Source organism: Ptiloglossa arizonensis, chromosome 1 (assembly GCF_051014685.1).
Source record: "Ptiloglossa arizonensis isolate GNS036 chromosome 1, iyPtiAriz1_principal, whole genome shotgun sequence".
NCBI classification, from domain to species: domain Eukaryota; kingdom Metazoa; phylum Arthropoda; class Insecta; order Hymenoptera; family Colletidae; genus Ptiloglossa; species Ptiloglossa arizonensis.
The window spans coordinates 6,183,320-6,244,267 of record NC_135048.1 but is presented as its reverse complement, the minus strand read 5'-3'; the positions used below and the strand labels follow the sequence as shown (position 1 = coordinate 6,244,267).

General features: G+C 36.2%; 1 protein-coding gene across 1 annotated transcript; it reads left to right on the top strand.

Annotated features, from left to right (window-relative positions):
- The first annotated feature begins 15,921 nt into the window (after window positions 1-15,921).
- LOC143145564 (octopamine receptor beta-3R-like) lies at window positions 15,922-21,068 on the top strand. Its single transcript, XM_076309098.1, has 2 exons — window positions 15,922-16,952; window positions 20,719-21,068. The coding sequence occupies exons 1-2, from the start codon at window positions 16,308-16,310 to the stop codon at window positions 20,974-20,976; spliced, it is 903 nt and encodes a 300-aa protein (XP_076165213.1). The 5' UTR covers window positions 15,922-16,307; the 3' UTR covers window positions 20,977-21,068.
- Window positions 21,069-60,948: the final 39,880 nt, after the last annotated feature.

Genomic DNA, 60,948 nt, shown 5'->3' with positions numbered 1-60,948 from the left:
ACGACAACATTGACCGCAAGTGAGACGGCACGAGCGTGCCAAGAAAAATCATCCCCTTCGGTTCTACCAATTAACCTTGCACTTGCCAGCGGGACGCGATAAGCTGAGATGAGAACGGCCCTCTCCCCTCCAGGCTTACCGGATCTCCCCCCACCGTGACGCTGCGAACGACTTGGTGCAACGCACCTGCCCCCGGCGGGGAGGGGGTTGTTTTCGACATCGGTGGCGCCCGCCGCGGCGACTGGGGGAAACGGATTGGTGTCTTCCGGAAGCGGACAGTGCGCCCCGAACCGCTGAAACGAGTGGCTGGCCTTGCGGTTGCATCCGCGATCGCGATTTCTACACGGTATACACGAAACGATGAATGAAAATGTGCCCCCACACGCGCGATTCGCCATTTTCTTGGATCCAGCGGTGTTGAACGGTGACCCAGCCCACCGGCGGCCCCGATGATCTGGAAGTATTCGAGTTACGTGGCCGATTTTTGGGACTCGATGACCCTGTGCGACGGGGGACCTTGTGTTTCGCGAGAAAACGGACACTCGATGCCGGGGCTGGTTCCTCGAGTTTCGTTTAACTCACTGGTTCTCGGGGGTGAACGCGCACCGCGGTGTTCTTGGTGAAACCCATCGCCGGCGCGAAGGTCAGTTTAGGGAAACACGTTCCGCAGACATTTCTTTTTCCTTTTCTTTTCTTTTTTTTTTCTTATGCGGGATGTCGAACGAGTTCCTTCGCGATTGGTTTTCGGAAAAGGTTTCTACCGATCAGTTTTAACAGATTTTTTTCACAGGGTACGCGTGTCGCTAATCGAAGAAATTTGTATCGTACTCGCAAGTATTTGGGTGTTGTACACAGCTACCAAGAGTGGACGGTTCATCGTTTGGAGGGTTCTTTGGATACTTGGGGATTGTCGATTAGGATGAATAATTTGTGTCAACTTTGGGGGTGAATGTGTCAGCAGTTTCGAAAAGATTGCTTTAAATCGGGTGTTTCGTCGAATGTTACATTAGAACTGTGTCGTTGAATAAACGTTGATGAATATTTCGGATTTATCTTTCGAGTTAGGAAAATTGCAATTGCGTTCGGTTTGTAATAGAAAATATGAATATGTTTATTTTTTGTTGGGTATCTGCGAAATGTAAATACGAATCGTTTGCAAACATTTCCTTCCTAACAACAGGGCAGGTTCTTTGGATTATTTCAAACCGTTTCTTTCATTACCATTTTTAATCGCAACTACGTGTTGTTGATGGATAAGTATTCCAGTGTAAATATTTCGTTTCAGTCTACTTAACGACCCGAGGCAATAGAGTGGTGTAATAATTGAAGTTTTCTTTTTGTTTCGTTTCTTACTGGGGCACCGGATGTGAAACGTTCTTTTTTTAGACACCTATGAAATACAGAATATTCATGCAGGAAGTACGCGGAAGTTTCAGAGCGAAAGTCATAGAAATACACCTCCCGGAGAGAATGGATCTCATAAGTATTACTTTAATTCCTGTGTATGGGTGGTTCACGAATTGTATACGTGTGTCTTTGATAAATGGCGTCCGGTACGAACACTTATTCTTAGCGTTGTTGTACTTCGAGGACTTAACGAGATTCTGGTCGGGTAAATAAGGGTACATGTTTTACTTGAGGGACTGCGTTTGATTCTTGGAGTTTGCTCGTCGATGTGTGCGAAATGTAGCACGTTTCTGCTTGATACTCTTCAATTTAGGGGTGTGCGAAAGTTCAAGAGCGAGAATGTAGTATATCGTAAATAGGGTAGATTTTAACGTTTATCTTAATTCGTTTTCGGTATTTGTGATCGTGTATCGTTAATTGGCGTACTTTGGTGACTACGCGACTCGAATTTGGTTCAATTTGGGACTGTCGTTTTTCAGATGTTTAATCCTTCGGATATGTGTGTAAATGTACACGTTACATCGATATAGATTTCTTGGTTTACAGTGCACATGAAATATGAGATCCTCACTTTTTAGGGTTTCTCTCTATTGGAGGTGCACGATACACAGTACGTCCATAATTTTCACATTCCTGCTTCCCAAGATATACACGCGCATAGAACGTCCTTCTCTCTAAATTCTGAAGTGCGGGATATATAGCTTCTGGACTTGCTTGTTTTTTCAAACACATAAAGTACTGGATATTCATTCTGTAGATTTGTTCTTCAGGGTGCAGGGGAACTTGAAACTATCACCTTTCGGTTTATTGTTATCGCAAATGCGTAGAACGTGATGCGTTTACTTGACGGATTCTATTTTTTCTTTAAATTTTTACTCTTTGGGGAAAATTAAATTTGCATTCGAGATTCTTCTCTGGGGCGAATAAAGTGCAACATTTGCAGTACCAATAAAACTGACTTACTTCTTTACAGTGTGTCGACAAACTTCGTTCTTCTTTTGCGCGAGGAGACGTTTGCGAGTATACTGATATAATTTTCTTAAATGTTTCTTTGACACGAGCTCCTTCGCTTTAAAACAAAGGGGCGTTGAATATTTACTTGTAAATCTTCTAAAAATTTCATCAAAGTTTCGAAGGAATTAAAAATGTAACGAGACGTAGTTTAATGCACGACATAATTAACATTTTTCAATTCTTTATTAATTGTAATAGTAACCAAATTTTACATATTCTCTTTACCATCGTTCGAAATGATGTACTATCCTAAACGTATGAAAAATAAGAAAAAATTCTAATCGGTACAAAATAGGTGACACAAGTGTACAAGAGAGTAACTACAACTTCGAGTAATTATAAAATTTAATCGTTAAAATTAATTACCCGAAGACGTACCTGCTTACTTTTCCTGCTTATTTTTTTTCATCAATTAAACTTTGTTTCCTTATTACTGATACAGTTGCAATAGTATTCGTGCTTACTGAATTTATTCAACATTGACTACATAAATATTAAAATTGGTATCATGTGTGCAGGTATTGCTGTACTCGATAGGTACCGATAATATTCTTTCATGTAGGTATGAAAATGGTGCGATATAAAATGACATTTTATTATACGGTATAGATTGTATCGATAAACTATTATTCTGGTTACTGGGTAACGCGTTAAAATGAATGAAAATATCGAAGAGCTTGTTTCTAAAATTACTGATTACGAAGGTGTTGTTGTTTTCCAATCCTCGTGTATTCGTTGATAGGCTACGCCAGTTCCTTAAAGTGCGAGTTTAAATATAAACTTCGAGTTAACGTGTTTTCGCTGCACGATGCATGCACACCGAGCAATGCAGTTGTCGATGCATTTTCTGTGCTTGTCGTCCGAAGACCTCCCATTGGTAATAGCCTATAATGGGTATAGGATTCGAGGTCAAGTGTCGTTGTTCCTTGATTGTTCTTAGTATTTATTGTACGTTCTGCGAATAGCGTTCGAATAAACGAGTAAGTTACTGCCGATGAAAAAGCTCAGCTATATCCGTTTGATGTAAAGTTAGAAAGTGGAGTGACCACACGATACGCGGATAACTGAAATAATTTTACTCAAGATAACTGAACCCGAGTTATTCCATTGTTTGTGTTTATTCGGTGCGAAGGTGAACACGCGAGGTCAAATTTCGTATTCTAATAACAATTAAAATCAACGAGTATCAAAGAACGATTATAAAATAATTTATAACTTGAGATACTGTTTTAAGCATATTCAAATGGTAAGTAATGTACCATGTACAATTTATGTTTTAATTTTAAAAACAAACTTACCTGTAATTTATTTTACGTAAGATCGAACGTTTTCTGAAGGTTTATTTTGAAATTGCATGTAGCAATTATGATTCATTTCCGATTTCGAAATTCAAATTCTTGTATTGTTCATTACACACTTTACGAGAATTTTGCCAATGAGTTAATCAGGTTCTCTCGATAAGAACGAGTATATGCATCGTTTGACTCAACTTCCATATATCAAGCAACAATACTACGTGCGCCAAACATATGTAGTTGTAAATATTCCCAACCAAGTCGTGTTTGGGCTCATTCTCACCGAAAATATCTTACCAATTCATTGGTTATATTCTCACAACGCCATTGTGAAAACCAAAGAAACGTTAATTTCCATTAATTCCATTTAAATTTGCCTACCGTTAATGATTGCGTGGAATATTCCTGGAAGATTTCCTGGTCAACCAGAACTGTAAACGGTACAAAGGATTTCGCATAATTGTGATGTTTCCAAACTAGTAGCCGTAGGGTGGTTTTGGTAATATTCCACGGATGGCCGAATTCCGATTAAGTCGCGGGCATAATCAAGGGAATAAGGGGTGGAAAACTGCATCAGTCCAATTGGTAATTGTTCCGGTTCATTTCGTAGCTAGTAGGCGTTACGCGTTTCCACAGTGGCGAGTGTGCTAATTGCTGGTGGTAATTAGCGTTGGATGATAAACTTTCTCGTAGCTGCGTTCACAAATCTTTCTTGTATTGTTGCAACTAGCATCGCTCTGATGGAGCAGGAACGTTCAAAGAAATGGTTTGTACGCAGAGATAAACATTACCGGAATATTTTTTGACTAGTTTACTAAGTTGTTCACCAGATCCGTTACAAAATTAACGTAGAATAATTTAAAATTAATATAAATTTAAATATAATTATTGCATACAAATTTAAATACAATTCTATTATATCGGAGAAGACGCAAATCTAAAGATCGAGATTATTATCGAAATATTGCTTGTAAAGTTCAATATGTATTCAAACTATTATTTTGACAAAATGAACTCACGAATGAATTGATGAAATTGAAATTATTCTACATATTGGAGAATGATATTCGGGCTGATTTTCAGCTCGCGTTCGAATATGTAACATTACACTTTATTAATTATTTTACTGAAGTATCATCAACAAATTGGCTCTTATGACAGATTATTGAGGTTCTGTACAATTTTTTAGAGTACAAACATACTTACTGTTTGAAAATAAGAAACAGTAGAAATTGTATTGAAACGTTTCAACCTTTGTGTGGCTCCTTTTGAGGCAGGGGTTGAAAAGTTACAGTATAATTTGTATTATTTTTTAATTAATTAGTCGTTCGAGATATACTTCAATTATAAGTAATCAATACAAAACAATACAGGCGATATAAAAAGATATAACGGAAAAAAGGCTTAGGAAAGTAATTAAAATTTTATTCTAAAGCTTCAACCCTTAACTAAACTGAAGTGTTGTTAGTGTACAATTCGTATTATTTTGTATTGTATTTTAGAAGGCTACATATTTTCATTACTGGAATAATTGTTGAGATGATTATTAGGGTGGTTATCTCAATAGTTAAACAAACAATTATTGGAATAATAATATCCGACGCAGTTGAACAGATAATTATTAAAATATTGAAAATGTAAACTTTTGACATTATTATTGAAGAAGTAATAAAATAAAGAGCACTCGACTACTTAATTATGCAGAAAATAGGTTATTTAACTAACGATGAACTTATCTAAGTAATGTTTTTATCCTTTTCCTTGAATAATCATAACACTTGAGAAAGTTATTCTTTTCAATAAATTTTTATTGTTGGATTAAATAAATTTATCATCCGAGTTGTGTACTTAATAATAATTCTTTAAATAAGTTTACTCAATCGACTATACAAAATTATAAACAATAATTGACTAAAATACTTCTGTTACCTACAACGAAATATTATTTTTTTATTATTCACCGAAATACGAAGTTCTGATTTATGTTGAATTGTATACAATGGTCTGCAATAACAAAGTTTTTGGGAAATCTGAAAGAAATTCTTTCCTCTCTAGGAAATATGTTGATCTTTCATGACCTGGAAACTCTCAGAAATTGCTTTGATAGTTCTCCTGTCGCTTGTACTGGAAAAGAATATAATACTCAAATATTGTGTACTTTTCTCCGTTAGTGGACGTATGGTATAACCACAGCTTTTAAAGATTTTGCCTTTACGTGATCCACACAATTCCTTTGAGTGAGCCAGTAAAAAATAGAGCCAATTAAACAAATAAGAGATGCATAAATCAAAAAATTTGAATTAAAGTTTCACTAAAAATTATACCAGTTCCTTTTAATCCTTTTTAACTTTAAAATGTTTAGTCTTTTCTGCCAGTTGTATCAAAAGTAAATTTTAAGATAACAAAATAAGAGAAGCAAAAATATTATTAAAAATTGTATTACATATATAGGATGTTCCATTTAAGTTGACAAAACGAAATATCTCCTCGACAATTAATTAAAAGAAAAAGATGGAACACGTTTTTCATAATTTTGAGAGGGAATTCAAATAGCATTACAATGACGATTTCAAGGTCATTTCGAGATCAATTTGTTTTTGTATCATAAACCTATACTTTTTATTCCAGAATTTATTCTGTGTAAAAATATGCGTATAAAAAAATTAGTAATGTTATTTGAATTCTCTCTCAAAATTATGAAAGGTTCATACTTTTTTTTTTAATTAGTTGTCTACAAGATATTTCGTCATGTCAACTTAAATAGAAGATCTTGTATATTAGAAAATTTAGTGTAATGCTCCCGTATAAAAATTTGCATTATGTAACTATATTGAAGTATAAAAAAATATTTCTAAATGTAAATAACAGTTTAGGGATGATACAAGATAATATTTCTCTGCAATTTACAACAAGAAAGGGTATTTTTTATTTTTAAAGCTTATTGTGACAATATTTCATTTGTTTGTATAACTTGTATAACTGTTACTTACGTTGAATAAGAAATGCGAGGAATATGAGAACTGAGATCCTGCATCTCTATAATTAAGCAACATCTGTTGCACAGAAATTTAAATGGCTTATTTACATAATATAATTGCACATATTAGCATAATAATTTATGTAACTTAGAAACAGCATTAAAATGACATACTCAGCTCTATTACCATATATCTTTCACTCATGTATGTTTCACGTCTTGAAAATGGGTCAATGTCCTTAACATGATTTGAAACTTTTTTTTTTTATAATTTTTCATATTCCATTTGAAGAAATGTCCACATCAAACGGTTGAGTTTTAAAATAAATCAACAGGTCTGGATTAACTTCTGATAAACGCTCGAAATTCGAAACTGCGGGAAGTTTTGTTTTTCAAATTGGAAACCAGTTGAAAAGTTTTCAAACCAACGTTACACAAAAGTTTCATAAAGAAAAGAAATATTTTTAACGCATAATTATTAATGGTACGAGACGCCGTTTCTTCGAGATTTTATTTTGTTTAAGCACGTAAACCTGTTCGCGTTAACTCGAAAGTCACGCTAACGCGCCACGCGATTAACAATTGCAAGTAAAAATAAATTTACAGAGAAAATTCCTTTTCCTCGACATCTGTTCCTCCAGCCGCTATTTCGATTTTCTCTTATTCTAACAAAAAAAAAAAAAGAAAAAGAAATACGAAGAAAACGTTGTAATTAATCTCGCTTATCTTCAACTAATTAAACGAAACTGTTGGTTCGTTCGTTTTTCCGTGCGGAATTAAATTGCTTTGGGCTCGAATGTTGTAAAATTGAAATTGAATTTCACTAGGTCGACGTTAATTAACACCGTGTTCACATCGTCGAAACGTCATGCAACTCACTTTCCGTGAAGAAAAAAACAAATCTAGAATAAATCGCGTCATTTCGTGTCTAGGGTCTTTGTATGGGAAAATTGATCCGGTAACCCGACCGCTGTTTCGATTTTGAAGCTATAACTGACATTTTCATTTGCGCTTCGTTCCATATCACTTTCATGTCCTATTACTTCGTCTACTTCATATATTTCATTTTTGTTTCGCTCCATAAACTTCGCGCATTCCACTTCCATCTCTGGTCCGTGATTCAATGTTTAAATATTCTACCAGGCAATTCGTACCGATCCTATTGGTTCGTTAAATAATTAGTTTCGGTAGCTAATTTCTGTAAGTTCCATCGATAAATTAAATAGATTTATTTTCAAAAAGGTAACTCTGTTTTATAACCTTTCGGAAACCTTTTTAATTAATCGTATCTAAAAAAAATTTTTGATTAGTATCATTAAAATTATAACAAGCTAAATAATAATCTTTATTCTTATAGCGAAAACACAAATAAATTCTATTTTATTTTTCGTCCACAAGTGCTGGAACTACACACTTCGTTAGTTTCTTTAACATTTATAGCGCAGCAACAATCTTGTAAAATTACTTCTTACAAAACATTCGATCGTTATTCCGCACCCTCGGCTTCGAATCTCCAATAAATTGATGTCTTCTTTTCGCGAATTAAGTCATTCAATATTTAAAATAATAATCATAACAAAAGTGCACCGAGTTGAGTTACGAACAATCAAGAATGTGAAAAGGTATTATCGGTATAAAAGGAAATCAAAATCTTTTCTTTCACGGAGAAGAAAGGGAATGAAAATTTTATTACAATATTTTATATACCATGAAACGTTACAGAATCGCGGAAGAACTTACCGCGAGACTATCGAGAAATTGAGGATTCTGTGTTACGAACAAATTTCAAGGTTTCGAGCGTGGAGATATTTTCCTTTCTTTTCGATCGCTGTGGAACCACTTGGCCCAAGCCCGACTTATTTCCTCTCAATTTTCCGTTCAATAAAGCGGATCGAATGCCACAAAGAAGTCGGGGTCTTGTTCTGCAAAAAAATTACCCTGAAAGGCCATCAAGCCGAGAGATTGCAGTAACGGAAACGAGCAGACAATTCAGTTCAGAGGGGGCGTAGGGTGGAAAATTCAGTTTCCTAAAATTCCGAACGGTGCCTCGACAATTGGATTCAGCGGTGTTCGAGTCCAGGGAATGGTCCTTGGAGAAACGTAAACAGAAAGATTCCAACGTGGAAAGGTTGGTCGATGAGCGAAGACCTTAGAAACGATGCTGCGGAACGGTTCGAGGGTAATCGTAACGCGGAAATGTAGCCGCCAGTGAAATTGTTCCACATCCATTCCGCGTCTTTTATACTCCGAATAACGTCTATCGATTGACACACATTCCTTCTCCTTCCTTTCCTGACGTTCGCGTGGCGTGTGGGCGACCACCTTTCCTCGGTCTGGGGACTCTAACTCTTGGTGATCCTTGACTCGTGAGATTGAATTTCCCGCGGTTTGCGAATCACGCGTTAAAAACTTTATCTACACCATCGATACATCCGTTTCGTACTTAATCGCTCAGAACCGACTATTTGAGTCAGCTGCGATCGGTGTTCCATAACGTACCGTTGGCGCGTAAGTAATCGGCCGGAGTGCTTATAAGCTGAAACGGCAAAGAGAAATTGTCCATCTGTATTGCTCTTCACAAGCGTATTGTTATCATTGGGCGAATGAAAAACGTGTCTGAGATGCTTTCGAGAATTCTATCGTTGCGTTTCACCTTGTCGTGTTCTGTTTCGTTCGGTGTCCTGGTCATCGACACGTGCCTAACTTGGTCAATAACTACGATGTATTTGCGTAATTGGACTATGGCTAATTTCTCGTGCGCCAATGGTATTTGGATTTTTTACAATCAACAGTTCGACTACGAGTCTACCCTAGAGAATTTATAATCTCCTGATTTAGAGTTTTGATACGTTTAGGATACTCGGGGTTCGTGGACTGTTACTTGGGATGTAATAAATTTCATCTTAAAATGATAGTATAAAAACTCAACTTCACTACCTGTTCACGTTGGTTCTAACTCGCTTTTGTTCGTACAATAGACTCAAACATAAACAATAAAGAGAAAAAGATCGATAGGTAATCGGTGAATTAAAAAATAAAGTATTCTGGATAGACATTCACTTTGAATGCCAATAATGTTAATAATTGTCTACTCTAGACAATTTATAATCTCCTGATTTAGAGTTTTGATACGGTTAGGATACTAGGGGTTCGTGGACTGTTACTTGGGATCTACTGTTTAGGTTAAACGAGATTAGTGTCCACCGTAGCCATCATCCTTGGATTTTGTACGATTGAGAGTTAGGAGACACTTAGGAGGCTATGGTCTCTCGTTCAACTGTTGGGGATGTTTATGGTTACTTTGTGGCTTGTTATGTACAGATCGCCTATTCATTATTTACGACTTACACTCCATTGATGAAACGTTAAATTTTGTCTGCAATCTTTAAATTTTGCGACTTTCTCATCTACCGATCTTTCGTCGATTTTGTACACGTGCTCCTCTGATTTAGAGATAGGCACAATTAAGTATTTGTATTTTACAGATTACCTTTATCGTCGACTCTTTAGATAATTCAGAATGAATGTTTATCTAGAATACTTTATTTTTTAATTTACCCATTACCTATCGATCTTTTTCTCTTTATTGTTTATGCGAGAGTTTATTGTACGAACAAAAGTGAGTTAGGATCCACGTGGACAGGTAGTGAAGTTGAGTTTTTATATTATCATTTTAAAATGAAATTTAAATTAAAAGCATTCATACTTAATAGAGTTTCATGAAGCGATACGCTTTATTCAAATAATGGCAGTAATAGCAATAATGCTAATAATGCTAAAATGCCAATAATGTTAATAATGCTAATAATGCTAATAATGCTAATAATGCTAATAATGCTAATAATGCTAATAATGTTAATAATGCTAATAATGGTAGCAATAGCAATAGTGGCAATAATGGTAACGGAAGTATTAAAGTCATTAGACAAATTTACTTCACGTGAGTTTCAAGTCCAAACATGGCTCCAGGTTTGACAGCATAGTTTTCTTCTTTGAATTAACATCGCGTTCTCTTCAATGTATTTGCATCGTCACCGTGCACAGGTTATTAACTCCTTCGTCTACAATATCGTGTGAAGCTCGTGGTTAAGGAAATCGGGCCAAACGTAAGAACCACGAGTGAGTTTTGTTCGCGAAAGGAAAATTTAACGTTCACGAGGTTAGCGAGAATTGTGACCTACCTTGCTGTTGATTATGACACGCGTTGTCAAAACTTGCACCGTAGGAGCAAACATTAATATTGTTGTTTCCTTTCTACTTCGGATCACTAGACAAGTGTGCTTAGTTATTGATCCCCGTACGAGCCCCCAAATATTTGTTGTACTCGTGCGGTGTATCGATGTATATTTAAGAATATTATAAGTTACAGTGTTATTAGTATTAGACGTGGTGTTGGTGATTAGTTTCGCTTTACACTAAAGGTAGATCGACCGCGTATAAGACTAAGCTTATCGTCGTGATGCCCTCGGCACGCGTCTTTATCGTCTTTGTCGCTTATGTCTTTTACTGGTCTTTCGTTTTAGTGCGTCTTTCTAACTGTCTCGTCTTATTACGTCTTTTTACTCATACCGTCCGCGACGTACTCTCCGGACATACTCTCCGCGTCATACTACGACATACTGTGTCATACTCTCTACGTCATACCGTCTTATACTGTCCCAAACGTTCCTGTCGCACTCTATATAGGCACGCACATTCATTCTCTTTCATTCTAATCCTCAGTCTCTCTCACTTCAGACATTCGGTCACGTTCGGCAATCCTAATCGTTCGTCTTTTCCAAACACTCTCTATTTTCTCCGAACCACGTGTATTCCCTTTCGTCCTCGTGCATTCTCACGCTCGATCGTCTCGCAAGACCCCCTGTAAAGAAATACTTGTGCCTTCCACGAAACCTAGCGAACAAATCGGCGCCAAGTGTTTATCCTAACCCAGGTTTGTCCGCACGCGCTATCTCTTCTAGGCCTACGATCGAAGCAGACCCAAGCGGACACGGAAAATCCGATACCACACATATATAAATCGTTTATTCCGCCAATTTGTCTTTGACCAAGTTCTATAAGTTGAATTGAATACATTTATACACTTTACAAGGGAAAGACTTTGCAAGTATACTTTAAAAGTATACTTTGCAAGTATAGCTTTCTGTTCGAGAGGTGTAAAACATTAAACGTAGACACTCAACAATTTTAGATACGAATAATAATTAGAGTTCTGTGCATCTTCAATTGTACGATGTATATATTATGCTATTGCAATCGCTGTGTTGCAAATGTACCAAGGAGACCAAGCTGGTACCTACCATACCAAGGAGAAAAAGTTACAAAGGTATTCTTTTGTTTGTAAGAGAAAAATGTACTATTTTGACAAAACAGACCAATATTCATACTGAGCAAGTTACATTGTGTATAACTATGTTATTATATAATTAATTTTAGAATTAATGTTTTACACATCCTACAAAAACATGTAAAAATAGAAGTGGGGCAGGTTGGATTCTTTTGTTAAGCTGAGAGTTCGGATTGTTGAAAACATAAGAAAATTGTTTGGTACGAAAAGGAACGCCCGATCTCTTCTAGGGCTGCGCTCGAAGCAAGCCCAAGAGGACACGGAAAATCCGATACCACGAAAGGAAAATTGAACGTTCGCGAGGCTAGCGAGAGTTGCGAGACACCCTTGCTGTTGATTATGACACGCGTTGTCAAAACTTGCACCGTTAATATCGTCAGGAGCAATTAACGCGTTTCAAACGCGTACGTTAACGTGTAAATAAACGTCAATTACCCACGGAGTAAACTGTGCACGTCGGAGAAACGGATTGTATTCCGGGTAAATTCGCTGTAAAACTCCTGCCGAATCCTGCAACATGGCGCAATTTAAGCACCGAGACTCGCAACAACCGCGCTCGAATCGCAATCTCGCCGTACGAGATATTCGTTCGAAGATGTTGTTAACCATTTTTCCGCTTTAATACGGTTCCGTTCGCTATTCCGCGGTCACTGTGGCGTTGTAATTAAAGGTCTGAGAACATGGAACGGCCCCAGAATTCGCCAGCGCTTTCATTATACCCGCTGACATGCAGCGACGCGGCCACTTCGCGTTCACCCGACGTCGACCAAGAAAGTATTTCACCGTCACGCCGCGTAATTCCACGGACCTCTTGTAATCTTCGCAAATAGGTTCATCTTCGTGCAATCACTTTTTAAGTAGAAGCTATGGCACGTCGGGAAGGCAAACTTTTTCCCAGGGGTTCGGTGAGAGCAAAGGAGGGGCAGGAAGACCCGACGAGATCAGCCTCGAGATGGGGCGATTTGTCATCGATGCAATTTGTAACGGAGGTCCACGAAGGATGAACTTGTCGTGCTGTTGAACGATGCATTTGTTTCACGGCTGCAGTTGTGTACAAGTTTATCGAACACGGTTTCGCAGTTATTCTTCTCATTCCTTTTTTTTCTGTTTGGAGCGACAGAACGATTATTGAAGACAATAAGCGTTCGAGTGACAAAAGTTGATCCTCTTGGCGCCGACTCCTCCTTTCAACTTAACGAAACAAAGAGATCTTACTTCCGGTGCAACTTCCAGAATTGTTCGATGTCACCAGTTGTAATCGAATCGGAGTCAATAGTCCATTCAAGACTTCTCCGAATGTCGATCGCGCGAGACACGATTACAACTTTGAAACCGTATTACTGCAGTTTCAAGTTTCCGATTTGTATTTTGCACGAGGAATCGATCCTGAAAAAATGGTGTCGTGTTTTTCGTTTAGAACGTGTATACGTTAGGGACGATAGCTATTTTGCTGCTGTGATAGCTTTTCCCGGTACGATAACTTCGAGGTAGTACGGTGATGCCCGCTTTGAAGTGACGAAATCGGTAACGATAATTGACTAGAAAGCGGAGTAGGTAGGGATTTTAATCTTCAACCGAGGTTAATTAAGTTATTAGGACTGTGTAAGTATAAACAGTCGGGGATCGATTCTGTTAATTGAATCGACTGTAAAAATAGTTACTTGAAAGCGGGAATCACCGTAGCTTAGAATAAGATTTTCGGAATTTTCTTTTGATTCGAATAAGGCAATTTGTTCCGGTGGAATTCTATTTGAAACGATTGAAAATCGTTTAGAACTCTAGGGAAAGCAATTTAGTTCTCTTAAACGATGTTTCCCGTAATTCTATAACGGATGAGCTTCTGTAATTTAACAAAAATATAATACATTTTAAAAATCCTATTTCGGTCAGTTTGAAACGGTCGTCTTGTTTTATTCATACGTTCGCTGTTCTTTTGATTGACCAGAAGTGATACGTGATGTCTTTACCGTAGTATAACAGAAAGGAATTGGATCCGTCGAAATCCTATTTCCTGAAAGTCTCCAAAGGATAAACTTGTCGTGTTGTTGAACGAAGCATTTATTTCCTGGTTGCTGTATCATCCAAGCTGATTGAACGAAGCTTTGCAATTCTTTCAGCTTCACCATTTTGGAATATTTTTACTTTCTAGGCACACAGTCGAAATAATTAACATTTTTAGGACTCTGTTCAGAGATGTAAAAATTGATCGAAAGTTTGGAAAAGATGCACCTGTCGCTGTCGTGTGATCGAACGGAGGATGAATTTTCTTTTTTTTTTTCGAAATTAGGTACTTGTGGATATTTGTTGACACTTGTTTACTTCGGTCTGTCTGGATCTACCGAAATGTTCTTTTCTGAAAATTGAAATGGAAAATAAATTTGTCAGTTACTTTGCAGTAACAACTTTATTATTACACAATTCATTGAACAAAATATTCTTCGCCTATCATTTTCCAAGACCATACCGAACAAATTTAACACTTTCGATTCTCTCGTCTTCGGAGTGTTTCTGTTCGTGTCTAATCTGGTTCACGTTTACAAAGACATTTACCTGAAAACCTGTCACTCCCTATGAGTGCAATAATCAACTGTTTATTCAACCGGGACGATATAAAGATCACCTCGAGCAAAAAACATTTAAGGTGTCAGGGATCGTGCAGAAGTTCCCTGAGAAATTTTAATATTGAAATATTAAATTTCAGAGAAGAGAGGATCTACGCGAAGGGAAAGCTGCGGGTGGAACCAGCATTTCCCGTTCTAACTGTCAGCTGGCTTGCGTCGTTGGGGATTACCTCGCTTTCCGCTTTACATATTGCCGTTTCCCGAAAGTGTTCGCAGCCAGCAAAACCGATGCAATTGCTAGCGTGCAACTGCAGTGCCTTTAATCTCTTCGCTCGTCGCAATGCACATGGAATTCGGTGATTAATATTTCCACATAGGCATTGTTAAATTCGTAACAGGTGCAAGTTAACGTGTTGCTCGGGCAAAAATTTTCGAGTAATATGAAAATATATTCGGGTTTCGATTTTGTTGAAATTCAAGGTTAAGAGTTGTAATCCGAACAAGGACTGACAAATTTTGTTATCGAAGCGGAAAACTAATGATCGATGGTGTCAAGAGACAGTATTTACAATCTTGTGCTACGTTATTATTTGCAGGTGTTGTCGAATTCTGACGATTGGAATATTATTGCTTCAAACTTCGAGCATTGAAAAATCAAACATATTTTTCCTAAAATTGGATAGAATTTAAAAACCAGATATTTTCATATACGAGTCTAAAGGTTCATAAATATAGACCTGTAGTCGTAATTATAACTTTCTTCGCGTATAAAATATGAATTTTCATTAATTATAATTATTAATTTTCGTTGTAATAGTTGTGTTTACCCTTTCAAGCTCGTCTAGTTATATTATTGTTTTACGCGGTTAAACGAGAGCTACGAATTAAATATTCAAATTGATTCGGTACATGTAACTCGATCGGGCAATCCCCAAACAAATTGTATTATCCAGATTCCCGTAAACAAAAGCAAGAACAAGTCTTCGCTCTAATCTGTCGATTGCCTGTATCTCTGAATTACAGGGGCTGCGTTGAATGAGAAGCAAGTGGTATTAGGCTAATAGCTCCGATAGCTTTTGTTTAAATCGATAAACAACCGCGCAGGGGTAATACGAATCCGGTGTCACCACAGAGAAAAGACTCCAATTTTGTACAGTGTATCGTGCAATCATCGTGAGGATGAACATTGAACTCTGATAAAAGTGAGGTGTCAGTGACGAGTAGGACATTTTTCATCGACCTCAAAAGCAAGCTTTTACATCCAAATCATATAAACACCTTCGTCTTCGAATGATTACAGCAATGGCTACTCGACGGCTATCGACTATCATCGCAACAACCTAATCTCGCAAGATCCCCAATCATGTTGAAAAATGCAACAGAACTAACTTTCAAAGAAGGTCCTACTTGAGGGCCCAAGAAGACCACTTAAAGAGTACCTAGAGTAATCTTGAAAACTTCATCACCGATCAAGAATCGCAAACAAGTCGGAAGATTACAGCCAACTGACCGAAACATACATGCAAGATTCTGCACCAAGTGTACGAGAAGGTGTCCGTCAGCTGGATCGTCCAAAACGGTTAAACTTCAACTGGTCTAGATAAGTATCGTTGAAGATCAGTGCCAAGAATGTTCACTGTGGTTAAACGTCTCCCACAACCATGACAGACTAAACCAGTCGGGGATCATCCGAGACCTCGTCCATCATGTTGAACGTAATGGCAGCGGTGACGACGAGCCTGCCCAACCGAGTGGACCCGACACCGACAACTTCGACCAATACCAGCAGTCCCTCTGGTACAGCTGCTAACAACGTGACTTCGGTTCCTGTTGAGAACCCGACAGTTGAGAACCTTCCAGAAAACGTGAACGTATTTGTGGTGGTGATCAAGGGTATAATAATGGGCAGCATCATCACGACTGCAGTGCTGGGCAATGCGCTGGTGATCGCCAGCGTGAGAAGACACAGGAGACTTCGTGTGGTGACGAATTGTTATGTGGTCAGCCTGGCGGCAGCCGATCTGCTGGTGGCGATGTGCGCGATGACGTTCAACGCGTCCGCCGAGTTGTCCGGCGGCAAGTGGCTCTTCGGACGTTTCATGTGCGACGTATGGAACTCTTTGGACGTTTATTTCTCCACGGCCTCGATACTGCATCTGTGCTGCATTAGCGTGGATAGGTATTACGCCATCGTCAGCCCGCTGGAGTACACTGTCATCATGAGGCAGGGCACTGTTGGTTGCATGCTCGGTAGCGCGTGGACGCTGCCGGCTCTGATCAGCTTCATACCGATCTTCATGGGCTGGTACACCACGCAGGAGCATTTGGATTATATGGTCAAGAATCCAGAGGTAGGTTGGCTCGAGTTTCATGCATGTAGACGTGTTTGTACGTGTTGAGTTATTGTACTGTGCACCGCTCATAAGAACTCTGCTCGCTCCACCCAATCCCCACCTTTAACGTCTCTTTCTCACCCGATCTAAATTGTGTTTAGTCAGTGTGGTAAATACTAGGTTGTTCGATAAGTTTTGTCGTTTCTTTCATTGTAAAAAAAAATACTACGACACTTCAACTATGAACGAGTGTAAATATAGTACGAATGAGGTGACAGATTTACAGGAAATTTTACACGTGTTCGTCAAACGGTAATACCATCTTTGGAAGAATAAAACGACCAACCTAATAGTGACATTTCTTATCGAACGACAACATTTTTTGAGCAACCTATTAGCATGTTAAAACCTAAAGTATATGTGAAACTAGGTGTGTTCCTTCCACTTTGCTAATTGGACCTGCATTCCTGTCGAGTTTATTTTTGTGAATGGCCCACAGTATTCTTCATTATCTGCTAAGGAAGCAGGTCTGTTGAAGTGGAGGACGATATAAATGTTAGGCTACATTTTTGTCGAGTGTTTACGATATTTGACAGACTGTATAAAATATCAGAGTCGTATAAAAAAAGTACCATGAATGGGATAGTAGTAGATTCATTGTTTAGCGATTTGTTGCTGATTCATTTTTAAATCAGGTAATAGTTTAGTTAAAATATGTCATTTAGTAATAAGTAACATTATGCTTATCGTAAATTAAGACACTTCAGTTGTTGATCATTAACCCCTTCATCAACCGACGCTTCTACCGGCCGTTTGCAACCAGGCGTGGGTCGGTATTGACCCGGCTCTATCTTTTTAAAAATTTTGTCATTTCATCGATTGCTTTATCAATTTCAAAATAAATAGTTTCCGGTTTAAATTACTCAGGTTGAATCGAGAAGATTAACAAGGCTTTTGCAAACGTGGGTCAAAACAGACCCGAGCACGATTAACGGAGAGTTAAGAAGAGAGATTGAAAATTCAGAATAACCGATTGTTGCTATGTTGGTAAACCAAGAGAGTTTAGCTGCCACTAACTGATCCAGGATACAACAATGGTTGTCTGTTTGCATATTTCATTGTTTGCTTAATTGGTAATTGAAACAAAGTTGTTCATCGTCAGATGACTTTAATATTAATATATCTGATTTTACATTATCGAAGAACATCGTGATAGTCATTTTCTAGCTATTCTGGGATCAATTTTCCTTCGATTCATTTCCACAGCTGTGATTATCGGACAAACTACTTTTACATTACTTAAGAAATATCCCGTCATCCTCTCATAGCTATTTCATACTAAATCGTCGCGTTTAACTAAGAAACTGTTCAGACTGCCATACGATTTCTAGGTAAATAAATCGGGATGTCACGTGGCTACTTAATAAGCGTTCTGACCTGCATACCAAATTGTGAATGCTGACAATAATTCCTCCGGGATAAGGGGATTTGTGCAACGGTCTTCGGCGATTTGCATACGCACGCGTTACGAGTAAATCGACCAATCATGTCCTTCACGTCGTCCGCGTAACTTGCACTATTGTTTCCTCGATTGGCTAATTTGGTTATGCATAGTGTCCGATGCATCATGGGAACACCACCGTGGATGTCGTGGCACATTGTGAATGCAGAAGTAATGGTAATTTAGTACGGGAGAATTGAATTTTCGATCTTGAAAGATCAATTGTTCCATATTCATACGGATGCAAATGCTTCGAGTCACTTTTTCACTATATGTATTTGGCAAAAGATTTATTTTAATCTTGCATTCGCTTATGCAGAATGTTTTATTTATCTTCATCGTATTACTATTTCAACTTATCTGCAATATTTGTTGCTTTTATCTAGAAAAACCTGTCAGAAAGAAATGCCAAATTATTTGTTTAATTAACCAATTATACATTTGTTACGATTCTGTTCGTTTATGACGATCCTTTCGATTGTACAGACATTTTTTTTATTACCAATTATCAATCTTTAACCTGTTGACCTTCAAATGACTTTGAACGATAAAATAACAATGGGCCGAAAAATGTTCAATTAATTCATTTCAAAAATTCGAAATACTTCTATGTCCCATTTGAATGTTCATTTCGTGCACGTGTGTTCGCTTAGTTGCTCTTGACAGGATTGTAAATATACAAAAGAATTCTTCCCCTATTGAAACTCGCATTGCTCATTCGGTTGATGTAAAAATGTAAGCGACAAGAACTGTACGATTTAAACGAAATTATTCATTAACCTAATAAAACGTGTTTCCTGTGTCCGCGATAAAAACATCAAGTCCCTATATCCATTTCGTGAACATTGCTCGCTGAACAAATCCAATTTAAACGTATCTTCAACCGCTTGTAATAAAAATAAACTGGCATGACAGGGCCAGGCCGATGCTCCATTTGCCGGTGAAACAGTATTAAATCGTAGTTTCAATTCTCGACGCTGTTGAAGTTAGTTTGGTTATAATGATTTCCACAGACGCCACGGTGAATTCGATTTTTTAAGGGAAGAAGAATGTGCCTCGTATCGATTCGAACAATAGTCTCGTCGTTGTATTATATACGACGCGAAATTTACGGTAATTTGTTCCCAATTACCGTTATTGGTTCGTTTATTAAAATTCATGTTTTCCTTAATTTATATTAACTGAAAGTACGGTCGGTTCCATTCCTTCATTACCCGATGTAATTGACGGAAGTTTAATGCAAATTACGATTAGCGTCATACATTGTTCCAAAATGAAGTTTACGTAAGCTTGAGGAAAGGCTTCATCTCATTATGCCGGGGGTTTAATAAAAATTCTGCCTGCACGACAGAAAATGCGACGGGAAATTGGATTAAAAATCCTGCCTAACGTTTATGGAAAATCGAAACTCGATTATTAAAACAAATTCGTATAGTTTGTACGCAATTCCAGTTTCACCGTGCAAACTACATCGTTCGAATATTTTTCCAATTCTTTTTTTTTTTTTTCATTTCACGTTTTTATTGCGCAAACTTTATAGTGTTGTACATAAAAGGTAACGTTTACTCGCGAAAAATGAAATATTTGACGATAAAGTGTGCAAACGAGGCATGTTGCAGCTGAATCGTTGTTTCTAAACCTAACCTCAAATATATTGCGGTTATTGCGGTTTTTATTTCGTTGATGGATCGGTGTTTAAAGATCCTACACGATTAATTGCCGGTATAGTACGCAGACTGTTGAAAATCAGATTATTGCTATTGCAGATGAGGAGTTCAGACTGCTTCAGTTATTGATAATTCATTGGGGACTCAAAATAGTTCATTCTTGATATATCAGTGGTTCAAGATAATTCAGTTACCGGTAGCCAATTCAAGATTACAAATAGACTGCCAATATATCGTATCATTTGTTATAAATCATCCTATTGATGTCGTAAATGGTCCAAAATACTGGAATCGTGAGTGCAATAGTTCTCGCTTTCGAGTAACAAAATAAAGATCATCAATTTACTCGAAAGATCGATCGAGTAGTCAATTTCACCTCGAGTCGACTGTTTGTTTGCATTTCGCAAAAATAAATAATGGTGGAGATGATACCTATCTTGAATCCGACGCTAAAGTTTGATCTTGAAAACGGGAACTACTGCAATTCCTGGCTTCATTCAGAAGTGAACGATTCAATTTGCATCGAGCGCAGTTTCCCCAGCTCGAAATCCATCACCCAGAAAAGTACAAGTCAACAACGATCATGTGCATCCAACTATGAACGTCTTTGTTCCAGGTTTGCTCCTTTGTGGTGAATCGACCGTACGCTGTGATCAGCTCGTGCGTGTCCTTTTGGATTCCTGGTCTGGTGATGATAGTGATGTATTATAAAATTTACAAGGAGGCAGTCAGGCAAAGGAAGGCGCTCAGCAGGACATCCAGTAACATTGTCCTGAACAGCGTCCACTATCACAGGTCTTCGACCAGACAACACCACCATCAGCAAATGCTGCTCCAAGCGGCGGCCGAGACTGGTGAGCTTGCACTATACTAATGTTTTAGCTTGTCCATGGAGCTTGTGATTAAGTATGAAGATTGAAAGCTCTGGCTTGCCTCTGAGGAGCCATTTCTGGTGTAACAACTATATAGGTGTATGGTGTATATTTTATCTTCATCTCTAGGAGCTATTTGTTGTGGGAAAATTTTTGAAACATCGAGAGTAGATCGAAACCTATGGAGATTGGTAATTTGTGGGCTGTGAGTTGTGAGCGTTGCTGTGACGTTGACTTTCGAAGAACATCGCAAAAATTATTTTGAAAAATCTTTCACGAAAATTATTACACTGCTTCAGGAGTTTACTATGATTGAACATTTTTAAAGTGTTATCTATAGTACAGGAAATTGATCTTAATGAACTTCTTTCAATATTTTCCATGACTTTACAACGAGGTGATGAGTTGAAAGTGAATTGTCGAGAAGCTGCAGGTGTTGAGTTTTGAAATATTTACTCGATAGACCATGTTTTCTTAATGTGAAACTATATTTACTATCACAAGATTTATTGGATCGCAGAAGGCACTGTAACATGTATCTCTGTGGGAAAGTTACAAGCACAGAGATTATTGTAAAACATGTGTATACGTAAACTATACATTTTTTGTGTAAATAAAAGAGGCCCGAAACTAGGGTTGAAATGTTTAAATGTGATATTATTTAAATCATTTTTGTGTTGATTATTTTCCTATGACAAACAATTTTTTATGCAAGTAGAAGAGGTTAAATGATTCAATTTTGGGTAGTTCCTGCAACTGAAATGTTAAAAAAACATCATTCTACACGTCCCAAAGGATTACAAAAGTACTTAGTATTGTTTACAAAAGTTACAATGGGAAAGTTATAAAAACACAAATAAAGAGAAAGGCGAATTGAGCGAAAAATTAAAAATGATTGACTTCGAATGTTTAAAATTTCAAATCGACAACATGAAATGCAAAAATTCAAACATTGCCGAAAGTCGATATTTATATTATACGTTAAAAACACAATCATTTGAAACGAATGACCTCTGATTTTTCGTTTTGTATAATTTTCATTTTATTTGCTTTTTTTTTTATAAGTTTCCTATTGTACATTCTGTAAATAATTGTGCTTTTATAATCGCCTGGGATCCATAGAATGACGTCTTGTTAAAATTTTATGTGTAATTAACAAGAGTTCAATGATTTTTTATCACCCTCTTTTGGAATATAATTCTTTCCTAGATTGTTCAATCTTTTTATGGTTTAATATCGACTGTTGTTTAATTTTTGTAAAATTGAGAAATTTAATAGACAGAAGTAATAAACAATCGATTACCTCACCAGGTTTTCATTTACATTGTTCGAGAATTTTAGAAAAAGTAATTGGCCGTAAAACAAATTGCGCGTAAATATTGTTGCTGTTCTGGAAATTTAATTTAATTATTTTACTATCAACGTTGTAATTTTTGATAATTTTCTGACCATTTTATCGATCAAGCAGTGTTGCGAAATATCGATTGCTCAATAATGATTAATGGTGAGCTGCATCTGAATATCGTTCTATCGGTGATTAATTTTTAACTTTGGTAATTAATGAGGACCGATGATTACGCGAATATCCGACACTGGGTGGAAATATCGAAATCAGTGGACTGTTTGGAGGATAAAAACCGTGACGGTGTTAATTAAAATTGATTACAAAGTCTCGTGCGATAAAGGATTTCGTGGAATTTCCACTTAGCCGTGGACTGATTTTTATTAAAGAGTTAATTAAAGATGTAGTCGTCACGTGGTATCTTCTGTGTGGAAATTACTCTGTTCGCGAGAAAAATTAAAAAAGGTCAGAGATAAATTTTTATATATTTAACGAGTACCATTTACAAATATGAAATTGCTATTACGATATTGTAAGAAACAAAAATATATAATAATTTATAGTACGTTTTCGTAATCTTAATAAACATTTTTTGTCAAATACAAGAACACTATTATGAAGGTCAAAAGTTGATTGTTTAGATTTATAGTTGATACAAGTGTTTACAGGATATGAAAATATTTGATTCTTTATTACATAATGAAATAAATAATTCATTAATTAAATTTGGCAGTGTAGATAATTCTTTGTCATTTTATGGATTGTCTTGTGCGGGAGAGGATCGAATATTTTATTTTCATTTTAGAAACGTAACTTTAAAAGCAATCAGTCGTGAAGCTGTAGGCAATTTTTGCAGAAAGAGGACGCTTTAATACCTTTTGATGAGGACTCTGTTCAATCGATTTACGAATAAATTGATTGTATTCCACTATCCGAGAAGTTCCGTGAAATTCAAGGGTTGATGGTGATTGTGCTTGGACCGGGCAGCAAACTGAATTGCGCAATTTAATCGAGACTCGAACTATACGGGGTAAACAATGCTTAAGCAACATTTATACATTCTTCGGCTTAGATTTAAAATTCATTTATCGAATAACAATTTAAACGACAACTGATAAGAACTCTATTTAAAAATTTAATTGATAATTAAAAAATTCAGCGATAAAATTGTAAGTTTATTGTATTTATTTCTAGTCGATCGTCTCTTAGTGTGGTCAGTACTACTTAGTAGTGATTCTTTAATTGTTTAAATAAAAAAATATCGCCTTCGAAGTCAAATGAATAAAAATATCCATTCTAATATTTTTCTCGATACGAAGATATTATTTCGATTTTCAAGAAAAAGTAATTAAAAAATACAAAATTCTAAACAATTTTGGACAGTTAATTTCGTTTGAATATTTAGTAAAGTTGTCATAACTACAACCACAATATTGAATATAAAATTGTTCATTACGTTTCGAATTCTGTTTTAAATCTGAAATTTGAACGATATAAGTACTAATATACCATTAATTATACATTCCGATTAATTAACTGAAGAGGACCGAAAATAAAGGTTGAAACCTAGTAAAGTACATATATATTCAACATGGAAAATCACTGTCTATGGAAAAGCAATTACCCTCTTTCCTCGATTAAAGATAAAAATAACCCCTATCAATAATTAATCGATTTATCATGTACGTATCCTTCGTGTAATCAACAAGATCCCTCGCATAACCTCAAATATTCATTCCCATAATACGAGAAGGGTAAAATTTAATTGCAGTAAAAAATGATAAATAAAATTCGCGTATAATTGTTCAGTTTTATTCAAAGAGTAACGTACAAAAGATGATTTGTCTCGTTACTCGAAACTTTTATCTAGATAGTAATATTCATCCCATCTCTGTAACCGCAGAGGTTATGGTACACCTCGTTAATAACGTCGAAACGATCTGAGTCTCCTTATTTGCGTTATCGACGCGTGTAACTCGATTACACGAGGCATAATCTCCCCGCGCTTAATCGTCTTATGATCCGCGTGTCGCGGTGGTCTTCAGTCGCATTTCTTGACGAACCAATATCGCCACCGTGATCGTAATACTTTCTAATACCGTTGCCGCGACTCGCTGTGGACGAACGCGGAAGCGGTGAACGCTCCCTCGAAATCCTCTTATCTCGTTAAGCTGTAATACCGCGCGCGGAGGAGCCGCTCCGTGCCGGGAATGCCGAAGAAAATGCAGTTTCCGGCTACTCTTTGTGAATCCCCGCTGCGTTGCGCCGCAGAAGCCCGTTTTTCTTGGAATTTTCCTAGCGTCGCATCAGCGTTGCTCAGCAACCGGAAACAACACGCTTTCGAGTTCCTCCTGGTCCACTCGAGGACCATCTCTCATTATTCTCCGCGTTAAATTTCGCGAGACTCCTTCAAGTGGTTCCGAACACTTTCGCAATCACCGCTGCTAACGCGCTGTACGGGAAATGCCACGGTTCGCAGTCAGAACCTACGTTACGTCACGAATTAGGGTTAGGTTTACAAAGTACGAGCCGAATCGCGCTCTTTCATCGTGGTAGAACCGGTGCTTATATTTTATGCAATTTTAATTTCACTGTACCTATATGGGTTACATAATTGTGTTTGTTCTCAAGATGACTCGGAACGTACAGGTCCAAATGTCACAATGAGAATAGTTCGTTTGAAGATTGATAATTAAACAGTTGGGATTTATTCATTTTATTTTTATATTTTGTTTTACCTGCAAAATTTTATCGATGTAAATAAGTCTCTCCTTTCAGGATCTGAAATGATCTAATATTTATTCATTGTTGTCAGCTTGGTAGATATCTTTGTTGATTTTTAATTCGTTTCGCAATAATCTTGGACAATTTAAACCGTGTACGGATCGATAATATCGGAAATATGTGGTAGGAGATGAACCATATCCTTTCTCAAATGTGTTCCCATGAATTCAGTTCTCCTTTCAGTACCTTCGCAATAGAATTTTTCACGCCATTCTGGTTCCCATAACCACACGTATTTTTAAATTCACAGCATCCGCAGGTAGAGATGCGAGAAACTAGTTTCAAGAAAACTTTAGTTTTCTACCTCAAAGAGTTTTCAAAGTGTTAAATGTTAAAGTGTTAGAATAAAGGATGAAATGATACCACAATTTTAACGTTCGATCACTTGAAAACCGATCGACGTATTAGAATCTTGCTTCGAAGAAATTAGTTTCTTAGCATTATCTTTAGATACTACAAATATAAACAAGATAAAGGAAGTATGAAGTTGTGGAGTTTGATCTGGAATAGATCGTAGAGATATTGCACGGAGTTGACGAAGTTGCGCTTGTCATCCCCACCACTCATCTTACCACGCCTCTTATCGCTACTATTCACTCCGCAATGCTTAGGCAACTCCCTCGTGCAACTTTTCTGAATTATTCAGCTATACCCTAAGTCGTATTATGGACTTTTCTAGAAATTCCCGAACAATACAAACAAGAAAGAAACCTTTTTCTTGTAGAAACAGCGCTTAATACGAGATATCTATAAACAGATAGAATTATTGGTCAGAACATAAGCTTTGCATCATTGAAACTCAAAAATGGGTAGAATATCTTCGCGATTGAGGAAAACCGAGTTTCTTTTTCATAGAATGTTGCAAAGTTACGATCAACATCCACAAAATCACATTCACGCTTCCAAATGTATTTCGAGAAACTTGATCAAACGCGACATATGCTTATACGATGTTGTTGTTTTGTTTGACGCGTATAGTTTATCTCTGAGAGTCCATGTATTACGGAATATCGTGTATAAATAAAGTTGATTGTATTGTGTTCTGTACAGTTGGATTCAATCCTCCAAGTTTTCACAAATACTCAGACGAAATTAATTTGGCGTGCGAGGTACGCGCAGGAAATTCGTTAATCCGCGCGAGCATCACGCGCACCTATACAAACTCAATTTCGTGCAACAATAGCAACTTCGGATGAATATTGAAGTACACGTCTATTAATGACGAATGTTCCACGTACGACCACTAGGAAATGTTCTAATATTTACTTGATATGTCGTAGAAGGGAATGGAGGAAAAAATAATTATTTGTAAACTGATTAGTCGGACGAACAGTCAATTGTTTAACGTTTTCGATGTAAAATTTCTTTTCAGAAATCTATAAGAATAAATCAAAATTAATTATAATACACATTGTAAATAATCGGGCGGGAAAACGTACATTATTGGTCATGGAGAATATATAAATATTATTGTAATTTTGAGGTATGGGTGCGATTAAATAATCTCGGTATTTCTATTGTATCAATAAATCAAACTTAAGAAACTGAAGATTCTAGAAAGACATTCTATATATATACATACATATAGAGATGATTTTTATTGTATCATCTTTAGATGGTATTGGAAATTCAACAAATACAAAGAGGTTTATATTCAGAAACCGACAAAATGCAGAGCGACGCGGAGAATAGAATTTTTATGAATGAAAATTACAATCTTTTTTATTTGTTACCATATCTTCGCAACACTGTTATCAATATTTATGAATAAAAATTACAATTTTTTCATTTGTTATTATATCTTCGCGATAGTGCTAGCAATGGATTGGCGAGGTTTTCCCACGTCTTTGTTACAAATATAAAACAAAGATAAAGTATAAAAATTATTACTTCCCATTAGTGATCGACACATCGATACGCTTTGAAGTGAAGACCACTGAACGTATATAATGCAAGACTCTATCGTTGTTGTTCTATCTGGTTTACTCCCGAACGTATCTCATTGTAAACAGCGAATCCTCTACGAACATAATTTATATTTATTAATTCCATAATAAAGCTTCTGCTAGACTGATCTTTAGTGCACCAAGGTTTCGTTTCAAGCGAAACGCACTAATATTGTACATTAATATCCAGAGTCGTCTTAAGGAGTTAAAATTATTTTGTAACTCTAAATTCGTCTTTTCGATCGTGCATTCATTTAAACGTGGGATCGAGGGAAGATTCAACCGAGGAAAAAAACACGACAATTGAAGATTACAGTTGCATTTTGATTGGGAGCCGTTGTGGTTTACAATTAAAGGCACGGATTGAAAGCGGTCGAAACGGTTGCACCGATTAAATGGGATTTTGCGGTTTCGTGATAAAATGGCGGTTTTCGGCTATTTTCGGTGGCATGGATGGGAGCAATAATTGGTTCCGTATGGTTTCCGGCGATTGAAGGCGAATTGAAGAATTGATCGATTCCGAGAGTCCCGGAAACGCTATCGCGTAATTCGATGTTAAACGTGGATGAAACGAGCATCATTTTCATAATCCTTGGATCTATAATCCTGAATATCTTATGACAATATTACAATATTTACATTAATCGTTGAGAGCTCAATGGCCAATTTATGTAGTCTTCATTTTTCATTTCCATTTCGAATATATTGAATATTTATCAAGCACAGTGTTTTGCACCGACATCGAGCGCAATTAATTTCTGTTTGTAAAGCAAATGTTTTAATGTTTTTTCAATTGTAGTCGTGTGTTTGGTAATGATAGTGTGTGAACGATGAATGAAACTTCGTACGATGATTTTATCCTTCTCGATCGTCGCGTCAGAGTTGATACAGTTTGCGAACCGTGCAATGGTGTAAGTTTTACCGAATAATGGTTTATAAATCGTTTTCAGAATAGATTGTTTTGTGTCTGGCCCGCATAGAAAGTGAGAGTCGACCGAGCGCGTTCGAAACACGGTCATTGGTTGACACAATCGAACAGACGACCGCGTCAAATATTCACTGATCAAACGCGAGTATCGTTCAGCGTATCGAAAGGCCGGTCGATCGAAAAAAGCATTGGTGTAAATTCGCATGTTCGATTGTGCAGCCATTAAAGGTACGATTGTAGAAAACTCGAGTCGAAAATTTTGTAAATTTCTAATAAATTTGTTTCTTTTTTCCTCTCGTAGATTTCTACTCGATTACTTTTCAAACGAACCGTTACTTGCACTCTGTTTCTTTTTCGTAGATTTTTCTCCACCAATTTTTTGATACTTTAATAAATATCGAAAGAAGAATATGAATATAAATTTAATAAATATACGAATAAACTTCTACCCTACAAGTGGTACTGTATCGAACATATTAATTGATTCTTCATCATAGAATTTGTAAGACATTTACATTTCAATTTTCATTTTTACAATTTTATAACTTCTCGTTTTTTATTAAAATAACACTTACATATGTAGAAAGTATTGATCGACGAATACGAGACTGCTTGTGAATTTGAAATTGAATAGTATCAACTAAAAAATTGGACAACAGTTTTTCGTTGGCAATTGTTAACTTTGTTCGATTTATAGTCGATTCGTTGTAAGATTCCAGATCTGGTAAAAAGTTTTCATTTCCAACAAAAGTATAATATATAGTTTCATAAAAAATGAAGCACCAGTGATCTTGAAATTTTGAAAAAATAATCAATCGATTACTCTATTACTATGTTTACTCGTTCAATTTGCTGAAAAATTGGACAACAATTTTTTGTTGGTAATTGTTAACTTTGTTCGATTTATAGTCGATTCGTTGTAAGATTCCAGATCTGGTAAAAAGTTTTCATTTCCAACAAAAGTATAATATATAGTGTCATAAAAAATGAAGCACCAATGATCTTGAAATTTTGAAAAAATAATCAATCGATTACTCTATTAGTATGTTTATTTATTCAATCGGTTTAAATTTCTCCTGAACAGTTTTTCCATACGTGCACAAGCAACATAGACGGAATCGTTTTCATTAATTTCGGTCCACCCTGTATATGAATAAAAATAGGATATCAATGGATTTATAAAACCATTTCACCAACAACTGCTCCGTTACATTTAACCTGAAAATCTTTCACACTTGATAGAAAATGGTTGAGTAGCAGTTGAGATCGGTGGTTTTAGTAGGAAGGTTATCGATCGAATCAATCGTTGCATAACATTATTACTGCAATCTGTAGGCGAATGTGTGACTATTACAAGCCAAATAAACGAATAAATAAAACGTGGTCACGAAGCAGCTATAAAAAGAACAGAGAACAGCTGACAACAGTAACCAGAAAAAGAGCCATGCTTGATTCTGCGTCGCCTTTAATGACCAGTCATTAATAACAGCTTGGTACGTGTCGGAAATATACGAGCGCGCCTGTTCAACTGCAGTTGCAATGAAATTACGAATCGACTGCAAGCATCCCCTCCCCTACTCCAGTGCGCAGAGAATTTGCCGGCCAGACGACCTTGACCCTTAAACGCACCCTGTCATAGCTGGTATTTTGTTTTGGCGAGGACGACGAATCGCAGAAGGGGAAGAGGACAGGGTGGAGGGAGGGAAATAGGGTAAACAACGATAGGTATTCAGTGTTTTGTTCCCTTTGCAAATTTTCAAGTAATTCTGTTTTTCTCTAGAGACTCGAATCGTTTGGAATGTAGTTCGAAATGAAAAATGTCTCAAACCGTTGAAAGATTGAGTAGTAGCGATGGGTTTAAGCAGGATTCGTCTCACTGTTAACATTTTCTTTCGACTGCGACTATAAATCAACGAAGAGGAGTGGTATAACGGAGAGAAATTGGATATTCAAGTTTTTCTTCCCCTTGGAAAGTTTCGAGTAATTCATGTTTCCTCTGGAGATTCTAATTGTTTGAAATGTGGTTCGAGGTAAAAGATGTGACAAATCGTTGAAAGTTTAAACACTAGTGATGGAATTTAAGTGGTTTTCATATTGTTTTTGACATCTCGGTTTGGTAAATGCAACGAATTAAAGAGGGGTGGGAGAAGGGTTACGAGTTGCGAATGGTGGGCAATTATTTGTTCGAATTGCACATTTTGGAGCAATGTATATAGATGTCATATAGAGGTCTGATTCTTGTTTAAGATTATTGAAATTGAAATGTTTGGCACATTGAAGATAATAAAATTTCGAAACGCTATTAATGAGAGTTACGTTTCGTATATTTTCTAAATTTTACCATAACGTTCTTTTTATCCGTGTTAAGAACAATTTTAACATTAAACTGTCAATTCGACGCTGTAAAATACTTCTATGTTAGACGAGAAAAACGATTCTCGTAAATAATTAAAGTATTGTAAATACTATAAGTTTTTCTCATTATAAATTACACGTATGCTAAATAGTTATGTATGAATTGTGTATTGTAACTTATCGTAGAAGTAATTTTGGTACAACTCGGCATTTCGATATTATGTTATTTATACCTGTACATTTTCATGACTTAAAATTCATTCAAATTTCAATTTTGTTATAACTATAATATTGTATCAAGTTGTGAGATATTACGAAGAAGTTTTATTATTTGAACAGTTTTTAAAGTGACTCGAATCTATCGCTAACCGCAAGCGAAGGTCGCCAGTAGTAACGCATCGCATAGATCAGCCATAAGATTTCCTGTGTCTCGACTAGTGACCTTGACCTCGCACGATCCCACATCATCACCGGCATTCGGTCTGAATGGTGGCTGGTAGAATGAAACCGAAGGGTTGGGTGGCCGCGGAAGGTCAGGGTGACAGTTACCAACGACGTACTTTTATTCTCAGATCGTTGCGGTTGCAGCTTTATTGTGGGAAGTTGTCCTGAGTTACGTAAACAAGAGATTGTGACTTCCATCTAGGGAAACATAGCTTACTACAATTTCGTGACAAGAATTTGGAATAAACTTTTAATACCAATTCTGAAATAACTGTAAATGTAAATATTGGATACATGTAACATTAACAATTTTTCATGATACAATTGAAAAAAGTTAAACATAGGTAATAATAGTGGTTGTTCAATGTTATTATATAAGTGTAGTTATTACTATTTACTAATGTTTACTTCAATTAAGTTAATATTTTTTTTACGTATTTTTTTTAAAGAGATTACAGGTTGGAGATTGACTACTCATAATCAGTAGAGTGTAAAATATGTAATATAATTTTTTTTATTCCTTGGCTCGTTTATAGTCGGTACTTTGGGCAGTCCTTTAATTGGTCCTTGAGCTTCCAAGTTATTAAAGGAAATGACGGAGGACATATGTGAATTCTGGATTCCACAACAATTAGCAAAGCTTTCAACGGACGACATTGATAAATTACTGTTCAGCAGTTCCAGGAGAATGGCATTGTTGGATTATTCATACGTTTTCATAATAAATTGGCCGATTCCACATGATTTGCTATTGTTTATGCGAAATTCTCTATCAAAATAGTCATTATTCTCTTTGAGGGTAATTTTTGAGTTATTTTTATATATTCGATATTTCACTCAGTGTTCAGTCATACAGAATTGTTACGAGGTATTGTGTAATTAACGGCTGTTTATTATGACACGATTATCAATAAAGTGATTCTTTCGAAAACTGATGATTTAAATATCATTTTTAAAAAGTGATGAATTTTTTTACGCGAGAATATTCATTATTCACAGGGAAAAATAAATTTCAAACTTAGCTGTTTTTGATCTGTAGCAAATTAGAACAAACTCATTCTTCATTTCTACTTCGTCGATTGCCTAACGACGAGGGTTGAAATTCGCGCCAATTAACACTATTTTTAAATCTTCCATGAAATAACACTTTTTTTTTGTTAACAAAGTCATTACCAAATACTGGGATTACGATATCCAGAATTTAAGTGTTAACAACATTTACAAGATTTCGTTAAAGAATACTACTGTCGTCATTCTCACAACATTGAAATAAAATTACTCTTTTGATCGTTGTTAGCATATGCCACTAATAATGTTTTCACAATTTTTCTGTAAGTTATTAAACATCATTTTCATAATTTTATAAAAAATTAAATATGAATGTAAAAACATAGTCAAATATTACTGTCTTAAATTCCATACTTTTTCCAAAATATATAATCAAGTTTGAAAATTTTGTATAAACGGTTACACGAAGAGATTAAAAATAACGTGGTAGGTGTGGTTACAGGCTGTGGTGAGTATAGCTAGACAACTATGGTGGGGATGACCTTCAGTGTCCTTGAGCGGTCACTCGTAACAGCAACACTGAAACCACCAGATTGTTTCAGAAATACTAATAATGTTATTATTACGCAATTACAGAATAACCACGCAGTAACCACTCAACATTATAACAAAATAGCCACCGTTGTGATGACAGTATTTTTACAAAAAATGTCGCATAAAAATTTATACAAAGATGTTAAAATTTGTTCAAGAAGCCGTACAATACTGAAATATCAAAGCAAGCGTTAGAATCTCTTCTTGTTTGAACCATTTTGATGAAACTCGGCACGCTTCTCGTTTTCACACTGTCAGTTGCGTAAGAGTAAACATAGGTCGACACGAAACACTCTTGGTATTTACAGCGGACTGTTTTCAAATATGTATATCGCTTTATACTCGAATTGACAAGTGGGACGGTCGATATTCGACGGTGGTGCTGTACCTTCCCTCTTTGTAGCAGTTTACGCTGCTACAGCTTTATCCCGCGATCGTGCAAAAATCTCGCACGTTCAAATTAAATGGAAATTAGTGGCATCGGTGGCGAACACTTTGTGAAAAACGATCGATTGCATGCTTATCGTGCGTTCAATTTCTTTTTGCAATCAGATTTCTTGATACTAATTGATGACTCGACGCATATACTTGCAGTATATTTCTGATATAGAGGTCTTCGATTCGTGGTTAAAGTTCAGGAAATTTCACGGGTTACGGAACAAATTTTTTGTCGTTAACTATCGAGAAATTTGATGAGAAATTTATAGAAAATCGTAGGAATGTTCGTTGGTAGATTATTGGATATTTTATTGAACAATTATTACGTTAGAGTTTAAAACTCCCGGTGTTGGAGCTGTGTTGCGCCCGCTCTAGTGGCAAGAACCAATTACACGTTAATTACTGCGTCACCTGCACGCGTTACTTTTTTAATGCATCTCGAAACCATGTGTAATTTGCACTCGTCGCATCGTAGTACGACTTCAAACTAATGGTATATATCCAGCTGCAAATACAATACTCTTAAATACTCGAGAAACGGCAGGGACTGTAGGTATAATTGAAGCGAGGTTGGAATGTAGATTGAAAACGTAAGTCTATGTTTATTAAAAATAGACTAGGACTACAAATTTGCTGTAACTAGAAATAGATGTTATTTCACTTACTCTATCACTTTTCAAATCTGTGTTATAACTTCTCTCTCCCGCGCTGCATTCGTTCCAATTAAAATCCCAAACACACTCATACACACTCATACATTCTCATAACTTGGGAAAAAGACCACCCGCACTTTTCATCCACATCTTGGAAACAAACACAAACACTCAGTCCAAAACACTTCACTTCGCATATCGTTCACTGATGCTAGGTATACTTCATACATTCACACGCGCACTCGTTATTTCACAAAAGTGTTTATCTGAAATCGATCCATCGTCCTAACATATTATTTGAAATTATTATTCATGAAACTTATTCATGAAAGTTCATATTATTTCAAGATGTCAATTACCATGTTTCTCATTTATAGGGAGTGAGTCACTAAGAATTTCTATCTGAAATATCTCGTTATCTATTGATTTGATCAAAACACGTTTCATAGTAAATTCTATTCAAGAGGGCTCGTCGAACGAATGCCTTTTTAATTTCTATTTTACATTTTTAGAGTAGCGACTTTGAGTTTTTTAATCAACTGAAAATGTTCAGAATCGTTTAAAGTTACTCAAAGTTACTTTGATATTTCTGAAAACATAAGACACAACAAATTAAAAAGTATGAAATGTTTTTCGATCGAATCGATAGATAACGAGATATTTCAGGTAGCGGCTTGTACGAGTCACTCTGTACATGAAACGTTTCAAGTTAATTTTATTTCACTGTCATTTATTTCTGTAGATGATCAAAAATTTTATTTTTGTATTCCGGAGTGAGAAACATAGACTCGTGGTATGTTTCTATAATACAACACTCGGTTATAATCGATGTCTTTCTGGAAGTTTTGATCTTGTTTTGGTGTAGCTATGGTAACTGTTGGAATAGGAGGAGGAGGAGGAAGTAGAGGTTGAGATTTTACGGGGGTGATACTCAGTTCTTCAACTTGCTGAGCTACATCAGCAGTGATGGAGAATGCCCTTCTGAACTGAGTAGCAAATTCCAAAGTTTGTTTTGTGTGTGCCTCTTAGGAGATCGGAGTACACGGCCTTCATCGAGTCCACTAACTCTTGAACTCCGGTCACCAGAGAGTCACCTTGCTTGGCTTTTTCTAAATCGACATCATAAACCATGTCTTCTAGGAACGTCTCTGCGGCGGCAGAACCGATTCTCATTCTTCACAATAGTAAAGAAATAGTTTCACGTTGGAGACAACCTCCTCAATAGTGCCTGAAAAGTTTTTGGAAAAGTCTCTGACTTGCTCTAAGAAACATTTAGACCCTAACTTGCCCGATTTGATCGTCTCTTCTTCCGGACGAATTGGATCATTTGTGGATCTCATTGTCAAGTTGATCTTCTTGTACCACAATTTTAGGGATTTTTGAGGGAGACATTGAGAGAAGAGTAGGTTTTTTAAATCTGTGATGGGGTGTATCTAGGGGACCAATTATTCTTAGATTCTGCTTCTTGAGGGTTTGGCAGGCAAGATTTAGTTGGTATACATCTTTTGTTTAGAAATCGAATCTAGATGTATCTTTCCAAAGATGTTCGAAATTGAATCTGCTACATTGTTCAGATCCAATGGTAGATCTTCTGGTTTGATAGTCAATCTTGCACACATTTGCGAGATATTGGTTACGATTATTTTTAATTTCAAAGGGTAACTGAATGTCCACTGCAAACTTTGAAAATCTGTGGATGTATTTGTCATGTGCATTTCGTTTACAGACATTTTGTGAGTTTCCAAATTTGAAGTCATAGAGAAAAAGGAACTTTTTATCGAAAATTTGAATATTTGAACATTGGTACTCGGAATGTGCCACCTGTTTCGTTACATGTACTGTGATCCAAGTTGATGTTGGAGCTCCTATAGATAACTCTGATCCCGAATCATTGGATTCTTGATGCTTCTGAAAATTGTTTGGCAGAGTTGTAGAATAAATAACGAATGATCACAGACTGATTTTTTTCATGTCTGCTCGCTATTTGGATGAATTCGGTGTCTTTCTATTGGTTAATCGGTGTGTCGAAGAAATGGACATGTTTGTATGTGATTAGGTTAATTTTTGCGTCGAAAGAAGGGGAAACATGCAGTAGACATTTTTCCTTCTCGATGTTGACCTGGAGTTCTTGAAAGCAATATTAAGAAGAATTGAATATTAATTAGAATTGCCTTGCACATTTTTTGCAGTTGTCCAAAAATCCCAATTTATCTAGTCCTGTCATAAACTGGCGGATTTCAAAGAACTCGACAATTTCTATAGTACATAAAACACTCGATTACAGTTGATGACTCAACGGAACGAGAGTTACTGAAACAAGAAACTACTCTAGGTGGATTTCCTCGCTTTTTGTATGTATTATTTTTGGTAAAGGTGAGCATGACCATAAGTCATTAGTCGACGAAGATATTTTTGTGAACTTTGTACTGATGAATATGACTAATTTATTTTGGATGGCTATGTCAAGTTATTGTTAAGATCTATCAGTGCTTAGGGATGACAGAAGAATGGTCATCCAACATTATGTCGAAAATATTAAACAATAATATGTTTGCTTTGAGAAATCGTTTTATAAATTATTCTTTTCTGTAAAACTGTTGGAACATTCTTAATTGTTAATTATCGAGAAATCATTGTTCGCTATTGGTGTGGGCATTTGCCAGAAAAGTTTAAAAAAATTCTTATCTTGCAATTTATGGAAGAGTGGTTATTCGTTAATTATTGGAACATTTTTGCAGAAATTTTCATTCCGCAGTTATTGGAAAATTTCTTCGATTATTGAACATTTTATTGGAAAAATGTTTATAAAGTAATGAGAAATTTTTACGTATCAGAATTTATATTTAGCAGAGGTCTGTAAATTTGTATATATAAGAATTAAATTTCTCTCCTATGTTTAGTAACAAACAATACTATAGTAGCAACATGATATTCTCTTCCGTTAATTGCTAATTTCAATGTTCATTTTATGTACATTCCAGCTACGTTACTAGAAATTTTCAAATCTATATTCTGATAAAATAACAGCCATCTGTGCAGCAAAACACGCAAATATTGAAATTAAACGCTGAACAATGAAATGAAAAAAGACGAAAGTTACACAAGTTAATATAGAAAGAAAAATAGAAAGTTACATATATATTGATTAAATTACTCGTATTTATAATACATTTACACTACCGCGTTTATGTTTACCTAATTTAATTTTTATTTAATTTTATTTTCACATTATTTCTAAAACGTGTATCGACGCAGATAATGAAATTCAACGGAGAATTAAGTACCGTTGTCCATAATAATTATAATACAATACTTCGTGTCAGATCTCATACACAACATTTTTAGTAGTTTTTATATATGTGTGTACACGTATTTACTTCCACATATGAGCCATAAAGACGTTTCATAATAATTATCATTCGGATAGTTCTATATTATTCAATTTTTAATATTATTTACAAGCGATAACCATCTTTATCGTTCGCGAAGACTAGTAAATGTAAAAATGATTTGTATCTTTGCAAAACAAGTCCAGACGAGAATTATTATTTGAAGAATAATGTTGTGGCGGCACTACCCACGCTTGCCACCAGAGGGAAACTCACCACCAACCGTTTCCCGCAAGTTCCCGTACCTGCTCCGATCGCTATATATACGACCTCTTACCGATCTTCCAATGTCCCGGCGTATAAGGCAGGGCCTGCTAGGATGCCTTACTGACGAGTCCACTAGCAGGCCCGGGATGAAACGCTTATCCCCACTTCCTTATATCTCCGTTCTTTCCTTCCTCTAACATACTTTAATTTAGCGCCGCCAAAGTGGTGACCCCGTCTAAGAACCAACGCAACCTTCTGGACAGCAGCACAGCAGCAGTACAGGTGCAGCACAAGACGATGGAAGGAACGCAACGTAAAGGCCGATTTTTCGTAAATCCCCCTCTCCGAGGGTTGACTCCTCGACCTGCCAGCGACGACACGAACGCTATACTCCCGGCTAACCATCAGGATCAACCCCAGGAGGACAGCAGGCAGCTTGTCGACATTATTCACCGACCACACCGATGCGTTTCATAAATACTGGTACGCGCACGCATCAACGTCGGACAACAAGCGAAAACGCGGCTTGAGCAAACGATGCTCGCCACGCGTATTCCGCAATCGACAGCAGCTGGGCCTTACTACGAAAAAGAAGCATTCTTCTCTTCCACCGCTCTGGACAACCTCCTCCTGTGCCTGTTGTGCCACCGACCAACGGAACAAATACCTACGCCACTGGGACATCAGGACGGAACTTCAAAGTATCGTTTACCACTGGCAAGGGGGTTATGTGGCGGCACTACCCACGCTTGCCACCAGAGGGAAACTCACCACCAACCGTTTCCCGCAAGTTCCCGTACCTGCTCCGATCGCTATATATACGACCTCTTACCGATCTTCCAATGTCCCGGCGTATAAGGCAGGGCCTGCTAGGATGCCTTACTGACGAGTCCACTAGCAGGCCCGGGATGAAACGCTTATCCCCACTTCCTTTTCCTATTTCCGTTCTCTCCTATCTTAAACATCTTCAAACCGCCGCCAAAATGTAATGTTCTCGATGTAAAATGTATTTGTATGTTCCGGTAAAGTTAAAGTCATTGTTCGAATAATTACGAACGATACCGCACAATTATGTACGTTGATGAATAATGCAGTAATAAAACAAAAAAATAAAAATCGAACGACTGCATTTTACCGTAAATCAGATGCGTACGTGATTTTGAACATGTTCTAGATAGCGATTCATTCGATACTTTCAATATTTGCATTTGTCGCGCTTGGTTTAAATCAATAATATTGATTGCGTGCAAACAGTCGCTGAACGTAATCAGCGCCATTCCATTCCGGAATCGAATATGGTTCGAAATTTATGAATTTTGTGTCACGTGACGTGTGAAAAAATTAATCGACTTCGAAAAAGTATATCGATACGTGTATGAAAACTCAGAAAATTGAATTCGAAATAGTTTTTTACCGAACACGGACAATTTGATTTAAATTTTAAATGCAAGTCATGTGTAGCTCCAGTACTGCTACACTTTGATTGCTTTTTTGAAGACGCATGGATTCTCTTTCATTTTTACACCATAGCTGGGACAGTGCAAGGTTTATTTTATTATCCTAATACTGTTTTGTGGTAATAAGAGTTCCAATAAAAATTGCACCGTGTGTGCGTAGTTGTTTGATAGTAGTGTCTTTGATCCAAAGACACCTCCAACTTTAAACTAACGACGATGGAGAGGTTTTGGATCAACGAATTGTTCATAAAATGTCCACCAGATTAAAATATAACTTTAACTATATTTTTGTGGATTGTGTTTTCGTGTTTTGTGTACAAAGTTTTGTTATGATTTGCATGTTACAAGATTGTGTTACGATCTTATGTCGTTCTAACGATTACGCTATGAGGAAGACTTTTTGAGGTTAGAGTCACGAATTGTTTTGAAGAAAACTTCTATTATTGGTCTCGACTTCACCTTGTCTGTTTTCGAAGACGTTGCGTTGGTCACCAAGGAAAGGGCAAGTGAAGTCGATAGCCTGGAAAAACTCGACGTTCATAAATTAAGTTACGGTTCCGGTCTCGAAGTCTGTTTATCGACGTTTCTAAAATGTGCTCGAAAAAAGTTAGAACGCGAATCAAATTGACACTCATCCGATCCATTCCTCAAAACTTGCAAATATTCCGTTGAGAACGAAACATAGAGGCAGAAAAATAATTTCCACACTTTTTGGGGGATCCCTCCTAAGAAGGAAACAAAATTTCTGGATTCATAATTAGTGGAAAATTTAAAACGATACATTAAATACACACTTCTGTATTAAACTTAAAAAAAAAATATTTAAGTTATTCATATCTTTTTAAATTATAAATTTTCTTTCATGTCCTTTCGAATTGTAAGAAGCTTCTCTTAAAGATCGTAACCTCCATATTGGAAAATACGAGGGTACGCTATTAAAGCTCAAACTGAAGAAATGAAAAGTTATATTTGTAGTTAAGACTTTACGCAAGAAAAGAAATAAAAAGAAAAAATAACCGACGAATGATGGAGAAACAAATGAAAGAGGAAATATTTGTGTATAGATAGTTTTCGACCTAACTCCTTTATCGGTGTAATTTATTACCAACAGAATGGAAAATTTTAAAAACATTTTCATTTCCATTATTGGTTACCTGCAGCGTTTCCTTGTGCGGCAATGCTCTTATTGTAATCGTTGGAATGGCGTAGCAGTCAGTTTCAGAGACAATCAAGCCAGACATTGGTAAATAAATTAGTAACGAACAGTTCTGTAAATGGATTACACGTTGTTACGCGGGACTCCTTAATCGGATTAAAATCTTAAAAGTACAGAGGAAACGTTTTTAACCAGGAAACGATTTATCGGTTCAACGTGCCACGTGTTGAACGTAAATGGAGCATACGAGCTTCATTTTGTTCGACAGTTTACCATTTCAATCTCTAAGAGTGACATTCCTTGGTCACGTTCGAAAATAAATCTCAGAAAGGAACGTTTACCGTCGGTATTTTATCAGACAAAGAAATTCACTGTTGCATTTCAATACCTTCGATTCATGCTTTTTATTTCCAATCTGTTCTCGTTCGAGTCACAGCGGAGGTACATGTTCCGTGGAGTGCCCATTTGCTGGACACAAAAATATTATCTATTCCCTTGGAACGCCTTCTGCAAAATGTGCATTTCACGAAGACGTAGTGCCTCCGGGACCACGTAAAATAAATAAAGTTTTCTGATTGCGCGCTGGGAAATATACAATACTTCAAGCGCCAGATGACTTTCGTGGTGAAATTTCTAACGTTGCGTCGCTTTAAAAAATGTTTATGTATTCATCGAACGTACCACTGTGAAATCTTTATTTTGAAACGATCGGAAGACAAATCACACTTTCAGATTTTACCGTTTCAAATGCAGTTCAATGATCTGAGTAGTCTACTCTGTTCAAATTTGTCATTGTTACAAATATTGTTCGGTATTTTTAAAAATATCGTATTACTCCATAAACCTTCCTTTATAGAATATCTATTGAAAAAAATTGCTACGACATTGGAAGCGTCGAAACGAAATAATTTGCCGGGTTGCAATTTCTTCAATTTTATCGAATATTTTTCACAAAATTGTACTACGTAGGAAAAAATACGTATTTCGAAGAGCGGGTTTCAAAGGATCGAGGGGTACGTTTCATTACACGTGTCGCTTTATTACTACTTGACCGTCGCAATTTATGTCAAAAGGACTGACTTCGTTCGTCGTTAAATAAATAAATAAATAAATATTTGATATTAATTACACGCGAGTATGGAAGATTTACAGAGAGTCGGGACTGCAGTATCGCGAGTTCGCAATTTAACTCTCGAGTAGATTTACATCAGCATCACCGTGAAGAGGAAAACGAGGAGGATGAGACGAGGTCTCGGTCGCGGGTATTTTCGAGCTTAGACGCGAATGGTGCGCGCGCGGGCGCACATATACACGCTGGCACACGTACAACTGTGGACCTTGCCACTACTTTTGCCATTGACTTCGAGATTCATATCCTAGACGCCGTTTTTACAAGCATGCAACATCGATCGCGCGGTCGACCTTAAGCTCTTCTAGAGCGATGTGTTCTCACGTGCTGAATCAAAGCAAATCGACGATTATTCGAACTGGAAATTAGATGTACACGATTCAACTACAGCGAGTCGTATGTGACTCAATTGGTTAGTTCGAGAAACATTGTGGAACCGAACAGAATTGAAGGCTCGCGATTGAGCCTTGACCCAACATAACCTAAATGCACGTGGCTGGGCCATGTCGTGTCGAATGTGATTCAAATGGATAGCTTTGATTAGGTAACTAGGTGGAACTGTACCGAATCGAAGTGACTTTAAAAAATGACTGAACACTAAATACGATATAGTTGCACATGACTGAACCGTGTGAAGTCGAATGTCATTCAATTGGACAGTTCGGGGAACAATGCGAATTGAAGCGAGTTTAAAGTGATTTAACTTTAACCTAACCTAACACGGACACACGTAACCAAGCTATATCGAGTCGAATGTGATTTAATTGGATAGCTTGAGGAACAGCGTAGGACTGAACCTAATTAAAATGAGTTTGAAGTGACTTTAAGGTCGGAAGAAAAAATGGTATACTAATTAGGTATACTTCTGTACTGAATGAAATTGAATCGAAGACCACGTAAATTAGAGATATTTATATTGAATCGAGTTGAGTTGATGGTGGTTTTAATTGAAAGCATTCTGCTAAAGAAAGTCGAGTTGAATAGAACAGATAACGAATAGTGCTTTTAGAAATATCTGCGATGGATTTTTCTCCAAATTTCTCACGTTGTTGAATCCGCCCTAAAAAACATGATTTTAACATTTATTTATTCTTGCTATTTTTATAATAACATCTCCGAGATCTTGGATCTTATATACCAGCCATCTTAAACTCTGTGGCCTGTTTTCACCTTTTTGATAAAAAAGTCTTAATTAGAATAAAATACTAATTACGTAAGTATCTCAAGGCACATTAATTCAATTTAGATTTAATTGTACGAAGTTGTAAATAGTTTTAATTTAAGATGTCCTAGTACATCTGCACTGAACCAAAAACGTTGAGATTTTAATTTTTGCGTCGCAATTAAAATTGAGTTAAAGCAGACTAATTATAATGTAATGCTAATAGAAGTATACACTGCAGCATTAATATTAGGTCAAAATGGGAACTTGCGCAAAATTCATTGAATAAAATAACGTTAGTGGGGTAAAGGAATAACAAGGAATTTCAGTATAGAGAACCTTAAGAATATTAAACTTTAATTATCATATTAATCGTCAATCTCATAAATTTCGCCTCAACAGGAAATTGTCTTAAATCCATGCATTTGGTCCAAACGAACAAAATCTAATCTACATATTCTGAAACGATTGAGATTGGTATCTGAGCAATCGTATTTGTTATAAACTGTGTAACAGAGTTTGACAAAAGTCAAAATAACTTAAAACGATGTAAACAGTAATAAGCTTTGGATTTTTGGCGGCGGTAGGAAGATGTTTAAGGTAGGAGAGAACGGAAATAGGAAAAGGAGTGGGGGATAAGCGTTTCATCCCGGGCCTGCTAGTGGACTCGTCAGTAAGGCATCCTAGCAGGCCCTGCCTTATACGCCGGGACATTGGAAGATCGGTAAGAGGTCGTATATATAGCGATCGGAGCAGGTACGGGAACTTGCGGGAAACGGTTGGTGGTGAGTTTCCCTCTGGTGGCAAGCGTGGGTAGTGCCGCCACATAACCCCCTTGCCAGTGGTAAACGATACTTTGAAGTTCCGTCCTGATGTCCCAGTGGCGTAGGTATTTGTTCCGTAGTTCGGTTTGTCACAACAGGCACAGGAGGAGGTTGTCCAGAGCGGTGGAAGAGAAGAATGCTTCTTTTTCGTAGTAAGGCCCAGCTGCTGTCGATTGCGGAATACGCGTGGCGAGCATCGTTTGCTCAAGCCGCGTTTTCGCTTGTTGTCCGACGTTGATGCGTGCGCGTACCAGTATTTATGAAACGCATCGGTGTGGTCGGTGAATAATGTCGACAAAGCTGCCTGCTGTCCTCCTGGGGTTGATCCTGATGGTTAGCCGGGAGTATAGCGTCCGTGTCGTCGCTGGCAGGTTGAGGAGTCAACCCTCGGAGAGGGGGATTAACGAAAATCGGCCTTTACGTTGCGTTCCTTCCATCGTCTTGTGCTGCACCTGTACTGCTGCTGCGCTGTTGTCCAGAAGGTTGCGTGTTGCTAGACGGGGTCACCACTTTGGCGGCGGTAGGAAGATGTTTAAGGTAGGAGAGAACGGAAATAGGAAAAGGAGTGGGGATAAGCGTTTCATCCCGGGCCTGCTAGTGGACTCGTCAGTAAGGCATCCTAGCAGGCCCTGCCTTATACGCCGGGACATTGGAAGATCGGTAAGAGGTCGTATATATAGCGATCGGAGCAGGTACGGGAACTTGCGGGAAACGGTTGGTGGTGAGTTTCCCTCTGGTGGCAAGCGTGGGTAGTGCCGCCACAGATTTATATATTTGGCCCGCGCGAATGAAATCTAGGTTAAAATTAATTTAAATTCAATTCACAAAATTGAACTCTCTCAATCTGAAATCAAGCTAAAGTGCTCGAAGTTGGAAACCATTTGACCTAATCGAATCTAAACTAAAAGTAATTAAATTCGGTAGATAAATTTGATTCGAGCTAAGCTGAAATCAACGTAAACTGGTTGAAGTTGGGGAGAAGTATTCAATCTAATTCAATCGAATCGTATGGTTTGATGTCGGTTAATGTCGTTGAATAGTGGGTACGTTCGAACGAAGTCGACTGAATCCGGTTCGATCAGGAACGATAGGGTTTCAGGTGCGGTTCACTTAACCGTGCGAATAGCTTTACACGTTTGCAAGAAAATTCGATCCGCTTAGCTCGACCTCCAGACTCTTCGGCGCTGTCGCGTCTCGATACAAGTCTATCAATAATGAACGTTCTTAGTCACATACACGGAGCTGGAGAACAAATGCATTCGTACGGCACTAATTTTACGGGGTCAGTTGACCGGTTTAGATGATTAAACGATTTAGGGGAGAAAACGGAAAATTCAATTCCGATAATTCTGAACCCATACACGGTAAACGGTAGAAGCAACCGTATCCAAAATAATAGAATATTCGAGCTAAATGTCACGTCCCCGTTTCTTTTTTTTTTTTTAAATAAAAAAATTGATTTTTAATCAAAATTTTTAAAAGTCGTACATCGAAAGAAAGAGTTATAAGAAAATTTTTAAGAAAAGTAATTATTAGACAATAATAGACAAAATTAATTTCAAGAGGTATTGCCATGGAAAGGAAATTTTGTACAAAAAAGAAAAATAATATAAATGTAAAAATGATAAATGTCACGTATATTAAATTAATGAAAAAAACCTAAATTACAAAAAAATTTAGTTATATTTTAAAAATTATGAAGAGAAATATGTGCAACGATATTTTATTATTATTTAATAAGGTTATCTTGTTTCTGACCATTTCTGTCTTACCCTATTGTTTGTAATTGGAAAATTTATAATATATAAGAATATAGAGGTTAGTAATATTATGAAAATAGAAACACACGTGTTACTTACTTTGTAACACTATACTCGAGAGAAAATATAATACAATTACTTTGTTTCGCAATTAAAACAGTCGAATTTCAACATAAGTGTTTTTATATTAATGTGAAACGATATAACTGTAATATGTGCATATTGCGATGTAAAATTCGATCAATATAGACAGTCAATGCAACGATGCGCATGTAGAATCTCAATTTGTCGTGAAATTTGAATAATGTTAAATTAAGTTTCGTAATTCTATCGTTTTCTGTTAGCTTAATAGTACATTAATGGCTCTACATCTAATATAAACACATTCGAAGGGCAACAGAATAAAAACAATTATTAGTTTTAATCGCTCGAAATCCATATTATAATTACAACTGGATATTTCTTAATTTCAAACGAGAAAAAGAATGTAAATGAAATTCATGCAATGTAAGTTTCATTTTCTCGGTATCACACTTATTATGGTAATGTGTAACTGTCGTCGTGCTTTTAGAATTTTGGTAAATTTGGTTAAGTAGCATAATAGGCACATTGACATCGTGGATTCAGCGAGGGGAATATCCGGTTCACGCGATCGCTCCGCGAATATCGTACATCACTTCAGTCTATGAGATTCGAGAGGCTCATTTATGGCTTCTGATCTACATTTACACTTTGGTATTCTGTTATGCGTTTATGCACTCGAGCTAGTCCATTAGACCTCCTCGCATTTCCGGCATTTCTGCAGTTCCAGTAAATACGGCTACTTTCCTGCCTTGATACGTTACCGTAAATACTGTAAACACGATACGATTGATCAATAGGTTGACTAACTTGATACCGTGCTATTTGTTGTATCCATATGGTGAACGAATCAATTACACGAACGATTCTTCCCAGATTTAATGGTAGACACCGTGATGAATAATTATCGTCCTTTGTAACACTTCGTGGTCATTAGAACACGTACAAAATCGTTTATAAGATCGTTTAAAACAGTAGCAGAAAATCGATCAAACAAATTTCGTTGAAACACTTGTTTGCAAAACAAGTCCTAGTTCTTTTTAAATACGTACGTCGAATGGTACTCGATAACTACTTGACTCTGCGTTTCATCTTCCGGTCTCATCCCCACTACTTACCCAATACTACGTTCAAGCCACGCCCCCTGGGGATCTCTTCAAAGTTTCCAATTATACACGCGACCATTATATAAACATTGTGACATTTTCCCGAGACAGAGAACAAATTTTATTCCAAATTTTCGATTTACTTTTGCACGAGGAATTTTGATAACAAGAATTTTGATGGCAAACAACTTTGGATAATAAAGTGTCGTTTCGTGTGTTATACGGTACGCTTGATTAATCGGTTGATAGTGAACTCGGTAAATCGGTCAAACTGTGGTATAGAGACACGAGGTAATTACTTTCAACGAAATTAAACAGAACGATACATCTACTTAAGAAATGCACGGTTGCCTTCATGCGAACTAAGTAAAGCGAAATCCGTGAGAACGAAGCAACAAAGGAACAAGAAATTCCTCGTAGAGCCCTCTTGTTTAGGAAAATTCACGATCCGCATTTAACTCGTTGCCTCGCGATATTTTCAATGGTTGTACACGCAAGAGCAGTCTATACAGAGTTTCTCTAGTGCATGTATAAAGGAAGTGATTCTACGTGAAAAAATTCGTTAAATTTTTACAGTGAATTTTTCCGTGAAAAGTTTCGTTTTGTTATTATAGGTCGTTGAATTCATCTCGATAGGAGCTGTACATTAAAATATGCATTTCTGTGCGAAATATACACCGACGACTTTGACAATGATGACTCGTGTCTCGAAAAATGTGACTTTCAAAACAATTATCTATGAATCGTAATATTAAGTTACTACGTTGCTACTAAATTGATCGAAGATATACTACCCTAGGGAATTGGAGAATTTTGTGTTTAAAAAATGAACTATATACAGTACAGTTTCTCAGGTTTTCACAGTTATCTTCATCACTGTTATTTGTATCTCATTTTTACGAGCTAAGAATCTACCAGGCCAAAGAACGAGTTGTAAAACTTGAGAGATAATACAGTTTCATCGAATGTTTAGTAGCTACAGTATAGTAGAACTATACTTAATTAGCCCTTAAAATATTAATTACTTCGTTTGTTTATGAGTCAGTCTAAATACAATGTGCGATTCTAACTGAATTGATAACTGAAATATTCGCATCTATATTTCTAGCTTCAGTTCTTTTCTCATAGAGAAACAATATCGAGCAATGTAAACAAGTATATGTAGGAAACTGTTGTGAAATAAAGGTGAATAAAGTTTTTGGAGCAACACACACATACACACCCAAATTATAACTACACAAACCTGCTTCATCTAATCTCCGACCAATAGTGCCCCCGATATTTACATTTGTTCAAAGTTAAAGTGCCATAGTATTTTTTTACAATGGAAAAAACGACAAAACTTATCGAAGAACCTAATATACAAAGATGTACTAAAAAATTTGGCTCCAGTCCCTTTCTCGACTCACCGAACTTATTTTAACCAACAAATTCCATTCTTACACGTTTTTATACAATAAAAGCAATATACATTTCAGGGGTTATAATTATAGATCTGAAATTTGTTAATTGACCCTCTGCTGTATCGGTAGAATTTTGACAGTGGTGATTTTCACGTGAAAAAATAAAACTATTCTCTCGCGTACAAGCTTACCTTTTCCGAAATATTATTTGAACAGCAGTGTACAGAGATAAATATTTTCTTAGACAATGCATAAACTAGAAAACGATCTTAGAAACAGGAATTCGCTAAATTATACGAACGTTGTACGCGTTTACCTGCTACACAGATTCACTACAGCGAAACAATAGGTTACTCTGCACCACTATTGAGGTCAGGTTAATAACAGCATATACATAGTCACACCGCGGCTCTGTGTACGCACCGTAACGTGGATTTATCTTCGGCTCTATACATTATTTTTCTATACTGTTTCGTTTAATTTTACATACAAATTTAGCGCAACAACGAGCTCAGATTTAAAAAGAGCAGTTCATCTGTACCTCGACTCACTTTTTCTATCGTATCTCTCCCAATAAACCTTTACCTTGCACGTATAATACGACAAACTTGACACGACGAAGACGTCGCGGAAATGAAATATAATTAACGAAAAAAAAGACAAATGTCATTGTTTCTGACCTTGCTTTCTTTTTATTTCCGGTTACGGTGAAAAAATACGAGTTCCCGTGCACGTCCATCCAACATCGTTCCCGTGGAAGTGCTCTAATTAGCGTCTGTACGTAAAACGGCCCTCGTTTCGACAAAAAGCTCGACCTTCCAAACCGTCAGATTGAGCGATCGACAACGTTAATTACGCTTTTTCGAGCCGAGAGCTCGATAGTGCCGCGAGAACGGGCCAACCAAAGAGGATTTACCGCGAACGGTGCATGAACAACGTGTATGAAAAACTCAAGGTTCCCTCGACGATGAGTTAGCAACGGTTACTCGGTCGCAACGTGCTTCGGTGTTATGCAACGACGATGAAAGAAAAGGCCTTCTTACGTGTCGCGGAACTGACCGGTCTTAAAGGTGATCCGCATTAGCAGCGTGCTTCGCGGCTCACGCGATTGGTCGATCGATCAGATGCGCATCGGGGACGACTCCGCGTCTCGAATTGTCGTTCGATCTGAATGGGCCGGAATTGGAGGAACAACGGGTTCACGTCGTCGATGCACTGACGCGATTAAACGGAAGCCGATCAATCGATTCTCCACGCTCGACGAAGGCGATTCTCGCCGATACCTCGCGGGGCTGATGTTTCCCATTTCGGGGAATCGTTCCACTGCTGCGCCAATGGTGAAGCTGCAAAGCCAACCGGTACAGCAGCCCTCTTTTCGAATATCATCAACGCTGGTTTCAAATGCCACTATTGTTCCACGTGAATATTCCAATCTGGTTGTTTGTTCGTATGAATAGTGTCGGAGGTACATCGTTAAATCTTTCTTCCTAAGTGTCCTCAGATCTGAACGTTTTATGAATTTAGATCTCGCGATTGGTCGCCGCTTGGGAGCACGTGGTGTTCGGGTATTTATTATTTTAAATCGGTGAACGTCACGGTCAGCAGTGGTGATCGACGTTTTAAATTTACGAGTCCCAATACTTGTAAATTTTAAAATAATGTTTCCTTTGTTAGAAATACTATAGAATCAGTAGTACTAGGTTGTTCAATAAGTTTCTTTGGTCGATAAAACTAATAGTACTACATTGAACAGTACTGTTCGATAAGTTTTATTGAAGAAAAAAACTTATCGAACAGTATTGTTCGATAAGTTTTATCGAACGACAAAGCTTGTTGAACAACCTATTATGCCGACAAATTATCGAATTTTTTTACTTTTCACGTTACGGTTTGAACAGTCGAGGACGTCCTTAAATATGGAAAATTGGCGTAGCTGTCAACGTGTTAAGAATACGAGACATGTAAGTTACATGATTTAATCTTTTCTTCCTGGTAGGTGTCTTCGGGTGTGAATATTTTACGAATTTTAGATTTCGGGATCGGTTGGCTCTTCGAAGCACACGGTGCTTTTATATTTAATGGTCTAAGAAACCTCAAAATCTGGTTGTAATAGCAACATGTAAAGTAGAGAGTTTAATATTTTCTTCTTGGTAAATATTTTAAGATGGTGGGTGTCTTCAGGTCTGAACATTATATGAATTTAAATTTCGCGACTAGGGTCGTATCTTGAAAGCACGTGGTGCTTTCACATTTGTTATTTTAAGAATTCCGAGGTTCTGGTTGTAATAACAGTATCTAAAGTACAGAGTTCGATCCTCTCTTTTCTGGTAAGTCATTTCAGGTTGAAATGTTTTTGAATTTAGATATCGTGCCTCTTGGGGGCACGTGGTGTTCTCACATTTATTATTTTAAGATTATGAGGATCTGTTTGTAGGAACTAAGACATACTTCAATCTTTTCTTCCTAAATATTTTCAGTTGGTAGGTGTCTGAATATTACTCGAATTTAGATTTCGTGATTGGTCGGCTCTTGGGAGCACTTGGTACTATTATATTTGTTAGTTTATGTATTTCGAGGACCTGGTTCTAGTAACAGGGTCTAAAGTATACAGTTGAATCCTTTTTTTTCTGGTAGGTCATTTCAGGTTTAAATGTTTTTTGAATTTAGATATTGTGCCTCTTGGGATCACGTGGTGATCTCATATTTATCATTTTAAGAATCTTGGAACCTGATTTTAGTAGCAGCCGATAAAACACAGCGTTTAATCTCTTCTTTCTGGTAGAATTGGAGCATCATAGTTCACATTGAATTTAGAACATACACGTTCCATCTTTAAATTATTATCGTTTCGTTGATCAAACAATGAACAGGATCCAAGGGAGACTGTCCAGTCAAATGAAACGTGAGAGTAATATACAGTACCTTAATATAGAACAACGTGATTTAATAAAGTAAGACCATTTTTTGGTAACACTAATAATTTAAGACTAAAGATTAGATCATTTTCGCTGTTCATCTGCGTTCAATTTAACGCAAGCATATTTTTCTTCACACGAATTCACTACGACCGATAGTTAACGACACAGTTTACCGTAATCATGATGTGAAATTAGTTCTTTCGCAAAAAAAAGTCAAACGTGTTATCGTCAGTTGCAATTTTTCTCTACGCGGTTCGAACTGTTCCCATTAAAATTCTATAGAGCAGTCTGTTCAATTCCAATGGGCAGAAAATTGCCAAAAGTGCGCGTACGTACATATGGGCCATTATTGGCATTGACCGTTACCCTTTTCACGGGAACACCGATCGCATACAAAAAACCAGATATCCGTTTCATCGATCCTTGTCCAGGCTGGAATAAAAGTTTCCGAGTCGCTCGAACGAATGGGATTTTGTTTCCAAACGCGTCGTAAAATTCGATGATTTACCCTGTCGTATTGTCACTCGACGTGAGACGATTTTCGGTCCACGACTTTGGAATTCTTCTCGTCCCAGGCATCGATCGACTCGACAGCATCGAACGTCGTTGGATCCATGGAAACTTTCTCAATGGAGACTTGATCAGCACGATATCTATAACATCATCGTAACTTCGTTACGGACTTTTGCTCGACATCTGTTTGTTCACGGGTCAAGATGCCTTCGTTTCGATGAAACTTCTTGTGCGTTGAAGATGACCCTGCTGTGACACAATCTGGTAACAGCAAACGTCACTGGTGGAGATAAATTAGTATCGTAGAAAATAGAATCGTATTGGGTCGACGATTGTTAAGAATCGTCAGGAATGCTCCAAGTTTCAACAATTGATCATTGAACCTTTGAATCTTAATTTATGGTGAAAAACCGGTCGAATTTCAGGCAAGTAAGAACTGAATTTTGAAGACTTGTTTAAAGTCTAAAAAAAGACAGAAAATAGTGATAATTAAAAAAACACTCCAATTGAACTCTTCATAGGTTAGGATCGCTAAGAATCAGACTTTCTCGAAATCAGGCAGCCGGACTCTTCGTGGATTACGATCACTGAAAATAAGATTTCTGTAAATTAAATAATATTTGTCCTCCTGATTGTCCATCTCGTCTTTCGTGTATAAAATTTAAGTACAAAAATTAGAAAACATGTTTGTCGAGGTATAAAAATCAGTGAAAGTTTAATTATGAATAACAGTGTCTGAGAAGAGAAACAAAATGACGTGTACCAACTTTAAAATGAAACTGTAAAATTTAATAGGGAAATATATAAAAAAAATATTATAAAATTCTCTCAGATGGATAAAGACGTGCTGGTAACGATTAGTAGAAATACGTCCAATTAGTTTCCTTAATGAGCCAGCATTGTCGCGAAGCGTTTAAAATATTTGAAGTGTCGTGTGACAAAGAAATGCGTTCAACTTTTGTCACGTGCCGAGCTTCGTCCCATTCAATTTTTCGAAGGCGTCAGCCCTGAAAGGAAATCGAGAGCAGGACTGCGCGGGTCATCGTTCAAAGGCAACCCTGAACGACGAAGCTCAACGTCGAGGACAGTCTTCTCTCCACGAGTAGCAGAGATAGCCATCGCGTGGCGATCGATTACTTGAATGCGAAAGTCATACATGGTGCACGAGTCGGGTAGATGAAGTGCAGAAGTGGGAACAACGAGTCCGAGAAAGATGAAGATAGAGCACTCTAAAAGATTATTTCTTCGATAACATATATCTTTCTAATCGCGAAAGCTTTTTGCCCCTCCTTTGGATTTATCGCGTGTACCATTTCGGCGAGAGTCACATTCCGCGACGAAATGAATTTTCATAAATCTTGGGGGAAAATTTTCAGAGATTAATCCAAACGGTCGACCGGTGCAAATAAAAATGGTTGATATTCTACACCTGTAGTTCACCTCGCGCGTAAAAGTTATTCCTGTCGAAGGGTAAACGAGAAAGAACGTAAATAAAATAAAGAATGTAATAAACTCAACGATGACGATTCTTGTATATTCTGAAATTCAAATTTTTGTAATCTCATAGCGCACTTCGGGCTATTTCTGTAGACGTTGCAACTTTTTCGGAGATTTAACGAGCTATTACTCCTCGCAGACTGGCAGATTTTCATGCATTTCACGTGATATTAATTTCTCGAGAAAAAAAGTCGATAACAGTTTATTCGCGTATCAGAGAAATTAACACTTCATTAGACTCTGCGAAAGGTGTATTTCGTAAATTTTTTTAAAAGTTGTTTTTTTATTTGCAAGTGAAATTCAACCGTTGTGCCTCTCGTAAAGCTGAAATTAGCGGAGTTGAAAACCGTTTGAAAAATTCGCAGCGAGTATTTCACCATGTATACTCGAATCGAGTGGTAATGGTCAGCGATGGTCAGACATATCGTACGAAGAGGCCCGTTTAGAAGTAAACCGTATTAATTCCCAGAATAATTGCCAACGAAATTCATTTCAACGTTCTCTGTAAAATAAGAATCTTTATTTTTAAAAATAGATCGTATTCTAACGTTGTGATTGTTCACGAGTTACTGTAAATGTACTGCATTCTTAGTTACGAAAGAGTAAAGAGAAGTTTTATTCGACGAGTTTTCTTTGACGTTTCAGTTTCAATATTAAATTCTCTTCAGAAATAAAAGATATCAAGTGAAATGTAGTTTACGATGGAAACTTGTTATGAAACATTTTATGAAAGTTATCAAGGTTTAAAGAAAATTTTGTTTGCTTTTTTAAAATAATTTTTTCATTGTTTGTCTCCATTCCATAAAAGGGATGAAACTGTGTTTGGACTGATCGATTCAGGAATCAAAATCTGTGTACGGTGTATACAATTTCGTTGATATATGTACATAAAATTGGTTTCTAGAATAATAATGACAGTGATACAGGATCGTTATGGAATTATGAAAAGTGGAATCAAAATTAGATTTTTTACTTGATATTTTTCAATTAAACATGTAGTTTCACTTTATTTATCGTTGTATTTACTTTCATTGTTTCTCTCTGAATTTCGATAAACTTTCGCAATCGTGTGGTCGCAGGAGCGTTTTCCCATGCATTCGGTGGTGTAAAACGATCAATGTCCACCTTGTTGGGAGATTTCCGCGTGTCAAGTGATGCGATGTGGAAAAATAGGCAGCCTTTTACAGTGGCCAGACAACCGGACAATTCTGCGTGACACGTGCGTTCGTAACATGAAATCGGGGTGGAAAAAAGTTCATGGTTTTCGAAGAAAAACTCCACACGTGAATTGCACATGAAATGTAACTTTTTTCCCTTTTAATTACTCCAATTAAAATTGATCGAAAGCAAATCTATACATGAAATATGCTGCCTTTTCAATACTTTTAACCTCATTTTAAACAAAACATATTTACATATAAAATTTAGTTAAAATTTCGATACGTTGTATTTGAATAAAATGAAGGTAATAAACTCACTTGAATAGTGACTAATTCTAATAAAATTACTAGTTAAATTTAGCCAAATTTTTAAATGTAGTCATTTAAACATATCTACAAAGTGAAACAGCAATTTTAAACAATTATCAACGTTACATAATTGCGTCAATCCATCTGCACTCTTTCCGAACAATACATTACAAAATCAGTAGTAATGTAAATGTATTTTATACCGATGCTTTTAAGCCGTTGCACACATATTTTGGAATTTTTGAATATACAAAATCGACGAGAATTAACCGTGACAGTCACGTGATTAAGTTCTGAAAAATTTCAAATTTTTTGAACGCGAACGTGTTGAAAGGGAATTTCTTAAATTGACAAACTTGTTCAGCCGTTAATAAACAGAAATCGAAGTGTTCGGCAAGGCTCGTTTGTTCATGATATCGTTCGTAAATTCCATCACGCGAACGCCATGCAATTATAGTGAAATCGGTGCACACGACACGACCAATTGCAATCCAATTAATTTAAAAGGTGGCCATTGTCACAAGATCGCTTTGTATGCAACCGCCGCGTATTTATATCGGTTTCATTAAGCGTCCATCAGTTTCAGCGCATTTTGTTTAATTGGAAATTACGCGATTGGGACGGAAGGCTTATTCGTCGATTATAATTGCATCGTAAACCGAGCAAGTCTAATTGGAACAATTAAACGAACCGGGGCTATTTATTGCGACCTTTTTACCACGTTCTTTCCCGTGGCACTGATCAACTTTCTCCCTTTATCCTTCTTCGTCCGTTCAACCCTTTTATTGGCGCCAACCATTGGTAAAGTTCATAAAACGACGATGGATCTTTCACAGTCGACGAGATTTTAAGTTCATTAAACAATTGGTTAGCAGACGAGCATTTCTAGAATCTCGTTAGATATGCCCTTTCCTTTACCCTCTTGAAAATTTATAAGACACTTCGAAGAAGAAAGTTTGTATTGTTACATTGGTTTGCTTGATGACTGTAGTATCGGACAAATTTTGTAAATACACATTTGTTAATTTATTTAATAAATGTACCATATATTTGATCTCGCGTATGCAATATTCGTACAAAGAATGTTGGCTTTATTGAATATTAATGGAACAGTGACAGTGGTTATGTATAATTGTGTCAAATAATAATTCTCCAAATCGAAACCGTTTAATATTTGATATTGTTAGTACCAATTAAAGTACTTTGAATATTATTATGCACAGGAATCTTTGGTAATTTCTTCGAAAATATTTTCTCAATTAATTGTTTCAACGTATGCATTCGAAGGGAATAATTTCAACCAACGTGTAATTCAAATTAACACGCGTTCCATGTAAATACTTGTAATTATCGTGTATCTCAAATAAATAGTTTCAATGAATATGCAGCTCGAGTAAATATTTACCAGCAACTTATACTTTAATCACTATCCTTCTCAAAAGCAATCAGCTTTCATGCTCCTCAGAATTAATCCTAAATGCAATCAAACTTCTTGTAATATAGTTATAGAAGCAGTCAAGCTTTACGTAGTACCAGATAACAATCAAGCTCGAAATCCTTATTACTAGTACGTAACCGCACAGTTTTGTGTACTATTAACACCTGTTCATTTACACTGTGCGATAAATTCAAACTTTTCTCCTGCCTTCCTGATCCTTGTAGAACCGAATTCCTTAAACTCGGTAAGTCAACTATTGTCATTATTATTTCCTGTTTCAGATTTTATAAGTATCAATAAATTTGGAACACTTTCCTTTTTTACCTCTAATTACAATATTTAAGTCTTTCCTTCTTATCTTTTATCACTGTTACATCGTTTGGCTTCTAAAAACTACTAAAGTAGTCAAAATTTTAAGTACCATGAACAACCGTTTCATTATTTACTAATTATATTCACCACTTATTAATACAGAAGTCTTTCCTTTCTTACACTTTATTACGATTATATCGTTTGGCTTCTAAAAACTACTAGGGTAGCCATAGTTTTAAGTACCATGAACAACCGTTCCATTATTTACTAATTATATTCACCACTTATTAATGCAGAAGTTTTTCCTTTCTTACACTTTATTATGATTAATCGTTTAGCTTCTAAAAACTACTATGGTAGCCATAGTTTTAAGTACCACGAACAACCGTTCCATTATTTACTAATTATATTCACCACTTATTAATATAGAAGTCTTTCCTTTCTTACACTTTATTACGATTATATCGTTTGGCTTCTAAAAACTACTATGGTAGCCATAGTTTTAAGTACCACGAACAATCGTTCCATTATTTACTAATTATATTCACCACTTATTAATATAGAAGTCTTTCCTTTCTTACACTTTATTATGATTATATCGTTTGGCTTCTAAAAACTACTAGGGTAGCCATAGTTTTAAGTACCACGAACAACCGTTCCATTATTTACTAATTATATTCACCACTTATTAATATAGAAGTCTTTCCTTTCTTACACTTTATTATGATTATATCGTTTGGCTTCTAAAAACTACTAGGGTAGCCATAGCTTTAAGTACCATGAACAACCGTTTCATTATTTACTAATTATATTCACCACTGATTAATATAGAAGTCTTTCCTTTCTTACACTTTATTATGATTATATCATTTGGCTTCTAAAAACTACTAAAGTAGTCAAAATTTTAAGTACCATGAACAACTGTTCCATTATTTACTAATTATATTCACCACTTATTAATATAGAAGTCTTTCCTTTCTTACACTTTATTATGATTATATCGTTTGGCTTCTAAAAACTACTAGGGTAGCCATAGCTTTAAGTACCATGAACAACCGTTTCATTATTTACTAATTATATTCACCACTGATTAATATAGAAGTCTTTCCTTTCTTACATTTTATTATGATTATATCGTTTGGCTTCTAAAAACTACTAAAGTAGTCAAAATTTTAAGTACCATGAACAACTGTTCCATTATTTACTAATTATATTCACCACTTATTAATATAGAAGTCTTTCCTTTCTTGCACTTTATTATGATTATATCGTTTGGCTTCTAATCATTGGTTAATCCTTAAAATCTTAATGGCACATTTTTCTGAGAAACAATCAAGGCTGCGAGTATCAGACAGCATATTATGGCCCCAAACACTTGTTCAAAACTTGTTTTGTCGTATAATGAATTTCTCTACGGTCGCGAATTTTTTCAAGTGGAAGAACGACGGAAGGGGAAAAGCGAGCGCGTTAAATAGCTGGTTGGTGCTTGGAATGCAAAAATCTGGCTCGTATCCTAGTGTTTGCAGCACACGAATCCGTGGACACGGGATTCGCGAATTCGCGGAACCGTGAAATTTATTCTTTCGGAGGAATTGAGGCGGGACGTTTGAGGAAACGTGAGAGCTCGCGATGAATAAATTTTTTTCTTCTGTGACACGGTGTTGTTGGTTTACAGTTTAAAGCGTACAATTGGCGCACAAGTTGACGATCAAAGCTTCGAGTAACACGACCCTACTTTTTTGTCACATTTAAATTCAATTTTAAACCATTAATTCATATAACCTTTTCGCTTCTAGCGCGTACAAACAATATATGGGACACTTTGGGATCAATTTTATGGGCAATTTTCAAAAAATTCTGTTTCGTGTTTTGGTTCATAAATTTGAAAATTCAATGACGTTTGTAATAACTATTTACGAATTAATTATTATACTTGTGATTCGGTCTATTACGGAAGTTACTGAATAAATAAATAAAAAAGCAGAAACTCAATGTCCAAACAGTATTCATATAAAGAATAAAGAATAAATATATGCAGGAAACTAGGATAGATTGAAATGTACTTTGAATGTAAGGAAGAAATAATTTTCGAACTAATTTTTGTGTCCGATACAGAGGACCTAAAATTTTTGGAAATAAAATAATATATGCACTTGTAATCAGAATATCTGTTAAATTTACTTTTCACCAGATTTTCTCTTTCTGATTGTTCTGCTTTTTCTGAGTAATTCTGAAAATAAATTCCATTACATAGAACAGGATTTACGTTTCTTGTACGTTTTGTATATTTTTCTCATTTTGGAGCGCTATTAAACTTGACCGAATTTTTATGAGTATTTTAGCGACGACAGATTTTTATCATTTATTGAAAAGCAGGCACTTGCATGCACTTTTATTACGCTGACGAACAATTCTATTTTTGTGACAAATTGTTCTTCCATCGTTTCGTTTCTTTTTTTGGTCAGGTTAAAATTGTTTGCCATCGTTTTACTGTCCCATTTATATCCATATTTGTAATCATTTCATACGCACTGGTATTCGTTTACTGTACATCACTTTATTGCGTTTATTTCATTATAGACGTTCGGTGCTATTGATTTTTTCCACCATCTACTCAATCGACTAAATACACTCTCTGTTTGTATTAAACATACAATGATATTTGACTTACGAATTACCTTCAGGTAATTAATTATAATAGTTGCTGTGTATACTGTGACATATAATTTGAAGTGTAATTACAACTATAGTTAATTGACAAAAACAAACCAATAATTCTTTGTTATTATTGCCAATATGTACAATATAAGCATCGAATATTAATAATTATGGCTGGAGGTTTCACGATAAATATTGCTAATGTCTTTATAAAAATGTTGACAAACTTGGAGTGTCTTGTTAAAGTTTAATCGATGATTAATTTTATCGATGGTAAATTTTATCAATGTGTAAATTATTTAATGTTATATTATTTACATTCAAAAATCATGAAACATTTGTCGTAAAATCCATTCTGCACCCTCCTGAATATTTCGTAAGATATCACTACGAAGAAAATGGTAATGAAAATTTATTCTCGGATTTATTGCATAATTGTTACAAAAGTTAGTTTTCTTATTTAAATGTTTATGTTTACTTTGCAAAAATTTGATTCAGTATTCAAAGACGGTAAGTTGAATTCAGTAACATAGATCAGTGCATGGTCAGCCATTGTGACCAATGTACATCAGACCGTGTAGGTACGAAAATTATAATTTCTAATGTTTCATATGTTCAATATATGTTTGATACTACTCAATAATACATACAAATTAACCAATAACCAATTAAAAATATAAAATTCCGTTAGTATGACGTTTTATGTGTTTTAGTCATTACGTTCCAAAAGTGAGTTTTCTACAACCATTTCTGTTACAAGTTTTATTCGATTCTATACAGTTACTGTTCCAAATTTTGTTTATTGACGCTCAAGGTGTTCAAGATTCTACACAATTGGAATATTGAAATCGTAATTTTGTTGTTTTATGGTAAAAGAAAGAATTTTTACGTTTAATACAAATATTCATTGTAAGATTTTCCAAAGAATTATATGCGACGAAAAAAAGTTCTTTCTATTTCTCTGACAATAAGAACGAAACTTTACGTTTACTTCGTACTAGTATCGTTTATATGAATGAATCATCCGCTCCATACATAGATCGTTGCTCTATTGGTCTTTAACTATAGCAACAGTACATTTATGAAATCGATGGGTATCGTTGTATTGTAAATATTTTCTTATTTGAATGAAATAAATCAACTAATTTGAGTTCTTCGCGAGTCTACGGAGCTGCGGTAGCAGCCATTTTTCACCGGGCGGATCTGTCAGTTTTATTGTTTTTATGGCAAATAGCCTGTCGACGCGAGATGGGGTTAATAATGGATTTCCAATTTTCCAGCTGTGGGTTGAATCACCTTTCGCCATTGGCGGCCGTCGGTTCTCTTCGCCGAGCACGTCGATGTTACGGAAAAGATTGAAAATCAAAATATTGATGTTGCCGGGGCTATCAATCAATTTTCGTGATTAATTATCCGCTATGGAACAACGATTTTCAAGCATCATCGAAACCTTTTGTGATCGGATAGCCAATTCTTATTTAATTGCCAACGAAAGCTAGGCTTTTTTACAACTTGGGCTCAATTATAGCGAGAGGGTCCAGCCTAATTGGTTTCTTTTTCAATCTTTGTACGATAACGATGAAAAGAGAGCTATTATATATTAATTTCTCAAAATGCTGGTTTTTCGTTAACTGTCAATTTTTGGCATGTTTTTCTCGATCTCGTAGCTTAAGGTCATCATCTAATCTAACAACGTTTATTAACAAATGATTCAAATTGCTTAACAATTAATACATAAGGAAGAATGTGTTCCTTCTCGTTGAAAATCTAACAGTATTTATTAACAAATGATCCGAATGACTTGAAAATTAATATATAAGGAGGAATGTGTTCCTTTTAATTGGAAATCTAATAATATTTATTAACGAATAACTTAAATTGCGTAAAACTGAATGTATAAGGAGGAAGTGATACAACAAATTTTAATTGTATATACAGGGTGAGCCATTTAACTGTATCAGTTGACTTCACTCGTAAACTATTTGTTGTATAAAGAAGTGTTTCAAACGAAAGTTGTTCAGTATCAAGAGGAGCATACAATGCAACAATTAGTTTGTTACTTTTTTGTTCAGATAAACATAGAATTCGTGTATCAGGGTTCTTTCATGCACACAAGTTCCATTGTCTTTCAGAGAATATTTTGGTAACTATCAATCTTTACCATAGTAGCAAAGTTTAGTTTTGAGTAATAATCTTAGTACTCTTATGGTAGTTGTCGATTTTCTGTTTGCAAAATATTTTTCGAAAAACGAAGTTTTTCTCTCTAAGTTTTTAAATAGAATAACATACATTTTTTTATACGCCAACATTTCATGTGGGAGCCATTTTCAATATTTCAATATTATTTTCATTTGTTACAAATGTCGAGGAATATTGCGATTGATACTATGTAATCTTTCTGCTATTTCTTCGATAGTTAATCGAGGTTCAGACTAAATTGGAGCATTTAGTACTCCCACATCGAACACTGGTGGTCGATCAGACCTTGGTTCATTAAAAAGGTCAAAATTAGCATTTTAAAATTTGGAAACTCACCTTTGGCAGATCTTCTCACTTAAGACACGTTCACCGTACTGTGTATAAATATTTTTAACTGTATTTGATATTGTATGTGAAAAACATTTTTCGCCCATTATCTGTAACCAAACACATTTCAAAACACAAAAATAAATGTTATTCTACGCTTTTCTTTTTTCATTTTGGTAAGTTACGGTCCTCTAACGCATGATAATAGCGTTTTTATAGCAAATTTACTGTCTTTCGTTGCATTTAAAATGCCCATAAATTGTTTTTACTGCTACAAGTTATTTTTAGTGTCAATTTGTCGTTTTATGGTAGGAATTATTGTCTGATTTATGACCAATATAGTTTACTAACAGTGAGACTTTTTCCTGTAATTTTATCTTTATTTTGTTGTTTCTTAAGACACATTTAACGAAGTTTTATCAATTGTCTATACTATTTTTTTGATCTTCGTTGCAGTGAAAATAATATTTCCAATTA

What these genes read in the sequence shown, in the direction of transcription:
- LOC143145564 (XM_076309098.1), top strand. Translation starts at nt 16,308, where the DNA reads ATGTTGAACGTAATGGCAGCGGTGACGACGAGCCTGCCCAACCGAGTG. An exon ending in ATATGGTCAAGAATCCAGAG is followed by an intron (nt 16,953 to 20,718) that starts GTAGGTTGGCTC and finishes TCTTTGTTCCAG; the next exon opens with GTTTGCTCCTTTGTGGTGAA.